The 56,341-nt window shown below is 42.4% G+C and overlaps 3 protein-coding genes across 6 annotated transcripts in view; all 3 read right to left on the bottom strand.

Moving 5' to 3' along the window:
- Positions 1–268: 268 nt before the first annotated feature.
- mmp28 (matrix metallopeptidase 28) lies at positions 269–27,927 on the bottom strand. Its single transcript, XM_079608978.1, has 8 exons — positions 27,748–27,927; positions 21,010–21,086; positions 20,530–20,717; positions 8,643–8,864; positions 7,379–7,624; positions 4,349–4,471; positions 4,124–4,288; positions 269–2,404 (listed from the first exon to the last, which is right to left on the bottom strand). Exons 1-8 carry the CDS (start codon positions 27,832–27,834, stop codon positions 2,025–2,027), a joined length of 1,488 nt encoding a protein of 495 aa, XP_079465104.1. The 5' UTR covers positions 27,835–27,927; the 3' UTR covers positions 269–2,024.
- A 3,518-nt stretch (positions 27,928–31,445) lies between these two features.
- On the bottom strand, positions 31,446–39,855 carry taf15 (TAF15 RNA polymerase II, TATA box binding protein (TBP)-associated factor). Of its 4 annotated transcripts, none has more exons than XM_079609105.1 (16): positions 39,703–39,855; positions 39,211–39,244; positions 38,941–38,983; positions 38,786–38,858; positions 38,595–38,703; positions 38,090–38,199; positions 37,304–37,448; positions 35,942–35,976; positions 35,380–35,412; positions 35,183–35,292; positions 33,476–33,605; positions 33,263–33,391; positions 32,592–32,667; positions 32,420–32,508; positions 32,030–32,159; positions 31,446–31,948 (listed from the first exon to the last, which is right to left on the bottom strand). In XM_079609105.1, exons 1-16 carry the CDS (start codon positions 39,710–39,712, stop codon positions 31,909–31,911), a joined length of 1,296 nt encoding a protein of 431 aa, XP_079465231.1. In that variant the 5' UTR covers positions 39,713–39,855; the 3' UTR covers positions 31,446–31,908. The 4 variants fall into 4 exon arrangements, with proteins under 4 accessions (XP_079465231.1, XP_079465230.1, XP_079465232.1 ...); XM_079609104.1 differs by having other exon boundaries at positions 38,066–38,199; positions 39,703–39,813; XM_079609106.1 differs by lacking the exon at positions 35,942–35,976 and having other exon boundaries at positions 38,066–38,199; positions 39,703–39,816.
- Positions 39,856–52,703: 12,848 nt separating this feature from the next.
- Positions 52,704–56,341, bottom strand: part of porb (P450 (cytochrome) oxidoreductase b) — a 36,768-nt gene continuing 33,130 nt past the window's right edge. The window contains exons 14-16 of the mRNA XM_079611256.1: positions 54,191–54,336; positions 53,887–53,972; positions 52,704–53,778 (exon numbers count right to left, since the gene is read on the bottom strand). Coding sequence (XP_079467382.1) covers positions 53,634–53,778; positions 53,887–53,972; positions 54,191–54,336 — 377 coding nt within the window. The 3' untranslated portion in view covers positions 52,704–53,633. The remainder of the gene's footprint in view (positions 53,779–53,886; positions 53,973–54,190; positions 54,337–56,341) is intronic.

Genomic DNA, 56,341 nt, shown 5'->3' with positions numbered 1-56,341 from the left:
CCTCATTCAGTATACGCGGTTCTATGAATATGTAAATGAGCCCCGCCTCCACTCACTCACTCACTCACTCACTCAGCTCAGAGATCCACTGGTTGACGATCACACGTTGATCTGATTGGTTACAAGGTAGTGTGTGACGTCAGAAACATCAGCGATTTCACACTGTGTTTTTGGTTCACTGCAGTTTTAAAGCTCAGCAATGGTGTTGACATGAATTTACACATGGTTTGTCTTAAAGCAGATTAATAACACCACATAGACAACATTTAACTCTTGATTTCCATCACAGGGTGACTTTAATTATTCCCAACCTTTGTTCGCCAGTGTACATCCCCACTAAACATTGGATGTCGGATAGACGTGCAGATCATGTCAATGACCAATTCTGGACATCTATTCAACGTCCAAACTAGGTCCACAATTTGGACGTCCAACCATGACCCAACCTGGACGTCAAATTGACATTCAACATTTGACCTTTGAAATGGGTAATTATTTGGACTTCTATGACAGGTGCAGGAAATTTACATGATTAATATATAATATTTTTTATTTACAAATATCAACATCGTTGTTATAAACATGATTAATACATATAAATACAGATTATTAATAATTATTTAAGATCGTTTTCCAAAAACTCCATTTGATTGTCTCAGCACCAAGGGGATAACTAGAGACGCAGTTGAATATAGTTTTCCTGTAGCTCAACAGTAGAGCATTGGTGCTTGCAACGCAAGATCATGGGTTCGATTCCCAGGGAAAGCAAGCCTGGCTAACGCCAGACCCAATTCTCGTTGAGACTTGGGTCTGGGAACCACATGTGCATTTTCTCGTATTTGAGGCGTGGTTTACGAATGCCCGGCGCCGTTTATTGGGTGCTAAGAATGTCTATCAAATGCGCCTGTACGCTCATAGCCAATCGTTTCCATTATACCAGATGACGTATGTAGAGCGACAGAAATTAGACAAGGAAGAAGACGATGGGTAAGATATTTTTGTGTAAACAATGACGTTCAGCGACTATTGCCGTTTGTGCAAGATAAACATGAGGGTCGAAGGTATATATGGATATACACAAACTGCTTAGTTGTGTCGCATAGATGTCGTCATCGTCTTGCTGCTCCCTCCCCGTTCTGTGATTGGTTCCCTAGATGAGGCGAAAATCTGGTCCATGGTATCCAGACTGCCTCTCAGCGTGAATAAAATCGCGCTGCGCAAAGGGAGTATGGGGAAACCCAGGCTAATGGAAAGCAAGAACTGATAGGAATATAAATGTGTAATGCAATGTAAGTCACTATGGATAAGATGCATAAATGTAAATACAATGGTTCAGAAAACACATCCTCCACCCTTTTGAATCATGGGACTACAGTTATAGAAGTTGTATAAAAACAACGTAAAATTTGATGTTGAAAAGATGTACATATGAATACAGATTAATAATTAGACGCAGCGTGGTATAGTTTTCCTGCAGCTCAAACAGTAGAGCATCGGTGCTTGCAACGCAAGATCATGGGTTCGATTCCCAGGGAAAGCAAGAACTGATAGGAATATAAATGTGTAATGCAATGTAAGTCACTATGGATAAGATGCATAAATGTAAATACAATGGTTCAGAAAACACGTCCTCCACCCTTTTGAAACATGGGACTACAGTTATAGAAGTTGTATAAAAACAACGTATAATTTGTCTAAATTTGATGTTGAAAAGACGTCCACAAACGACCACATTTGCACTATAAATAACCCTTACACAGAGGTCCCACAGATGTCAACATTAGACGTGCGGTAGATGTCGAAAAAAGACGTTGTCTGGCGTTACAAAACAACCCCTTCAGTGACCGAAACTGGACGTCCAAAAATGCCGTAGAAAAGACGTCACTCCGACGCTACATTGCGCAGTGGGTCAGCTCTCCCAGCTCTTGCTGCTTTGTAGATTTACTTGTTTCAGGCCTTACATTAATTGCACATATCCCACACGCCTCTGAATTTTTTTTGAAAAGATTGTCAATCTCTGACTGCTATGATGGAGTCGTGTGGCAGCCGACCCATGGCAGCCTCTGTTCCCACGGTCCAGTCGCGGTGACGCTCAGCTTCCCGGGATCAAACCTCCAGTACTGCTGCTCTTTAAAGAAATACAGGTTTCCATCGGGCCGGGTCAAGGCGCCGTTCACCCCCCGGGGAATCCCCGTCCAGTCCCTCAGAGCACGCGGGGAGTGCGGCTCAATGCTCAGAGACTGCAGGTTCAGGACGAAGTAGCGGGACCCTTTGAAGAGCACCATGTGCCCCAGAGGCTGGTAGAAGAAGGCGCAGTCGGGGTGCGAAGGCAAGCCCACGTCACTGTTCTTCCTGGGGAACCCCGGGTCCAGGTCAGAGCCGGAGAAACGCCACATCCGTCTTCCTACCGGGACAAAAAACATCTTTAGAGGAATAGTTTACCTAAAAATGACCTTTACTCACTCTTGGGTTTTATTAACGAATTAATAACGAATTATACAAATTCTAGTATATCAAATACTATACCCAGATGCACACACTCATGTAAACTGATATATACTCTATAGCAAATCTTAACTGCTTGATTGATTATATTGTCGCAAAATGCTAATTCATCGCCAGGCAATTTATTAAAAGTTTGATATATAGTACATCTAACTTTATATGCATACATGGAGTACACTCATGTAAATTAATTATACTATAGAAAATTGTTTATATTGTCGCAAAATGTGTTATCTAGTCTGTTATCGCATTGCTCTCTATGGAGAGCAGCTTTATCCACAAACACACAGTACACTTGTAACTCATGTTGTATCATCGTAAAAAGTACACTATATTATCTCACAGCTCTAATCTGCTGAATGTGACTATAAGGCATTCAGATTTTAATATTTTAGAAACATTAGCAGCATCATGGTTTTCTGTAAAATTGTGAAAGCGCTTTATAAATCACTTAGAATTGTATCAGTCCTTTATGACTTCTTCTGTGGAATATAAAAATGGTTAGTTTTTCTGTTCACAGAGCTGTTTTTCAAAAGCCTATGAAACGCTTGTTCATAACATGAATGATAAAATTCATATAAATAAATAAAGTTGTAATCGTAAGTTCAGGAGGAGCCTTAGGCCATGTGTCCACCCAAGCTGTGGCTTTTGGCAGAGCAGCATTTTTTGTTTGTTTGTTTGTTTGTTTTTTTCAGTTGAGACGCTTTGCTTGCTATAATACGTAATATCCACAGAAGTGTTACCAGTATCTCATTTCACAGAGAGTTTGTTTCTGTATTGTTTCTATATAACAAATGTTGATATAATCTAAAGCTCTGGCTCTTGTTTTAAATGATTTTGTCCCGTTATTATGCTTGTTGTTGTCCTCCGTTGACGTTGTACAAGCAGAATGTGGCGATTGGTCGGTGTGGTATTAGTCCCGCCCCTCCTCATCTGTGATTGGACGGCTGGGTAAAAAAACGCTTGCGCTCCCATTGAAAACAATTGGAAAAACACCCTAGATGTCATTAAGACTCTGCATGTCAAGCCAGTGACGGCTTTTCCCCTGTCCCGTCACCTCTGCTACTCTAAACGTCCTCCTTCTGTCCAATTCAAGTCCAGGGTTTAATCCGCTGTAGCTGAGTCTCGGGACTGAGCCCCTCATTCAAGGACAGCGAGCCAAATCTGCGAAAAACTTGTGAATGAACGGTTAAGGAAAAATTAAACTTACAGTATTTACCAAATTTTACTTTTGTATGCTGATTCCTGCTTCTATTGTGAACAATTCATCTGTCCATGTTGTTTAAAAGAAAATATTTGCCTTAGTAATGTAAATGTAGAGCTTGCCCTTCCTGAAATGGCTTCACTTTTTTACTGACATAATGTGTCATATTTCCAAACTAGTCTCCAAGTTATGGAAATAAAATCGACATGCAAGAGAAATGCAATCCAATACTGAATGCAGTGTCAACCCTAAAAATCCCCAAAAGCAGGTTTTGTAATTGGGTAAACATACACTAAACATATCACCATGAGACCAGATGTACCCGGGACAAAACTGCGCTCGGGACATGGGGGACTGCCCTGGATACTGTGTTACCTGTGTTTGGGTAACGGTCTGAACTCCTGAGGGATTCACCTTTAAAGAAGTAGAGTTTGCTGTCCCGCGGGGAGAAGGCAGCGGCTTCAATGGCCAACGGCAGCAGCGGCCAGCGAGTCCGGAGCGGGACAGGACCGCTCACACTGCCATCAGACACCGTCCAGAAGTGATGGCCCAGAAACACCAGCACTGTCCCATTCTCATCTACAGACAAACCACAGCTTTACACAGTTCGAGGAGAAGTGTTCATGTGCCAGTCCTTACCCATGGTGACGGCATCAAAGAGACCCTGGCAGTAGTGGGGTATGAGGGACCGTCCCGCAGGATCTTGAGGAATCTGCCAATCCGGCACGGCCCATCTCAGAGCCCGTCCTGCCAGCGGCTGACCTGCACACAACACACACACACACACACACACACACACACACACACACACACACACACACACACACACACATTACTTATATACTGACACTCTGATTAAATGTATTTAGGTTTAATAATTTCACTTCAGTCAGTATTTGAGCAGTTTAATTTTTTTGTTTAGTGGACTCAAATGAAACAAGTTCACAGGAATAATATACTCACTTTACTAACACAGAATAAACATTAGCTTTTGAACTTCAATGGTTTTTAAGGCAATTTACTGTGAAAGGCTTAATTATATATTTTTTAACAATCTTCGTTTGTCTCCTTTTAAATAAAAAATTGGTAACACTTTATTTTGATGGTCCACTTTAGACATCCTACTAACATTTAAGTAACTTTGCAACTACATGTCAATTAACTCTAGTATTATTACTTATAAGTGAACCATCGAAATAAAGCATTACCAGATCAGATCAGATTATTTTATTTAATGCCATGTCAGCATTCCCAGCTATTTTCATGGCAAAAATTCAAATAAATACAATAAAAACAAAACAAACAAAGACTCATTATACAAGAGTTTTTAAATTAACGTATGATAAAATAATCCAAAACCTTTTCAGGCATAATCTCATTAAATATGTAGTTTAAGTGAAGTAACTTCACAAAAGAGCCTTCTGCTTGTATTAAGGACAATCCAATAAAATATGTTTGACAGATAAGTGAATTTTACAAAACATGCATGAAGTTGGGTCTTCGCCTTTAAGCAAAAAAACATGGGTCAAACTTGTGTAAAGCATTACCAAAAGATTGCATTAAATTTAATGCAGTAAATTCAGCTTGTCTGAAAAAAAATCTGTGAGGAATGCAATCCTACAATACTTTCCACCCACACACACACATATTTTTGTTAGCAGCAGATGATATCTTAAAGAAAGATCCTGGCAAACTCATTGCACAGGATTGTCAGTTATGACCGGGACGCTGAGGGGTGTGTGTGTGTGTGTTGGTATGAGACTCTTCTCACGCACAGGAGACGGGTGGCTGGAGGTTTTCTCCTGAAAGCACGGATGCGTGTGTAAACCTGCCTGACACATGCTTGAGGACCAGCGGACAGCTTCACCGGCACAGGACTGTAGTTTTGTTTGTCTTCCTATCGTTCAGTGTAAAGAGCTCTGTCTGTTTCACTACAGCCTAGCAACATTAGCTGTAGAAATTGTCTCGCTAGGTAAAGTTTGCTTGTGTGAAAATATCAAGAAGGGTTTCATGATATGAGGAACTGCACGTTTGCAAATGTGTTTTTGGATCAATCTCAAGAAGACAAAAAAAAAAAGACAATCCCTTCCTCATTGCTGTAATGATCTTCAGTAATTAATATCACAACAATATATTTTTTAAATTAAAGTTAACAAATGAAGTTCAGTACTAAAACACTATCATGATGTAACAATTGTAATACATCACTTACTTCCCTTAAAGGGGTCATGTACTGGCTTTTTAAAAAAAAATTATATTGTTGTCAATACAATAAACTTGTCAATAAAATACAATGTAAAGAATATCAAAATGAATAAGTAATCGGCTATTTTCTACCCTGGTTTTGACCCTAGCTCCTGAAACGCTCGGTTTTTATGGGCGTGCCGCATTGAAGACTTGGAAGTAAACGCCCACTGCTATGATTGGATAACAGTTGTGCATATTATAATGAGTTTCATGTAATGTGTGAGTCGGTGGGCGTGGCTAAACAGGCGGTGTTGAAGTAGGCGTCAATCTTCTTCTGCGGAGGCGGGGTTTGATGCCCTGTGACATCATAGATCAACACTTTGAAAAACCATGTGTTCGCTGAGCCTGGTGTCAATAAAAGCTTTTATTGGACTAACAAGGAAGTTTTCAGTTCTGGAACTAGTAGTTGACGTCAGAACTCGACTGATGTTGGTTTCTGACGTAAACCCGATTTTCAACCATTTGGATTCTGCCATCAATATAATTGTAATTTTCAACGTTGGGTTTGGTCTTCTAAATGCGAATTTTGGCATTTTTTTGGAGCACACTAGCTTATAGATAACAGTAAGGCTAACATATTCATTTAAAAGCCAAAAAACTGGGAACAGCCATTTTTTGTGTCCGAAACCATTGTGGACGTTATTGAGTGACTTATTCAATCCCACGACTGGAACTGTGTTAGAAATAAATGTGATGTTGATATGAGGGTAGGCAGAGATTCAGAGGCATATGGTACTGTAAGTATTACATGCAACAATAATAAAACAATGCATTGACATTTACTTTTATACTTAAGTACTTTTAAAAATGAGTACTTCTGTACTTTTAGTTCAGTAAAAATCGGTCTTTACAACTTTGACTTGTAACGGAGTAATATTTGACCAGTAGTATCTGTACAATTTAACTCAAGTAAGGAAGTTGTGTACTTTGTCCACCCCTGGTTTCATACCACTGTTGCCTTGCTTAGTTGCAGTTTAAAATACACTTATTATTCAGTAATATTATTGATTTGACTGCACAATTTTTAAATGAACTGAATCAACAATGAAATGACTGAATAATTACTATTGTCTAATGACTGACACTAGTGTCAATTTATCTCATATTTGATAAAGTTTAATAATTGATTTTCCTGCTTATGGAGTTGCTTTGAAACAAGCTGTATTGTATAAAGCGCTATATCAAATAAAGGTGACTTAACTTCTCAGAGAAGACATAGAGGTATTTTACACCATCTAGATGCACATATTTTCTAATAGAAAAGGCTAAAACCCTGACAGATTCTTAAACTTCCTCACAATAGCCAGCTTTGCTATCACTGTAGAGACATTGTCACTAAAACATATTCTTTGCTGCTAAAAGATAATATTGCAAAATAAACACTTGGACAGCTTTCTAACCAGAAGAGAACGGCTTGTTTACCGTAGAGTTGTTGTATAGCAGAGATGTCATGCCAGCTGAGCAGTGCATTCGAGCCCGTCTTCTTATAGTACGGTGACATGAGCGCATGGCGAACCGGGGAATGAACCAAACCCAGAGTGTGGCCAATTTCATGGGCCGTCACAAGGAACAGGTTGTGTCCTTTAAGACCACTCAGGGTCCAGCGTTCAGACATATCAAAATGAGCTTCACCTCGGAATGGGAAAAATGCATGAGCCAGAGCGCCACCTAAAGAAAGAAAGAAATATCCTGGTTGAAAGACCAAACCAAGTCCCGGTAAGCCAAGTCATTTCACTCGCAGGCCATCTTTGAAATGCCATCTTTGAAACGATATTTTATCTCTTTATCCAAAGCTGTTCACCAAGCTCACAAATACTTTTCAGATTCGAAATCATCAATGAAATCTGTCTCATAAATGTTGTTTCTAAATGCTGAAATCATGACGAACAGCACAGTGATGCGATGACTTTACTAATTGGCGATTGGCTCTTTAATTTCGAAGGCGGGCCTTATTCAGCCATATTGTGTGTTGCTTTCTCCCATTCATAGTAATATGAGAGCACCATCTTTGTGTATCTAAAGTATTTTTTTATAAGTTTGCATAAAGAGGGTTGGTAAGTGATTCTATCACACCAATCTCATGCTAACAAGAATAAAGTGTAAAGATTTTTTTAATTGATCAACACTTGAATGTGGGTAAGTTTAATAAAGAAGCAACATTTTGAACAAAAAGATTTTGTTCAAATACTTCTTCCTGATGTATTTCAGAACAATGACTATAACATATATGGAGTAGTCCATCAACACTAGGTTGACATTTCAGGTGGTACTTTTAGGCAATTTATATGCTGTGTAATGTTTGATGACTGTGTTATTTTACATGTGTTTAAGCAATGCTTCATCGCTCGTTTCTGCTTTTTCACCTGTGTTTTGATCTGGAGATTCTCTACTCTTTCAGAGGATGTGTAATAGCGCCCCCTACCGTATATAACAGGGAAAACATGGATAGCCGAACTGCCAGTAAGAACACTTTTTTTGTAAACACTTTTCCCAATTATTTTATGTAAATGATAATATACAGCATGGCACAAATGCTGTCCATAGACATTGGGAACAGAAGTTATAAAGAAAGAAAGAAAGAAAGAAAGAAAGAAAGAAAGAAAGAAAGAAAGAAAGAAAGAAAGAAAGAAAGAAAGAAAGAAAGAAAGAAAGAAAGAAAGAAAGAAAGAAAGAAAGAAAACTTCACCTGGCCCATCAAATGCATTTCCTGTCCCGTCATTATGTTCCCCTTCGAAGAAAGCGAGCCTGATGTCGGTGGGACCCTGCTGGAGCTCCTGGAAGAGCAGCCCGGACACGTTACTCCAGAGCTGGAACGCTGCGCTCACCACCACACGCACCTGGCTGGGAGAGAGACTCCGCGGACAGTTCATGATACTATAGGTGAGCTGACGTTTGTGCCATTTCTCTCCTATGGAAGTATGAACAAGGCATGTTACATTTAATACTATAATTCACTGAGTTAAGAACATTTCAAACATCTTCATACATACATCTTCTATTTATATATGTACTACTGTATACTAAATTAATACTTAATTTGGCATTTTACATTAAAGACATCTTTTAAAATGTACAACAAAGACAATCATAGTCCATATTTTCTTCAATCTTCGCATAATTTGTTACGCATTATTTTTTTCACACAAGAAGATTAATAGATTACTGAACATACAGTTATGTTACTTTTAAAGGAACACTCCACCGTTTTTTGAAATAGGGCTTATTCACCATCTTTCCTACATTTAGATAGGTGGGCAAATGCATTTTTGTCTCAGTGCATGCATTGTTTTAGTTTGGCAGGGTTGCCTCTAGCTTAGCTTAGCATAATGAATGGAATCCTTTGTTGCCAGCTAGCATGTCCTGAGTAAAAGTGATTCAAAAAAATAAATAAAACTCACCTAATTACTTCTTGTGGCCTGGGTATTCACAACGAGTACAAATAGCGATGCAGATTAAGTGATTATTAAACGGTGGAGTGTTCCTTTAAGAAATTTCAGCTGTGACTTAATAAAAAATAAAAAATAAATTCAGTTGTAGTGCCACGTACAGTTTTGACATAACTCGTGTGCTCCTCAGAACATCCTGTGCTCTATGTGCATCAATCTTGCATTCAGGAGATTTAGGTCAGTTTGTGAAAAAAACAAGCAATGGCTTCAAAACACAAGTGTAAGCCTTCACATACATCTTTCATGACACTTCAACACATCCTAATTCCTTTTATCACTTTTTGCCAGCACTGTCCCTACAGCTTCTGTGTGCAAAATTTGTGAGTTCGAAAAAGGTTCTTGAGAAAATGCAAAATGGCAGAACAATTTTATAGATGGAAATTAAATCAAAGATATACATTTTAAAGGGCTTGACCCAAAAATGATTTTGTTTTTAGAGCTTAGTAAATTCCACGCAAATAAAGTCCACCCCCTAGATGTCTGTGCATCTGAGCAGATCCGCACGTTTGAGACAATCCTGCCAAGTTTGGGTTCTCTACGATTTACAGTCTCTGACGTCCATACACAGAAAAAAAGAGAAAAGAAGAAGCAGAAGAAGAAGGAGAAGAAGAAGAAGAAGAAGAAAATCAGTACAAACACACTATCCATTGGTGCTTCAACCCTTATAAATGTGTTGGACATCTCCAGGTTCTCTCACCAGCCAATCACAACGCACTCCCTCACCAGAGTGCTAATCACACACACCTGCATCTCATCCCCACCCTCATCACTGACACTATTTAATCACACTCTTCATCACAGTTCATTGTCCGGTCTCGTTCGTATGATGAGGACTACTTACCTTGTCTTAGCAAACGATCCACCTGACATCTCCATCGATCCTTCTCCAGTCTCCACTCCATCTCCAGCGTCTTGTCTCCATTCTCCTCCGTGGTGTTCCTCCAGTGTCTCGTCCTTTCTCTGTGTTTTCAAGTCTCCTGTTGTTCTGAGTTCCAGCCATCCTCTGCATCATCTACCCGTCATCACTCCTGTAAGAAGAAACATACTATTCGATGGCCAGCATCCCGCTCTCCAAATAATCACTTACCACTTACCTGCCATCAGTTCTCCCGCTAAATAAAATTCTTGTTAACTTCCATCTCCTTCTCTTGAGTCTGACTCCGTAACAGAAAACCGGATCAAAACCGACATCATGAGCTCGCCGGAACTGCTCCAGGAAGACACTGATCCCATCACAGCAGCCGTCACCACAATGGATTTCTCCTGCAATGTTCGTTGACCCTGGAGATGCAGCCGCATCTCTTCACCAATGACCGAGCTAAGATTGCGTTCATCATCTCCCTGCTGAAGGGGCAAGCGCTCCAATGGGCCGAAACCATTTGGACTCAATCCAGTGCTATAACCCAGTCTCTAAATTATTTTGTCACACACAATGATTATGCTCTCAAGTTTAGAACCCTTGCGGCCGCCAGCGGCTGGAATGAGTGCTCGCTCCTCACCACCTATCAGCAGGGATTGGATCCTGCGGCTGCATCTCGCTGCATACAATGATGCCATCGGCCTTGAACGTTTCATCCAACTGTCCATCCATTCACCACCCATATGCAGTTATGTCTCGAACAGCACCAGAGTCAAACACCATCTAAATTCCTCAGCCAGCCAGAGCACCTCCAGAACCAGGCATCAAACCTATGCAAGTTGACTCTACACGGCTACCATTTACGGAGCGGCAGAGGCGGCTGACTCAAACTTTTGCCTGTATTGTGGTGCTGGGGGGCATATCATCTCCGCATGCCCTATCCGTCCTCCACGTCCAATAGTGAGTGTATTGAAGAATCCAATCACAAATTAGAAACCACTCATTTGCACTGTAACCCTTACTGCTCCAAATGTTTCTCTCCCAGTTCATGCCTTCCTCGATTCTGGGTCAGTCGGGAATTTCATCTCCAGAAGCTTCTGCCACCAACCTCCCGACGACCGCTACTCAGACTATCTACCAGGTCAAGTCGGTGGCTAGACGACCACTATGCCGTGAACGTGTTCAAAATTGCGCCAGTCCCATCAAGCTATTGGTTGGTCAACTCCATGTAGAATCCCTCCATCTCCTGGTTCTGGAGAATTCCACCGCTGAGGTGATTTTAGGGCACCCGTGGCTTGTGCAGCATGATCCCATCATCTCCTGGAAGACAAGTGGGGCAGGAAGTGCTTCCCTCTGATTCATCGCCCTGTTCCAGCACCGGTCGAGGTGCTCCCGGTGAACTCCACCTCCATCGAAAGTCCTGTCGAGAAGCAGTCGGTGGACATCCCACTATGCCCCATTCAGTGATGTTTTCTGCCCACAGGGAGCCTCTCAGCTGCCTCCCCACCGGCCATGGGACTGCGCCACCTACCTGATTCCGGGTGAGCCAGTGTCCCACAGGAAGATCTATCCCCTGTCACTTCCCGAACAGAAGGCCATGGAGGAGTATATAAAAGAGGCCCCCAACAAGGCTACATCCGCCCTTCTACGTCCCCTGCTGCTTCGAGTTTCTTCTTCGTGGACAAGAAGAACGGGGCTTGTGGACTTGTATCGATTACCGTGCTCTCAATAAAATCCGGCAGGCTGCGGAAAAACCTCGGGATAAACGAAGACACTAAAATTAGCGTAGATGCCATTCTTCTTATGATGTAACGAGTACATCAGGATATAAGGGAAGTGTTCCCAGTTCCGGCTGACCTAAACTATGCAGCCTAACATTGAGTTATAGAAGTCTATAATGCATTATGTGAATGCTAGGTCAAAGAGATGTGTCTTTAATCTAGCTTTGAACTGACAGAGGTGTCTGCTTCCCGGTGTCAGGGTTTGGGGTTGATGAGATGAAGCGAGGACTCAATTGCAGGAGAATGGGTTTTATTAATAATAAGAATAAACAAAACACAAACAAAAACTACCCCGAGGGGGAAAACAAGACAGACTTGACTCAACTTGACTTGACTTCGACAGCAGGGAAACACACGGTGTACATATGACAACGAAACAGCACAGGACTGAAAACACAAGGAGATTAAATAGGAAGAACAAACAAAGGAGGTAACGAGAGAGGACAGGTGGAGCAAATAAATCAATAATCAGGTAACAAGAGGGAAGGGGCTAGACAATTAACTGGAGAGCACATGGCACAAAAGAAACATACATGACAAGCCATGTGCTCACACCAAACACAACTAGAACAAAAGCACATGGCCTGTAAAACAAAACGTGACAACATGAAAGCACACAGCTAGTGTAAAACACAAGCTGCGTGCTACACAGTACAAGACATGAAAGCACATAAAACAAGGCATACAGACAAGACAACATAGGAGTGTCAGGGCTCTGTCACAAAACCAAGAAATAGACCAGACAGAAGTTACAGAACCCTGACACCCGGACAAAGTTAGGAAGACTGTTCCAAAGTTTTGGTGCTAAATAGGAAAAGGATCAACTGGCTGGAATTTTGAGATCGCAATAGACGCGAAGGACTATAATGCGTTAAGAGCTCGCTCAAGTACTGCGGAGCTAAACCGTTTAGTGCTTTGCAAGTAATTAGCAATATTTAAAAATGTATACGATGTTTAATAGGGAGCCAATGCAGTGTTGACAGAACCGGGCTAATATGGTCATACTTCCTGGTAACTTCCTGGTAATACTTAATCCCCGCCAGCCTTATTCTTTACTTGATTTAATTTATCCATTTCCATGGTGGTGGTTGAGGATATTCCCCCTTACATGTAAATCGCTTTGTGTACCCAAAAAAAACGCTACATAAAAGTAACGAATTATTAATTATTTCCTATCATCCAGGTAAAAAAAAAGTGAAGTCTGACGCTCTTTCCCATCTGTATGCTCCAGAAGAGGTCAGGGAAGAACCTGAGCCCATCCTGCCACCTGGGTTAATCATGAGCCCCATCCAGTGGTCTTCAGACTCAATCACCTCCTCCAATGCCTCCAACGCCGCTCCGCTGGGCTGTCCCCCCAGACGTCATTATGTCACCAGAGCACAATACACCCCTCTTATCCACTCTGCGCACACCATCCTTGGCCATTGTGCAGACTGTGCCATGGCCAAGAGTCCTCGCCACTTAGCATCTGGAAAACTTCTTCCGCTGCCTGTTCCCAACCGACCATGGTCACACCATGACCATGACCTCCCACCTTCTGACAGAAATACATGCATCTTGGTAATAATTGACAGATTCTCCAAATCCTGTCGTCTTCTCCCCCTCAAAGGACTTCCCACAGGAATGGAAACACCAGAACTCCTCTTCAATCACGTCTTCAGATACTATGGAATCCCAGAAGACATCGTTTCAGACCACGGACCGCAGTTTATATCAGGAGTACGGAAAGCTTTCTTCTCCCTCCTAAGTGTGACCATAAGCCTATCATCCGGTTACCATCCACAGTCGAATGGGCAGACCAAGAGGAAGATCCAGGAAATTGGCCGTTTCCTACGAACCTTCTGCCAGGGCCACCAGAACTTCTAGAACCAGTTCCTAGGCTGGGCAGAGTACGCCCAGAACTCCCTCCATCAAACGTCTACTGGACTCCCTTCCAGTGCGTTCTCGGTTACCAGCCACCGCTGTTCCCATGGTCAGGGGAACCAGCCAACATCCCAGCAGTCGACTACTGGTTCTGAGAGAGCGAGAGGGTCTGGGACGCATCTCACCACCCGCTTCAACAGGCAGTGTGCAGGTACAGGATGACAGCAGACCTCAGACGTCCTGAAACTCCCTCCTACCAGCCAGGTCAGAAGGTCTGGCTGTCAACCCGGGACATCAGGAAGTGTCTGCCCTTCAAGAAGCTCACTCCCAGATTTATTGGTCCCTTCACCATCATCAGGCAGATCAACATGTACCTCCTCCAACTTCCAGCACATTACAGAATTCATCCTGCCTTCCATGTCTCACTCCTTAAACCTCATCACTCTCCCGTCTCTGTTTCCCCAAAGCCTGGCCAAGCAGAGGAACCCCCCCTTCCGTCAATTCTCGAAGATGGCGCAATTTACCAGGTCAAGGAGATCTTGGGCTCCCGGCGCCACGGTGGTATCCTGGAATATCTACTTGTCTCCATTCTCCTCTGTGGTGTTCCTCCAGTGTCTCGTCCTTTCTCTGTGTTTTCAAGTCTCCTGTTCTGAGTTCCAGCCATCCTCTGCATCATCTACCCGTCATCACTCCTGTAAGAAGAAACATACTATTCACTGCCGCCATCCTGCTCTCCAAATCATCATTGCACTTCTCACTTACCTGCCATCAGTTCTCCCGCTCTGTTGTTGTCTAAATAAACTCCTTGTTAACTTCCAACTCCTCTCTTGAGTCTGATTCCGTAACAGTATTTGTTGCACAAATTCTTCATCTCAGGTTAATCATAGCTTTATGTTCTAACTCAGTTAAAAATATAGAAAAAGTGGACAAGCTGAGTTTAAAATGTTCAGATAGTTCCCTTTACAGAGAAATCTAGTAGTAGTAAAAAAGTGTTCAGTACACTTTTACTTAAAGGGATAGTTCACTTTGAAATTAAATTTTGGTATGTTTTAGCTTACCAAAGCATGTTTTAGCTATTATTACTACTCTCACATCCGGTTTGGAGAGGACGCTGGCGCACGTTTGGCTGCCGCTTCTCCTGCCGTATTTTAGCTATTTATTATTTTAATTATTTTTAAAATTATTTTCGATCATTTTTAACTTTTCTGAGTCTTAATTGTTGCCGGACTTGAATTTACTTGTCTGGGCCAGCCTTTTTGAAGTTTTTGCCCTGGTCTGTCTGCTGCATGCTGATCTCACCTGCTGTCGTGTTTCTCCTGCACTGTGCCTGCTGCCTGTCAGCTGTTTGCTGCTGTCTCCGTGTGTGATCAGACGGGTCCTCGGTGTTGCATTAAGCTCTCCGCGTGTAAATGACTGCATAACAGTTGTTATCATGCGACTTCACTTAATCATCTGGATTATCGCCATTTTTACTACATCCAGAACCAGCGTCAAACAGTGGGCTGAACTTTTGGATATCACCATGTTGAGGTACTCCTTATCTGAACTTTTATCCCTGGACCACCATGGCCGTCCAAACTTCAGTGTTACAAAATCTCTGCATTCCTTGCACCTCCTCCGTCGGCCTTGTTACTCTCATAGAGGGTCTCGTCAGAGTCGTTCTGCTGCCGGTGTTGTGTTTTGGTCGAACTGCAGGCGCGCGCTGCGTCGTACTTCTGTACGCCGAGGAATCTGTCACGGAAATCTACGCTATCCAGAGGCTCTTTCTCAAAAGAGTGTGGCAAATGTGTTTTGCAGCACTTTGCGAATTGCTCATTTAAACACGAGGTCAATAAACAATAAAACAGCACTTATCACTGACACTATTTTCGATAGGAAAATCGACATTTTGTGTCTTAGTGAAACATGGCACAAAGAAAATGACTATCTTAATCTGAACATGTGTGCTCCATCTGGATATAAATATATCGACGTGCCTCGAGCCTTTGGTAAAGGTGGTGGCCTGGCTGTGATATTTGGACCCAGTGTATCAGTTAATGTTATTGACGCTCCTAGTGTTTCATCATTTGAATGTTTGGCTTTTAAAATCAGTGGTGTTTCATCTGTTCTTGTGCTGCTTATATACCGTCCTCCAAAACCTAATCCTGTATTTTTCTCTGAGTTTACGGAGTTGTTGACACTTCTTAGTCCACTCTGTCCTGCTATGGTGTTGACTGGTGATATCAATTTTCACATTGATAATCCTAATTGTGTTAATACTGTTACATTTTTGGACATCTTGGATGGTTTTGATTTTACACAGCATGTTACTTTTCCGACCCATAGGTTGGGCCATATTTTGGATGTGGTTTGCTCTGCTGGTGTTGATATTCAATCTCTGGATGGTACTGATATGAGTATAAGTGACCATAGACTTATTACTTTTGACATGAATGTCATGTCTCCACGAGACATTTCTAAGCGCATTATTAAATTTCGTAACATCAAGCACATGGATTTCACTCTTTTTTCTACTTCTCTCTCTGGGCTTCCCATTACTAATTCCGTTGAGCACTATAACTCCATACTATCTGCACTTTTGGATGAGTCTGCACCTCTGCGTGAACGGGCTGTCACATTTAGGAAATCCTGTCCATGGTATACCCCTGAGTTGCGTTTAATGAAAGCTGCTGGAAGGCGATTAGAACGGCAGTACAAGAAATCTGACCTGACGGTACACCAATCTCTCTACACTCAACATCAGGCTGCCTACCATTCTGCTTTAAATACTGCACGTAAAACATATTACTCAAGCATCATTGGGAATGCTGCAACAAATTCTAAATCTTTATTTAAGACTGTTGATAATCTTCTCAAACCAACTAAGGCCACTGTTCACTCCTCAGTTGACCAGTGTAATAAGTTTCTACATTATTTCACTGGAAAGATTGAGGGCATATACAGCTCCTTAATCTCTAATACCCCAGTTGAGTCAGTTGACACTCAGCCTTTACATCCCCCGAAATTTACCTTTTCGAACTTTGAAATGGTTGGAGTCGATTTTATTACAAGTACAGTTAAGTCTATGAATTCAACCACCAGTATTTTAGATCCGGTTCTCTACTCAGTTATTACGAACTGCCTTGCATCAATCTGCCCTCATATGACTTCCATCGTGAATTTATCATTGAGTTCTGGAATTATTCCTCCAGAATTAAAAATAGCTGCCATTACACCAGTCCCTAAGAAGCCTGGTTGTGATGTCTCTGATTTGTCCAATTACAGGCCTATCTCGAATCTTCCTTTTTTGGCAAAAGTTCTGGAGCGTGTTGTGTCCGTTCAGTTAAATCATCACTTAGCACTGAACAGTCTTCTTGAACCTTTTCAATCTGGGTTCAGAAAAGGGCATAGTACTGAGACCGCTTTAGTGAGGGTCGTAAATGATCTTCTTATTGCGGCAGATTCTGGTGCATGCAGTATTCTGGTCTTATTAGACCTTAGTGCTGCCTTCGACACTCTATGTCACTCTTTGCTGCTGGACAGGCTGGAAAATTGGCTGGGGCTTTCTGGAGTAGTTTTCAATTGGTTTCGGTCTTATTTAACGAATCGTGCCCAGTTTGTAAGCTTGGGTAATCTTAAATCTGATACCGTGCCTATTCGACAGGGAGTTCCTCAGGGTTCAGTGTTGGGTCCAATTTTATTTAACATTTACATGCTTCCACTTGGGCAGATCATTAGAAAACATGGCCTTGGGTATCACTGTTATGCGGATGATACGCAGATTTACATCACTACTAGTCCTGATGTACATTGCTCATTAACAGCTTTGCATAGTTGTCTAGCAGAGATTAGTATATGGATGCAAAATAACTTCCTGAAATTGAACGGCTCCAAAACTGAATTGATGCAGATTGGTACAGTGGCGGCTACTCGTAAGGCTGAGCAGATAAATGTGATTGTTGACTCTAGCATGGTAATTCCCACTTCACAGATGCGTAATCTTGGTGTAATTTTTGATCCACAGTTAAGATTTGAAGCACATATAAAACACATCTCTAAAACTGCTTTTTACCATCTGAGAAATGTGGCTCGACTTAGACCTTTTCTTTCCTTTGCAGACTCAGAAAGGCTCATACATGCCTTCATTACAACTAGGTTAGACTATTGTAATGCCTTGTTCTCTGGCCTTCCAGCTAAATCACTGAACAGGCTACAGTACATTCAAAACTCTGCCGCCCGGGTGCTCACTCGTACCTCTCCTCGGGAACACATTACACCGGTGCTTTCACAGTTGCACTGGCTTCCCATAAATGCGAGAATTGATTTTAAAATTCTAATTTTAACATACAAGGCACGATATGGGACTGCACCGGAGTATCTTTGTGATCTCATTAGCCCTTATACTCCATCACGTTCTCTCCGTTCATCAAACTCTCTTCTACTGCATCAGCCTGTGTGTAAGCTTAAGACCATGGGGGAAAGAGCTTTCTCACATAAAGCCCCCAAGCTATGGAATCTGCTTCCTCCGATAATTAGAAATGCACCAACGTTGGGACACTTCAAAAGGTTGACTAAGACTCATTTGTTTAAGGCTGCTTTTCCTTAATTGTTTTATTATCCTTGTTGTTTCTGTGTTTTGTTTTGTTTTAGTTTTTTATTGTACGCGCTTTGGGTTTAAGAAAAGCGCATTACAAATAAAATGTATTATTATTATTATTTATTATTACCTCAAGGGCATCCAAGATGTAGGTGTCTTTTTTTCCACAGTAGTTTCAATTTTGATATTTTTAGGTCAAACCGTTTTTGTCTGACAGTCATATCATGCAGGTCCACGGTCACTGTCTCAAAGAGCATGCACAGAGTCCAAATTAAAACAATTCCCCATCGTCCAAATTAAAACAATTCCCCATCGTCCAAATTCAACAATTCCAATTCTCTATTATACCATAATTGCTAATTCATATTTTAGTGCACACAGTATAACCAAACAAATATTAACATTAAAGCAAACAGCTCAGTGTTTTTTTAAAGTGTTATTTTTTATTTGTTTGTCTACGAAATCGCGTGATGTGTGGTTACTGGTGCCTTAGTAAGATAGAACAAATGTGCTCAAAATTGTCCAAAAACAAGTATGAAATCCACAAGATAACATGTTGTGTGTTGTGACTGACAGATAATTCTGGATTTAACTGACCTTTGCAGTAGTGGATATGTCCATATCTTGTCATCATGAGAGTCACTACAGATTTTGTTTGTGGTGAGAACCCACATCAGGTACTGACATGAACACACACATACTTAAACCAATGGTGCTGCATTCCTGATGTATTAGCACATTTTCAAACTGACAGGTCTGAATATACAGGTCCAATTCACACTATCCATCACATGCAGCCGCTGCTAGAATGACTGACTCTCTTTCTGCCAGTCTGTCCGACTATAACCTACACTAATCTGAGATGCCATATTGATTTGAAACAAAAGATCTGGCCATATGTGTATGTTCATTTTAATCCACTCAATAAATAATACATGTCTTCTGCAAAACTCGCTGCCAAAGACCTGGCTGAAAACAGGTTATCAGTAAAGTGTCAGTGTAAACTGTTTTTAGTTTATACAAGTTTTATAAACTTCAGCTCTTGGCCAACTGTATGAATTTGCCTGTTTGAGTTTGTGTGGTAAGCCACATGTGGATGATCTAACATGCTAGACATGTATACACTCGATATGGACAGTAATTATGACTACCACTGTATTTACCCGTTATTATTCGGCTCAGAGTTACACACCACCCAGCAGGCACAGAATTACCTCACAAACGGTCCAAAGGACCAAAGGACCATTTGACAGAAAATGTTGTGTCTACCCCTTATCATCAAACTTTTTTTTTTGTGTGTAAAAAACAAACAATGACCTGCATGCATTCATTCAGTTTGCATCACTGTTTTGATGTCAGTCTTTATTGCTGTCCTTTGATACACACGATGTGTGGAACAGAATGGGACTTCAGAGTTTTAAGGTGAACACTTAGAGAACGTCTCCAAACATTCGAGATATGTCTCTCAAAAACAGGCTGGAGAATTCATTAAAACAAAACATTTTGAGCAAAAAGCTAAGAAAATAAAGTTTTTGTCAAAGACTATAAGACTATGCCTGGATCAGATTCAGAACAATGATTAAAACGAGAGAGCGAGGGCAAGAGAGATTGCTGAACTATTTTACTGATAACATCCTTAGCAGCGCTGACAACACGTTTCTGTGCAAGTGTGTGTCCGTACTGTATGTGTGTGTCCGTACTGTATGTGTGTGCGTTTGAGTGAGAGAAAAGAGAGTATGTGCTTTTCGTACATAATAAAACGTAATTTCGTGGCAAAAAACATGGAAAGAATTTGTCGATTTTATCCTATTGTTTACTATATTTATTTGCATGGTCAGTGTCGTTGTGTTATTTTTGTTTTGATTTAGTTTTTTTTACTGTTTTAGGCTGTAAAGACCTTTGAAATAACTGAAATAATTTGGTGAAGTGATATGGACATGTAATGCGGTCAAGACCTGGCTGGAGCTGCTTTAGCCGTGTGTTTCCCTGACAATAATTTCACACCTTAAAAAAACATTCGTCAGATTCAAGCATCCAACAGTCTTTACCTATGTGAGTGTATCGCTTCTCACGGAGATGCTGCTCGTGCCCGTGTCCTCCTGAGTGGCCCGTGAAGCCCCTGTTGACCCTTCGGCTCCCGACATCTTTAACCCCGCAGCGAGCTGAGGACATCTTCTCCAGCGTGGCTCTGTCCAGCCGTCCAGTGACAGACAGCTGAGACAGCCACTGAAACTCTCTGAAGGACAACAGACCACACGGATAAACAGTTGCACTTCACTAGATCAGAGACCGAGTTCTCTGGACCGCCGTTAAACTGCAGTTATGATGTTTTTCTAATAGCTGGTGTGATTTTAAACCAGGTTAAGATGACGAACTGACACCCACAGTCTAATACAGTTTTGATGAATCACCAAGTTTGCTAGTGAACATAAACATGTCAGCTTTAGCTTCTATGTCTTGAAATACGAAGGACAATAACACAAGTAGCTCAACTAAGATCATGGTGCTAACAAGGTCACAGGTTTTACCTGATGGCAGACTTGACTTCAGCATTATGATGAGTTTCCTTCTGCTTTTGCAGGTATCCGTATCGCTCCAGAAAAACCTGCACACACACACACACACACATGTGTCATACGTCATTATCACCCTCATCAGGCCTGTGACAGCAGCTCGAATCCCCTCGGAGATCACTCAAACCGGATATAGCGGGACGTCACTTATGGAAAAGTGTTGGCACTGTAAACAAAGCATATTTTGGAATGATATAGACCAGAGTAACAGACACAACAGTAGCATTACCCATATGAGCATTGTTTGAGATGCATTTGTTGATCTCTGCATGAAAAAGGATGATCTTTGGGAAGATGTAGGGCGCCGTGCCTCTGATGCTTTAGAAGATGCCCTTCACTTTATCGTGAATCCCGTAGACGAGAATACTGAATGTTCATCCAGAAAGAGTAAAAGAATCTGCTTCGAAATCATTTGAGTACTCAACTTCCTTACTTGAGTGAAAGTACAGATACTACTGGTCAAATATTACTCCGTGACAAGTAAAAGTTTCTAAAGACCGATTTTTATTTAAAAGCACTTAAGTATCAAAAGCCTTCAACCTGTCTGTAAGATCCCCTTCCCACTAGCTTGGTTAAATCTTGCCTCCCCTCCCTGCTCCCCCTTATCTCCATCATTATACACACATCTCTTACCAACAGTATTGTTCCTTCACTCTTCAAAACTCCTGCAGTCACTCCGATACTTAAAAAGCCTGGTTCAGATCCAAATATTTTCAATAATTTTCGTCCCATTTCTAATCTACCCTTCATTTCTAAAATTTTAGAAAAAATAGTTGCTGCTCAACTCCACACTCACCTCACCCACAACTCCCTCTATGAACCTTTTCAGTCTGGATTCCGTCCACTACATAGCACAGAAACTGCACTCCTCAAAATAACTAATGATCTTCTCATTGCAGCTGATTCTGGTCTGTTATCCATCCTGGTTCTCCTTGATCTGAGTGCGGCCTTTGACACAATTTCTCATTCCATCCTCCTCCATAGGTTATCCTCTATTGACATTGTTAACACTCCTTTACATTGGTTTCAGTCCTACCTATCTGGCCGCACTCAGTTCATCACTATCAAATCCTTCAGTTCCCAGCCATCTCCAGTCACCTCGGGAGTGCCACGGGGCTCTGTCCTGGGGCCCCTCCTCTTCATCACATACATTTTACCACTTGGCAATATTTTCCGTAGATGTAATATTCAATTTCACTGTTTCGCGGATGACACTCAGCTTTACCTTTCCAGTAAACCAAATTCCATATTTCCTCCCTCTTCCCTCATCACTTGCACAAGAAATAAAATCCTGGCGAAGTTCAAATTTCTTAAAATTGAACACTGATAAAACAGAACTTCTTGTCATTGGCACCAAAAACATCCTCTCTAAATTTGACAGTTTTTCTCTCCATATTGATGATACTTCAGTTTCCCCCTCCCCTCAGGTCAAGAGTCTGGATATCATCCTCGACAGTACACTATCTTTTCAATCTCACATTAATAGCATCACACGGTCAGCTTATTTCCATCTCCGTAATATCAACCGTCTCCGCCCCTCCCTTACCACTGACTCTGCTTCCATCCTTGTTCACAGCCTGGTTACTTCGCGCATTGACTACTGTAATTCTCTCCTTTTTGGCCTCCCTCGCAAAACCCTTCATAAGCTCCAGCTGGTTCAGAATTCAGCAGCACGTGTTATAATCAAAACTCCCCTTTCCCACCATATTACTCCTATTCTTCAACAATTACATTGGCTACCAGTTCAATGCAGAATTGAGTTTAAAATTCTCGTGCTTACTTACAAGGCCATCCATAATCTCGCTCCTCCTTACATCTCTGACCTCCTCCATGTTGTTACCCCGTCCCGTTCTCTCCGATCCTCTTCTTCCATTCATCTCTCTGTTCCTTCTGTCCGCCTCAGTACCATGGGGAGCAGAGCCTTCCCAAACTGTGGAACTCTCTTCCACCTCACATCAGGAACATAAACTCGCTTACAGAATTCAAATCCATACTCAAGACTTATCTGTTCAAAATATCATATTTACTGTGAAGCATCCATTGTCCTGTTTACTTGTATTTGTGCTATGTTTTATTTTATTCTCTTGATTAATTTTACATATTTTTGTGTTTTTACTTTGTACAGCGACCTTGAGTGTCCAGAAAGGCGCTTTTAAATTAAATGCATTATTATTATTATTATAAGTAAAAAGTAAATGTCAATGCATTGTTTTATTATTGTTGTATGTAATACTCACAGTAATGTATGCCTCTAAATACAACCTAGTGGATACACCTACCAGTTAGAAGTCCTACCAGTTACAAGTCCTACCAGTTACAAGTCCTACCAGTTACAAGTCCTACCAGTTAGAAGTCCTACCAGTTACAAGTCCTACCAGTTACAAGTCCTACCAGTTAGAAGTCCTAACAGTTAGAAGTCCTACCAGTTAGAAAGTCCTACCAGTTAGAAGTCCTACCAGTTAGAAGTCCTAACAGTTACAAGTCCTACCAGTTACACGTCCTACCAGTTACAAGTCCTACCAGTTACAAGTCCTACCAGTTACAAGTCCTACCAGTTAGAAGTCCTACCAGTTACAAGTCCTACCAGTTACAAGTCCTACCAGTTAGAAGTCCTACCAGTTAGAAGTCCTAACAGTTACAAGTCCTACCAGTTACAAGTCCTACCAGTTAGAAGTCCTACCAGTTACAAGTCCTAACAGTTAGAAGTCCTACCAGTTACAAGTCCTACCAGTTACAAGTCCTACCAGTTACAAGTCCTACCAGTTACAAGTCCTACCAGTTAGAAGTCCTACCAGTTACAAGTCCTACCAGTTACAAGTCCTACCAGTTACAAGTCCTACCAGTTACAAGTCCTACCAGTTACAAGTCCTGCCAGTTACAAGTCCTACCAGTTACAAATCCTACCAGTTAGAAGTATCTGTGGAATTAGGAGCTTTGAGAATGTTCTAAACTTATAGAAATAGGTTGAACTGAACTGAAAATAATAATCTAAATTTTTATTTATTTAACCCTCCTACCACCCCAACAAAAGAAGTACACATCTATGTGCATCAATTCATGCACATGTTTTTTAATCAAGTGGCCTAAAAAAATCCAACCTGCTTTGAAACCCAGCTACACAACCACAGCTGTACAACTGCCCAACATATACAAGTATTACACAAGCAGCAAAACAGAAAGACCTGTTTGCCACGGATGCACACACTCCTGTTTGCCACGGATGCACACACTCCTGTTTGCCATGGATGCACACACTCCTGTTTGCCACGGATGCACACACTCCTGTTTGCCACGGATGCACACACTCCTGTTTGCCATGGATGCACACACTCCTGTTTGCCATGGATGCACACACTCCAGTTTGCCATGGATGCACACACTCCCGTTTGCCACGGATGCACACACTCCCGTTTGCCACGGATGCACACACTCCCGTTTGCCACGGATGCACACACTCCCGTTTGCCACGGATACACACACTCCCGTTTGCCACGGATGCACACACTCCCGTTTGCCACGGATGCACACACTCCTGTTTGCCACGGATGCACACACTCCTGTTTGCCACGGATGCACACACTCCTGTTTGCCACGGATGCACACACTCCTGTTTGCCATGGATGCACACACTCCTGTTTGCCATGGATGCACACACTCCTGTTTGCCACGGATGCACACACTCCTGTTTGCCATGGATGCACACACTCCCGTTTGCCATGGATGCACACACTCCTGTTTGCCATGGATGCACACACTCCTGTTTGCCATGGATGCACACACTCCTGTTTGCCACGGATGCACACACTCCTGTTTGCCACGGATGCACACACTTCACACTGTCTTCGTCCATTTTGCCACCAGTTGATTGGTGTTCAAAGAAAATGATGGGAAATCACTGAACTTCTCGACACGTGACCCTATAGTGATTACTGATAGGCTGTCTGTCACCTGCACATGAAAACAAAATAAAAAAATACTCAAGGACAGAAATGTAGTGGCATAAAAAGTACAATATTTGTATTTCAAATGTATGAAGTTTATTATTGTATGTAAAAGGTTTCCAGAAAAAAAGAAAAATACTCAAGTAAAGTACAGATTCTCAAAAGGTGTACTTAAAGGGGGGGTAAAATACTTAGTTTCAGTCAATCTCATGTTAATCTTGAGTACCTATAGAGTAATAGTGCGTCCTTCATATCTCCAAAAAGTCTTTAGTTTCATCATATTTATAAAATAAAAATACAGCTTTCCGATTCTATCCGGAAAAAGCCGAGGTCCTTGATTCTGGGCGTGGGCGGAGCTATAGAGTCAAGCGGGAGCATCCACAACATACAAACTGCATCCACTGTTCCAGTAACACTAGGTTCTTTGGGAAGCTGAACAAGGTAAACTTTCCCTCACATCCCAAAACACACTTTTTTGGAGACATTCTTGACATCAACCATTCCTATTTAGCGCTGCTGATGATGATTTCCGGTAGTAGCGCGTCGATGAGCGCGGTCTTTCTCTCCTCTGGTCGACGTGTGCGTGAACGCGCTTTTCCGAGAGCAATGCTCATATAAGGAGTTCCACTCTGGTCTACGTCATTAGATCTACGATAGAAAAAAACCAGCCGAAACGTGTTGCAACCCGGAAGTATGATTTTCAGCACAGAAATTCTCTGTTATTCGTTCACAATAACTTTTCAAACTTTGGCCATTATTAGCATGAGAATCCATCTCTTTAACACTGTAAACAACTCTGAATACATGAAACACCATTGTACCCCCCCTTTAAGCACAGTACAGTACTTTATTAAGTAAATGTCCACCTCTGAATGCATCTCATTCCAATCAAGGGTTAGAAGAGAAACCAAAGGTTTAACACAAAAAGCCTCAGTTTTCAAATGTGTGTTTGAGGGGAATGTCTCAGTCAGGTATTGGCATGCAAACTGCATATTTGCTTTTAGTGTATGTGTGTAGTGCACTTCTGAACCACCCGGAGGTCACAGGTAGGATGAGACTGAAGCTGCTGGGATTTGTTGGCAGATCTGCAGTGAAGCAACACATGATGAAGTAGTGGAAATCGCTTTATTGAGAAACCACAAATTCAACAGTTGTGGCTTTTGTCCAAAACACAGAATCATTGTTCATACATTTCACAAGTCTGCCAGTGTATAGTGAGGATAGGAAACTTGCTAACTAAAAAGCATGATAGAACCTCAAATTATTATTTTTATATTTATATATTTTTTCTTGATGTATTCATTGTTGCAAATCTTTTCAGCTAGGTATCATTTAAATGTAGTTTATTTCTGGAGACACAAGAGGTGTGGGGGGGGGGGGGGGGGGGGGTTGTAATTACAGTGAACTCACAATGAAAATCCTCCCTTGGGCTGTGCCAATTATTCTGACCTCAAAGCAGGCTCGTTTCCATCGCTGAAAGCAGGACAATACATGTCTCCAACATGCTTGTATGCATTTGTATAACTAAAAACATGACTTTGGATTTAATTTACTTGAAGCTCATACACTGTAAAAAATAAAATAAAAAATGTGTTGAGCTAACTTAAAAAAATAAGGCAACTTATCACATAAAACTTTTTAAGTTAACTCAAATAATTCACTTCAGTTAAAATCAACTTAAATACTTTAGTTCATCTAATGAGTGCCAGGTAATCTCTTGTCAAGACAACAACAACAACATCAAAGTTCAGCCAACTTGAAAAAATAAGGCTATCTATCACACTCCACTTTTTAAGTTAGCTCAACTAATTCGCTTCAGTTAAAGTCAACTTAAAAACTTTTGCTCGTGAACAGTAGCAGGTTGCCTTTTGAACTTAAAACTTCTTGTCAAGGCAACTAAACACTGCAAGCAGCAACAATCCTTTTTTCATCTCCGTGATTAAAGTTAACAACACGACATGAACATCATTTGCCTTTTAAAACTAGAGGCACACAGTTTACCCGTTCACCAGGACAATTAAGTTGCAAAAATTACAATGAGAAGCACATAGCTCAACACCTCAGCTCAAGTCTCAAACATGGTGATGATCAACAATTGTAATTCAGTAAAAATATGACCTCTGAAACACACGACAGCTAAATCACAGAGACAGCAGCAGCAGCGTAAATCAAGCCGGTTAATGCAAAGCAATGATACTTTTTTATAGTAGTATAGTATAGTAGTAATAGTTACCACATAATTTTTTCAAGTGGCACAACATTGTTGAATGAAAATTAGTTTGTTCAGATAACTCAATTTGGATAGTTGGGACACTATTTGGACAAGTTTTGCTAAATATCAATACTTGATCATTTAAGTACAAAACAACTTTGAAAAAAGCTAATTAGTTGAGCTAACTTAAAAAGTTGAGTGTGATATGTTGCCTTATTTTTCCAAGTTGTCTCAAATACTTTTGCTCCAATGACTACCAGGGAATATTTAAAACTTCGTGTCAAGACAACTAAAAAAATAAGTTCAGTTGATTTTAACTGGAGCGAATTATTTGAGTTATCTTATGAATGCGATAGGTTGCCTTATTTTTTTTAAGTTAGCTCAACTTTATTAATATTTTTACAGTAAATATATGTTTTATTTCATTAGCTGTGTATTTTAAACACAAAAATATAACCATAGTCCATATTTAAGCATATCTATTATTACTTATTTTGAAATAAGATACAAACTAGATAACTGGTGGACAGCAGATCTTACCTGAGCCTGATCAGCTGTGGAGATTGGAGAGCTCACCGCGGTCTGAACGCACAGCAGCACAAACATCTTCATCTGTGCACTCTTCATTTCTAAAATCACCTCAACAAAATACACCCCATCACGATGAGAGCCGACAGAGAGATAGAGAGTTATTTCTCACCGGCGCGCAGCTGAACGGCTCTGAAGGAGAGCGCGCGTTCCGCCTCCAGAGCGCGCGCGCGAGGAGGCGCGTTTCTCATCAATGAACTCTGAACTCACATCTCCGACACCGACACCGATGGAGGAAGAGAAGCTGCATAGAACAGGCAAACCAAAAATTATTCAGACACCAGATTTAATTTTGATATTTTTTTATTAGTGGGTGCAGGACACTATAGTTCATGTAAGTGAGGATGGCAAAATATAGTAAACTGTGACATTATACCCAAAAATCCTTCATACAGTGGACTACCAGTAAAATCTATAAACATTTGGGACAAAACAATTATTCAGACACTTTGAGCTGATCATGTTTCGCTGAAGTGTTTTTTCTGTAATTGCTAATGCTCTTTTTACACACAGACTGAACACAATTAAGCATTGCTCGATAATTGGTTGACCTAAACTGGTATTATCTAATTGTGTAGTTAAATTTAACAGCTGACAGCTATTCAACCTTATCATCTGTGTGACAGTCTAACAGAAGGATGGACAAAACCTGTGAAATATCCCCTGATTTCAGAGGAAAGATACAATGAGGGCATTTCAATCAGAAATATAGCAACAAGGTTAGATGAGGAGGACAGTCTTTGTGAAGAAATTCAGAGAGACTGCTGAGGTGAGGAGTTTGCCTGGTCGTGGAAGAAGGAACAACACAACACCCAGAACAGACACAAGTGAACACACACACACACACACTGAAGTTGACTAGAAAAGAGGAATAAAAAGTAAAATAGCCGCACATCACCACACATTTGTATGTGGATTGAAGGGTGTGTCCCAAAGGCCACATGAACTTTATCCGGATCATAGTATCCCGGATCCATGAAATAACTGGCCTTTAAAAGTAAAAGTCTGCCGGCCTCTATGGGAGTTTAGCACAGGGGTGTCCTGCCTTATATATTAAGGAAGAACATTTATTTATTTACGATACATTATTCATTCACAAAGAAAATTGGTGTCCTTTAAGGTTGAAGTTTTCCTAATTTTTTAAATAAAGGCATCAATATTTTTTTTTATTCCTCTTTTTAGTCAACTTTAGCATGGGTGTGTTCAGTTATGCTAAGCACTGGAAGACAGTTAGCGATGAAAAACAAAAGATTTCTGCTAAAATAAGTGCTAAAGGCCACTGACACAGAGCTGTGTCTCATTCACAACAGTGAAGAATGACGGCGTTCCCCGGGAGAAACCCCTGATCAGCCGGAGGAACCAAACAAACGCCTGGGTTTGCTGAACAACATGTCCACACGCAGAACTCAGGAAACCAGGCCTTTGATGAGAGAGGCCTGTTTGGCAGTGGTGGCAAAGCTAAAGTGTGGAGAAGCAGGAGAAAGCTGTAGAGCCCAGTGTTACTCCTCCTGTACCTCACGGTGGGGCAGTGTTGTGGTGAGGGGTGTATGGCAGATAGTGGACTGGGTAAACTTCATTATATTGGCTGAAATCCTCCAGAGTCAGAAGCTGCATCGGCCGGGAAGCTCACGGGCCGCCGGCACATCTCTCCGCGAGATAAAGACCCGGACACTCGGCACAGAGGCTGCTGGTTACTCTACGCAGAAGAGGATTAAAGTACTAAACTGGCCACCACAGTCCAGATCTAAACCCGCTCGAGCATCTCTGGGAGGAGAGGGAACGTGTCCCAAACCCCACAGGGACTGAAGGACCTGCAGCGAGTCTGGGAGAACACTGGAGTGACCCCTGACCCCAGGAGACGGCGGGCCGGCACTGAGGCGGAGGCTGGGCCGAGAGGATTGATAGTGCTGTAAATATTGCCATACTAACCGTGGTCTCGGTCATCTCTGGTTGATTGTAATCCATCCAGAACCTTTTATCAAAGTGATCTGACATTATCGAGATGAATGTGTTCTGACAGTTTTATTACTCGTCATATTTTATTACCACTTTCTAAACTATAGCAAATAAACTGCTAATGTGAGAAATGTTGAAGGTGTCTGAATACATTTTAGTTTATATATACACACACACACACATACACACACACACATACACGGTTGCACCCTTATTTACAAGCTTTGCTTTGAATATTTTTTCCAAAGATAATATTAGGGATGTACCAGTAATACCATAATATATCTTTAGAGCAAATGTCTATCCATTTAATTTTAAATATAGCCTAATATTACACATTTCAGAAGCAATCTACATTCAGGTAGAGACTAGCCTATAGAAAACAATGTTTGAAGTCAGATTGGTGCCATCTGGTGGATGTAGTGAGCATAATTATTGTGCAATATCATATTTTAAGAAAGGCTTGTGAATTCTACAGGTTGTGGATTTTAATATATAAGAGATTCTCAAAGACTATTTTTGTAAAGTTTTTTGTTTGTTTGGTTGGTTAATAATTGTAATCATTTCACACATTTCCCAAAATTAGCTTTTGGAATGACACGCGTTCATTTGTGTATTTTTGTGTGTGCATGTGTTTTTTGTGTGTGTGTGTGTGTTTTTGTCTGTTTTATAGATTCACCCCTTCACTGTTGAGTCCTTTTTTTCTGCATCGTGGCTGATTTGTAGATTGTATGCACAAAAAAACTCTGTATTTTCATATTTTTGCCAATTTCCCATTCATTTCCTATGGGGGTCATTTTTGACCCGAAGGTCCTGAGTGTGACTTTTTTTTTTTTACGACCAGACTTATCAAATCCTGTCCCCAATTGTTTTGGGTGTTCATATACCAAGTACCAATAAAGTCGTCAATGTTGGTTAAGAAACACAAATATGCGTGTAGATACTTTAGCGGTACTTACATCTTCACCAAACGATGTAATTTAAACTTGTAAATTTTATTGACAAATGCAAATTTTCTAAAGAGAAATCAATTTTTGTACATTTAAATGTAATATATCAAAGTCGTTCAGTCAAAATACATTAAATATCAAAAGGTTAGTTATATATGGTAACCCACTTAAGCTACACACTTGTTAAAGTGTGATACAAACCTGGCTAACACCCTCAGTTGCTGTTTTTGATTTTGGAAATTTTAATGTAATTTAAGGCCGTTAAGATCTTTTATAGGCCATCAATTGGATTTGAAAAAGTGAATTTAAAACTTGAGGAAAATCTGTTAAAGCAAAACATTTAATTAATTGAAAATAAAATATTGCCCAAAAACACATCTGCTAATATATGGCAGCAAAACATCAAGAAAATTGATTTCATGCTAGTTTTAAACTGAAGCTAGCATCTCGTCTACGGCTTGAATACCTTCTCAATTTGTGTTGTAATGTTTCATTGCTTCATTTTTATATGAAAGCAATTCAAAGGCTCACTCAGTGGGTCACACTGGCTCTTATTCAACAAAGCAGTGACAGCTCTTTCATTAAATATGTAATGATTTACAGTTATGATTAGCATACAATATATTTTACACCATTCTGATTTCACAGGCCATTTGCAGCCACTGATATTAGAGAGTTAATATATATTAATATGATCTGTATGTTACATGTACTTCTCTTAAAATAATAACAGAAACAAGAACATTAAGATCAAAAGGGTGTTTAATAATTTTTGCAAAAAGAAAAAAAAAAGAAACAAGTAAAAGGGTTTGTGTTGATTGATTTTTACAAAACAATAAGCATTTCACAAATCTATCACACACTAAATGCCGGATTCAACAATTCAGGAAATTAAAAGTAACAAAAATAACATTTGGCCCCACCCCCTTCACCAAGAGCAAAATCATCCTTTAAAGCCGATCCGTGGCCCGTTTAGCCTTTTCCTGACAGGACTGACGTTTAGAAAAGTGGCGGATCAGAACAAATTCATCCCGTGCCCTTCACTCGCCTCCTCCAGGTCCTCGCAGGAGACTCAACATTAATGGGAAAAACTGCTCAAACAGTATATGCAGGACGCTCATGCAACAGAAAGGTATGCGGACACAAACCTCTCCCCTAACCCCCCCACCCCACACCCCAATAAACAATGGTCTGGGATCCGCAGTCTTCAGTATGGCCGGCCGCGTCGCTCTTCTCTGTGGTCTCCCCTTGAGGATGGAGAATAGCACACACGTCAGACAACACTCATGCTGGATTACCACTGACCGGCGAGTCGAGGGGTTCTTTACCTTCCGCCGGCTTTGTATCCTCCTCCGCCGTAGCCGCCGCGGTCTCCACCTCGGAAGCCCCCGCCTCGGCCGCCCCTGAACCCGCCGCGGTCCCCGCGGTCGCCTCCGTACCCGCCGCGACCTCCGCGCTCTGGAAGAGTGGGCACATGCACACATGAACACATGCTTGCACTTTCACAAGCCATTACAGAAGAGCTGGGGCAAATCACATCCTCTCCTGATCAAATGTTTCATTAAACCAAGCGACAACCTTCCCAGCTCTCTCGAAACCATCACGTAAGTGACTACCTGCAATTCATCGACTGGCCACTAGAGACAGGCTCTAAAAGAGAGCCAACTTCACAGATGGTACTAAAAGTGGCTTTGGTAGTGTCCATGCATTAAACTTACCACCTCCGTAACTATCTCCGCCTTCAGGTTTAGGAGTTCCACACTTGTTGCATTCGTATCTTCTGGCAAAGTTCATGTTTCCACAAGAGCTGCAAGGAGAGGTTTATAGATGAACACCCTCTGACTACATATTCCTCAGTAGTGACTGCACAAATGACTGCATGGAGCAAACCTGTTGGGACAAGGCCAGTCTCCTCCCCTGACATCAAATGAGGGACCCCCACCAAAGCCACCTCTGCCTCGAAAACCTGCGCGCACAGCAGACTTAGAGTCACAATATAGCGCAACACAAAAACGCAACAATATGTATCGTGGACAGTGACACTATTGTGTAGTTCACCGAAAATAGTTACTGTGCGTGAAAAAATGACTGTTTACAGAGTTTGTGTCAGTACTACGATAGACTACAATAATGTTGAATATAATGTTTAATAATGCAATGGGGGAATATCTGTGTGTCCTGATAACGCCAAAATGTCTGATGTTACCAGTAAAAAGTGGCCAACATTATTTTAAATATATCTAGTCAGTGAGGAAAATATTTCTGTGTTTTCAGCTTCAGAATCATGAATATTGTTATTCTGGTGTCTCTATTGTCCCGTGTTTTGTGTTCTCAACACCAAGTCTAAGCCTATTCATTTCCACACAATGTAAAACCAAATTTAGCATTTTGATGGAGTATCGCAATAGTATCGTATTGTGATGTGCATCGAATCGTGACATGAGGGTACCGTTGCACCCCTAATAATTAGCATAACCCTCGTTTCAATCCAAACGGGTCTAAAAGGTCAAACTGGTGTTATGTGACAATGAATAGTGAAGAGGTCCAGCACACACACACACCTCCGCGGCCGCCGCCGCCACCGCCTCCTCCTCCACCGCCGCCACCTCCTCGGCCGCCGCCTCTCTGGGTGAACTCTGCCCTTCTCGTAGCAAACGACACCTTGATGGGCCTTCCCTTAAACTCCTTTCCTATTTTCCAGGAAAACAAAACCGCATTGTTGAGTGACTTTGGGGACATCAGAGTCAAAGAGACCGCATGGATGCTTCTCTCACCATCAAACCAATCAATGGCAGCTTTGGCTGAGGGGGGATCGTCAAAGGAGACTGTGGCTTCACCCTTCAATCGTCCAGTGGCTTTATCCGTGTACAGATTGATCATGGGAAGGCCAGTCTTCTTATTGAGCTGTTGACGACATTAGAGGAGATAAGACACTGTAAACCAGGGTTCTCCATCATGGATGAACAAATGAGGCTTGTACACTTAAGCGCTACATGTACTAGTGTGAGTGAATTTTACACAGCAAAAAGACATTTAAATATGAAGTCTGCATGTTCATGAATGGCATGGTTGTGACAGTCGCAGTGTTTCAGCATCTGCCGTCTTACTACACGAGGGCATGAACTTCATCTGACTTCCGGTCTTCATGACTACCCACAAGCGTGGTTTAACTTGGCATACACACTATACCTGTATTGTACAGTAGAAGGTAATTCTAAAAAAAAATCCAATTCATGTTAACAGTAGCCGCGTTTCCATTAGAGATTTGCGCAAAATTTTTGCTATTTTTTTCTAAATATCAATACAAAACTATTGCGAAATGGCGTTTCCATTAAACGATGTTATGCGACTAAAGCAGAATTTTTTCCTCTCGCGATAACAAGTCATTTAAAAAAATCATGGCAATGGACGTTGGTAGGTTTATATATCACAGCCACCACACTGGCCATTATTATTATTAATGGAAGGAGACGTAGGCGTGTTATCCAAGCATTAATGGCAAGGAAAGACCCTTATACTGTGAGCGGCACATATGAGGAGTTTCGGGTGTTTCTCACTCATTTCTGCTTCGAGGTCTTGATTGTGGCGTGGAGGTTTCCAGGAATTCCTGTAATTATTTTGTCTTCTATGAATTTAATAAACAACTGTCTCGTATTCTGTCTACGTCAGGTGACTGTAAATGCGCAAAAACTGTTTCCATTGCAGTTTTGCGAAATACTTATTTTTCGAATTGCCTGAAAAACCACCTCATGCGAGCGTAAAACTTTTTTGCGACAAATGGGAGTTTTTGCGAAAATGACGTGTTTCCATTGAGCGCATTTTCAATTCGCGCAATTTAAAGGGTAATGGAAACGCGGTTACTGACGCTAACATTGTTCCACTGCTGTAGCGCACACAGCTGTACTACTGCCGTTGGACTTCGTTGTCCATTGTAAGGTTTTATGCTTTCCCTGGGGTGCCACTGGCCAACTGGACTAATTCTGGCATGTTACAGGTGTACTGCTGTTAACATGCACTGTCCTGGTAAATAAGAGCAATTAAATACAGTAAATAGTGTTGTGCCGCTCTTTGTTGGCCAAAGGAACAGCTCCCTTTGCATTTAATTACATTTTTAAATATCTTTATGCCTCACAACCTTATTCTTTATACTTACTACCATTGACAATACATGTATAAAATCAAATCCAGAAAAACTAACAGAATTTCTGAAGACATTTCATAGGGCCCAATTATTGTAAAATAATTAAGCTGTTAAAGTTTTCTGAACTCAATTGATTAGACATGCTTGATGAATTTAAATTAAACCATTAAAATGTAATCCAGAAAAAACACTGAAAATAGATTTTTGGAAAACACACTTTACGCTCCAAGTTATGACTCGATTCTTTCAAAATAAATAAATTTGGACTAGACAAACACACTTTAGGGGGGATAGACTGATCTGATCAGATCCTGCATGGCCTTCAGGAGAGCGAACTTGCCTTTATGATTCCGATTTGTTTGAAGAAGTCGCCCACTTCCTGAGTGGTGACCTCTTCTCCCAGACCTTGGACAAAGATGGTATTATTGTCCGAGTTATCCTGATCGCCATCTGTAATCGAGAGCACACGTTCATATTGGAGTCAAGACACCATCGCTTCTGCATTTAGGGTGACATGCCTTCATGAGCGAGACTTACCTCCATCATCCTTTTGGCCGTAGTCTCTGGGTCCTGAAAAACAACAAGACACGAAAGAGAAACACAACTTTGAGAACTTATGTCATGAACCCTTATTTCAATACAAAGTCTATGAGTAAAAATAAATAAAAAGTAACACCAAACTTGTATGCTTTGCTATGTAGATTTGACCTTTACAGTGACAGTTTAAGCTATGCACCAGTGTCCAAAATTGCTGCACCATTTTTCCAAGACCTTTGTAGACCAGGACAAATTTGTGTGTGTCTAGCAAAAATAACTCCAAGTATTGATCTAAATAATGTTTCTTCTTCACCAAGTGCAGGTGGCGTCCAGAAGACTGGCATTTAATTCAATTTCCTCATGCAAAGATACCATTTTACAAGAGTAAAGCTGGGCAGTTGTTAGACTTTATCCCACAAGAGTATTACCAGAGAGGACAGCAATAATGATGTTCCTTTGGGTTGATATAACAAGGTGGCTCAAGAGTTCATTTGCCAGCTAATCTTTCTGCATTTCTTATTTCTTTTCCCCCACTGAGACAGTTCTGATGCTCATCACTTACCACCGTAATTTTTGTAGCCACCACGGTCACCACCACTGCAGAGGAAAAATTGAAGATATGATGGCTTTCCTTTGTTGAAACCTGGGAGCGCAAGGCTCCCTCTTTATCAGTATTCATGCCATGGTTTACTACTGAGGAGGAAACGGCTCCCATTGACAGTTTGGTTAAGGATGATGGGCCAAATGTACATGAAACATTTCAAATTGAAACCAAAAGGCAAGCCTCTTTCAAATTAGAATGGTTTTGGATTAACTTCAAGATTTGATGCGCTCTGAATTGAGACGGAGATGTAACTAAAACCAGAGCAGAGCACGGAGGACAACCTCCCTGCTCCCTCTATCATTTTTTCAAGAAACAAAGCTCGATTTGAGCGTCTAACTGTTGTGGCGAGCACACAGTGTCTTCATTATGAGTGCTTATGAGCTCCAATGGCTGTGGTCCAACTTTAATTTCACTCACTTTGATACCTGTAGTATAAAATGTAGACCAGTTAACACAAAGAAACAACACCGTACAGACAGCGATTCATGTGGAGTGACTGAGAATTGCTCCTTCTAGCCGAACCCTCCAATGTGAAAACTCCCAAAGGGAAAACAAAAAGTTGATTGGAGCAATGGAGACCAGGAGAAATGAGCATTAAATGAACTGGAATTCGACCAGGTTCCCAATCATCCAATCAGCTTCAGTGGATAACAATGGGCAACTTTTTTTGGGGGGGGGGCCTTTTTTTCCCCTTCCAGAATTAGCATTTAATTCAAGGGAAACCAACCAATTAATTTGGCCTTGAAAAAGTGTAAAAGGAAGAGCTGTGCTTGAGACTCTCCTACACAAATAATATTTTACCATAATTAGCTTTGCAATTCTCAACTCGGTCTAACTAAAGTCAGACTTTTAAGATCTCGCCAATTCAAGAGCAGATGAAACCTTGAGGGCAAATATCCATAGATGTGCAAAGTTATGCATATCATTTAGTGTGTGTGTTTTGAGCTAGAACATGTCCTGTATGTGAATGATGCTTTGTAAATATGCACTACACATGGAGAAACCTGGCTACTGTAGCCTATAAGCTATTTATAATAAAGCATCCAACAACTAACGGTAATTAGTTGACAACATTATATTGGGTGGAGAGTCACTTCAGAGAAACAAACAGATGGTGTTGTCCATTAAGAGTACAACCCATTTCAAACTATAAAGTACAGTGGAACCACCTTTTGTAGAACAAACTTAATTCTCACCAAATTAGTTATCCATAGCTAACTTTAAAAACACAAGATAATTTAAATCTCATCAACAGCTTTCAGGACTAACAGCATGTTTTCATCCGAGTGCAGTAATACCTTCTGGGGTGGGCACACTTACCCCATACCGGAGGGTGGGCCTCCTCGGCCACCTCTGTCGAAGCCTCCGCGGTCATAACCACCCCGGTCAAATCCCCCACGTCCTCTGCCCCTGTAGCCCTCAGTCCTGTCTGAGCCGCCGTCGTCGCCATACCGGCGCGCCTCACCTGGGGGAAGAGGGGTGTTTAAGGGCGCTTTCACACCTGACTCACTCTGAGTTTGATTCGGGACCTGCTGTGTTTTCTCCCTTAATTCGGATAGGCACACAAGACGGCAATCGCTCGAATACACACCACAACTGCTCCGAGATCACCTGAATGCTGAAGACGAACTCTGGGGCGGTTCGGTTGAGGTGAGGAAGGAATCCGAACCAACGAAGCAAGCGGTCTCAGTTCATAACGACTAATGCGTTACATAAAAAGCTGCAGTGTCTGAGTCGGTCCGTGAGCACATTACTATCGCAACTGAAAACTAAAGAACTGCTTCTCATGCACTGCAATTCCAGACGAAGACTCGATTCCCACTAGAACTGCATTTATGCATGCGCATATATACAAATAATCCTGGCTATAATTAAATACAGGCCTAATCCTGGCTTAGTCCAAGCCTGGTCTGTGAGACCGGGCCTAAATGTAATAGATTATGCTGGACACAAATGCTTACAGGTTAAACTCACTGACGCAATATATAATGATAATAAATGAATTATAATGTTTTTTCCCTTTATTAGTAGGCCAGATTAGATCTACGCAAGATACAGCGCAGTACATCACAGAACAATTACCATCATTACGGCGCACATATCCACCTTGAGAGCTCCCATAGGAGCCGCTGGACTGCCCGTACGCTCCTCCACCGGCACCCGCCGCAGCCGGCTGACCGAAAGACCGCGGCTGCCCGTACGACTTCTCAGCGTACCTGCAGAGAGAGTAAAATATGACTTTCCAGCGCATCAGGACCCTTGTTAACAGTGAAAAAAGGCTAGTACTAAATAAAAAAATACAATAAAAGGATATAATTGGTTTAAGAAACCCTTTTGACTTTGGGGAGGGTCAAAATTGTAACAACTGTAAACAATTAAACACCGAGTTTAAGCCAATATTTCTATAGTGTGCCTCATTGAACACCTTTGCAGCACAAAGGCAGCTAAAGTGCCAAAGAGATGCAAAAAAACACAGAATCACAAGCTATTTTCTGAAATGCATAAACATACTCGCATGTCATGAGCAATGCCGACTAAGGGCTTGAGAGATATGAGGTGTGTGTAATGGAGAGATATGAGGTGTGTGTAATGGAGAGGTCCGATCTCTCACCCAGGAGAGGCTTCAGATGAAGCCGGCTGACCGTAGCTGTCCGCGCCCGGCTGAGGCTGACTGTAGCCGGCAGAAGAGTATCCCTGAGACGCCTGGCCATAACTCTCTCCTGTGAGGAAACAAGACCGTTACACACACACCAGCCATCTTTAACTGAGCGGTTCAACCTAATCACGTTATAGGTCACGCACCGGCAGCCTGTCCGTAACCACTGAAGCTCTGTCCACTGTAAGAGCCACTACCATTCCCCTGACCATACGCCGGCTGGGGAAATAAAGACATAATCAATAAAAGCCACAACACTATGAAGATGCATATTAACAACAGTCATATGATCAAGCATTACCTGTCCACTTTGAAAGCCTTGGGCTCCACCATACGATCCGTAACTGGACAAAAAAGTTGAAACAAATTAACGTTAGCTGCTACTTACAAACAAATCGGGAGAATCTGATGGTACCAGATTTACTCTTCACGGACTGACTCAATCTTACAAAACACTTAGATTTGAAAATCTTATGGCCACATTTACATTGAGACTTACTTGCATGAATTATTAGTAACGTTACTATTACTGTGTTAAGTTATTAGTGTGTGTGTGGAAAATATCACTTACCTTTGTTGAGCGCCAGGCTGACCGTAGCCTGAATCTACGAACAGAAATACACATTTAGGCAGAAAAAAATGAAGTTTAAAAAGCACTGCATCGAAAAGGTTTTAAATGAGTTTAACTCAAGCGTCAACTGAACGCGTAGATAGTCGCCTATGTAATCATCAGTAAAATGCTATGCTAACAATCACACCACGCCGCACCATGAGCATGGAGGCTAACCGCCCATCTAAAGTCCCACATTAACCCACCAGCCGGCTCGTTGTGTAGAATTTAACATATAACTGTTTATTTAAAGAGTCTTATAGTTTATGTCGTCAAAGTTGTTTTACATTTAAACAATGGCAAATCCAGCGTCGGCCATTTAGCCGCTAATGCTAATCGTGCTGCGCTAATTATCCTTTATGTCTCACAATATTGAACAGCAAACGAATAAAGAACAACTTTTGCGTTGTATGAGCCACTTTAGATTATGTATATATTTAGACAAAATTTTACCTGAGGCCATCTTTCTGGAGGAAATAAAATGAACTGACCACCTATTCCAAAAATAAGAAATTAAAAACCCGGCACGAGAGAAACGCGCACTGCAGCTCTTATGAACTTTGACCCGAGACCGGATAGTACCTTCTACTTAGCGGGAACGTGTGGATTAATCCATTTATTTGGCACATATAACACAAGAAATACTGCAGCAAATATTATTAAGCGCAATTTATTGTGAAACTGCAAATAGATAAAGTGGAAACATAACGTTATAACATATGTTTTGTCAACATGTATTTGGATAAATACCCCTGTTTGTTGAAAAGTGGTATAAACTTTGCGCCTTTTCTATCACGTGATCTCCACCAGGGTTGTGTGACGTCACGGTATGATCGCGCTTACTTCATTTAGTTTGTACGTTAATAATTTTACTGTTTTCATAAGGTTAAAAGACCTAAGGTTGCCACCCGTCCAATACGGGGATAGTCCCGTTTTTAAAAGTAAAGTGGTTTTGTCCCGCAAAATGTAAATGTGTACCTAACAGTTACACATAATGGAATAAATAATGTCTTTACAGTGTAGAGAGAATACTGACAGCACATATAAACCAGAGCTTAGCTATATAGAGATATCTATATATGGCTCTGATATAAACAAAACAAGAAACAGCTTAATGCTCATTTGTGCATGATTATGTCTTAGCGTCCTTGTTTCCCTAGCGACGGACTCTGAGGTCACGCGCCGTGACTTGCTCGTTTTAAACACGCCGATCTCCGCTCGTGAGACACGAGAGGGTCTGTGTGTCTAGAGATCTAGAAATATATAATTATGAATATATCTCAAGCTGGACTGTCCGACATAAAGCAGCATGTGACCGGTGACAGCCTCATCCGTGCTGCCTAAGAGCAAACGACCCAGAGTGAAACTGTTCAGTTCCTGAACAAAAATATAACATAATAAATATAATATCCAATATAATAATACATAATAAATTATCATATTATAGCTACCATATATATAGGCCTATACAGCTCTGGAAAAAATTAAGAGACCACTGCAATTTTATCAGTTTCGTTTTTGGGTAAAATTAACATTTTTGTTTTATTCTGTAAACTACTGACAACATTTCTCCCAAATAAAAATATTGTAATTTAGAGCATTTATTTGCAGAAAACGACAAATGGTCAAAATAACAAAAAAGATGCAGTGTTGTCAGACCTCGAATAATGGAAAGAAAATAAGTTAATATTCATTTTCAAACAACACAACACAATACAAAACCTGTTTTCACTTAGGAAGAGTTCAGAAATCAATATTTGGTGCAATAACGTACTCGGTTACTAACGTACCCTCGGTTCTCTTTAGAAGAGGAACGAGTACTGTGTCGAAGACGCTGCGGGAAAAATTATTTCTCGAGATATTGAAGGCAACAAATGAATCCTTAATTGTGTAATAATGTAAAACGCTTTGCTGCAGCATACAGCCTTAGGCGGAACAGCTTGCGCGCCTATTGGCTGCTCTGCGGCAAAAGCAGCAGCCTATGCGAGGCCTTCATGACGCTTGACCCAATGAGGACCCTTCGCGCCCTCTACGTCACATCCCGCCAGAACGGGCGTGGCCTAGGTTTATAAATAACCGAGCACGGCTGTCGTACTCAGATTTTAATCGCCAACGCGAACCAGAGCTGGATGCAGGCACGGCACAGAGACGCAGTACTCGTTCCTCTTCTAGAGAGACCCGAGGTTACGTTAGTAACCGAGTACATTTTCTTACGAGAGTTATCTCGTACTGCGTCGAAGACGCAGTAAAACGCCGTGTAAAATGCCGTGCATGCGGAGATCCAACACCAGATACCCAAGGGCGCGCGCGCCCGGGGCACACAAGTGCATAATCACCAGAAAAACCCAAACACAGTTTTCCAGGAAAGAGAGGCTAGAATAGCATCATTCCTTTATAATTAGTGCCCCGAAGGGCATTTACAGCATATATATGTATATAATATATATGGTGGGTCATTACACAGCTCATAGGACATAACTGTCAGTGAGTGATGCTTAAAACATTTTGGCAATCATATTGTGTCTTAGACCGAGAGCAGTCTGGCCTGTAGGGCGGGAACCTCTAGGTCAGGGGTGCTCAATCCTGCTCCTGGCGATCGACTGTCCTGCACAGTTCATCTCCAACCCTAATCAAACACACCTGCCTTTAATTTTCAAGTGATCCTGACGTGCTCTGAAGACCTTAATTGGTTGCTTCAGGTGTGTTTGATTAGGGTTGGAGATGAACTGTGCAGGACAGTCGATCGCCAGGAGCAGGATTGGGCACCCCTGCTCTAGGTTATAAAACCTTATAAATGTAGACGGGGAGGCCCAGCCTGCCGCCATACAGATATCTTGCAACGAGATTCCACTAGACCAAGCCCACGAGGAGGCCATGCCCCTCGTAGAATGTGCTCTGATGCCCAACAGGCATTGCAGTCCTTTTGATGCGTAGGCTAGCGCTATGGCATCCACTACCCATCTGGACAGGCTCTGTTTCGACGCAGCTCGTCCCTTGGAACGTCCGCTGAACGAAACGAAAAGCTGCTCCGTCTGCCTAAAAGCAGCGGAGCGGGACACATAAGCTCTTAACGCCCTAACCGGGCAAAGGAAGCTAGCGTCATCCTTTTCCTCGGAGGCCGGCAGAGCCGAAAGGGAGATAACCTGAGCCCTGAACGGTGTGTTGAGGGACTTAGGCACATACCCATGTTTCGGCTTTAGTACGACTTTAGAGTCATTAGGCCTGAACTCCATACACAACGCTCTCACCGAGAGCGCTTGTAAATCCCCCACGTGCTTCACTGAAGCAAGAGCCAGAAGAAACAGACTTCATGTCAACTGAGTGCACAGGCTCAAACGGGGCACCCTTCATGGCATCCAGTACCGTAGAAAGGTCCCAGACGGGGACTGAAGGAGGTCTGGGAGGGTTCAATCTCCTAGCTCCTTTAAGGAAACGAACAACCAGGTCGTTCCTATCAAGTAATCGGCCAAGCGTTGGATTGACGAACGCTGCTATAGCCGCCACGTAAACTTTGAGCGTGGATGGGGTCCTACCCTTATCCAGAAGCTCCTGTAGGAAGGAGAGAACCTCCGCTTCCCCGCACTGCAGGGGTGATACACCCCGGGCTGAGCACCAGCCAGAGAACACAGACCATTTAGAGGAATAGAGCCGTCTAGTAGACTCTAGCCTGCTCGATCGTGTCTAATACTCCTTTTGGGAGGTTAGCGGGTACCCGTTGATGGCCCACACATGTAGGGACCAAAGCTCCGGGCGAGGATGCAAAATCGAGCCCCTGGCCTGAGAGAGGAGTTTCCTCCTCACTGGTATCGGCCATGGAGCAGTGCTCGTCAGCTGCGTCAGTACTGGAAACCAGGCTTGGTTTGTCCAGAACGGAGCCACGAGTAGCACTGAGCATCCGCTTTCCCTGATTCGCTCCAATACCTGAGGTAGAAGCGAGACAGGAGGAAAAGCATAGTTCTCGCTCTTGGAGAAAAATTTCGGACAATGAGCGTTTTCCTGAGATGCAAACAGGTCTATTTTCGCTCTGCCGAATGTACTGTCTGTGGGTGTAGAGACATTTTTCCGTGAGAGTCTGTCTGGGCCGATATTCAGGTGCCCTGGCACGTGCACTGCTCACAGCGAGCGCAGGTTGTGCTGGGCCCAAACCAGGAGGCGTTCCGTTAACCTGTAAAGGTTTCGGGATTTGACACCGCCCTGGTGATTTATGTAGGCCACTACTGACATGTTGTCCGAACGGACCAGGACGTGATGTCCTTTTATCCGGGGACAAAAGCGCCTCAGCGCGTAGTCCACTGCCAACATTTCTAGGCAGTTTATGTGTGGGAGCCTTTCCCGTTCTGACCACTGACCAAAGAACGGTCTGCCCTCGAGCTACGCTCCCCAGCCTGAGGTGGATGCGTCCGTAGACACCACCTTTACGCTCGAGGAAGTCCCCAGGCTTACACCTGACTGGTACCAGTCTGTCGCACTCCATGGCATCAGGGCTGACACGCATTCCTGATCGACCTTGAGGCGACAAAGACCGGAGACCCATGCTCGGCGCGGCACTCGCGCTTTCAGCCAGAACTGCAGCGGGCGCATGCGCAGCAGGCCCAGCTGTAGTACTGATGATGCTGAGGCCATGAGACCCAGCATCCTCTGAAACTTCCTGAGCGGAACTATGGAGCCGCTGCGGAAGGTTTTTTATCATGTGCAGAATGCCCAGTCAGCGCTGTGATGACAGCTGTGCTGTCTTAGACAGCGAGTCCAGTTCTGTGCCCAGAAAATATGTTTTCTGACTGGGAGACAGTGAACTTTTCGCCCAGTTGACTCTGAGACCTAAAACCTCGAGGTAATCGAGTAATAGGGTCCTGTGCTGTACAAGCTCTGATCGCGATTGGGCTAGAATCAGCCAATCGTCCAAATAATTCAGAATTCGTACGCCTTGGAGTCTCAAGGGTGCCAGCGCCGCGTCCATGCACACTGTAAACGTACGAGGTGCTAGAGACAGGCCGAACGGGAGGACTGTATACTGTATACTGGCCCTTGAAGGCGAATCTCAAGAATCGCCTGTGACGTGACGCAATTTGTATTTGGAAATACGCATCTTTCAGATCTATTGATATAAACCAGTCCCCTCAGCAAATCTGCGCGAGGATTTTTCTGGTCGTGAGCATTCTGCGCTTCATAAGCACTTTGTTCAGCTGCCTCAGATCTAAAATGGGTCTGAAACCCCCGTCTTTCTTTGGCACCAGGAAATATCTGCTGTACAAACCCCCTTCGCTCTGAGCTTGAGATAAAGTCTCTATGGCCCCTTTGCTCAATAGCTTCGCTATTTCGGCTCGAAGTAGATGTGCTACTTCTGTTTTTACTGTAGTTTCGACCCTCTCCGTGTAACGGTGGGGCGTCGCTGGAAGTGTAGCGAATAGCCTCTTTTTATAATGTTCAGCACCCACTCTGAAAACACCCGGGAAGTTTTTCCCACGCATTCGCATGAGTAACTAGGGGTAGAATGAAATCTGGGCCCTGGTCGCGAAATGGCGGCGACACGAGAGCAACCGTGTGCTGTAACATGGATGCCGTGTTTGCAGCGCTTGAGGTGGGGGGGCTTGCTTAACCGAGCGGGCAGCCCACGCGCGCTCAGCTCTCTCAGAGCTGAGTGCGAACAGGCGGCTGTTTAGGGCGGCCTGTCGCAGAGCTGGAGCGCTTGGGCATAAAGTGTCTCATGGCTTGCGACGTTTTCTGTACCTCGGCAAATCGTTCCGCGAAATCCTTGACGGACGCTCCGAAGAGGCCAGCAGTCGAAATGGGAGCGTAGAGGAACGCAGCACGCTCTGACTCCGCCATCTCAGAGAGTGTCAGCCAAAGATGTCTTTCTGCCACGGTAACGGAGGCCATAATTCGCCCAGTGGCATGTGCAGCGGATTTTGTGGCGCGAAGAGCGAGGTCTGTGGCACTCCGTAAATCCGGCACGCAGATCGCTCCCCGGCCTTCCTCGTCGAGCTTACGGAGAAGGTTGGCCTGGTGAATCTGCAACACCGCCATCGTGTGCAATGCCGACGCAGCTTGTCCAGCGGCGGCGTAAGTGCGGCTGTTCAATGCTGAGGACGTGCGGCAGGCTTTGGATGGTGACGCTACCTTAGCCCGCATGATAGCACTGGGAGGGTGCAGAGGGTGGGCAAAGGTGAGTCGCTACAGCCTCTTCCACCGGAGGGAGGGACTGGTATCCTCTGTCTCTAGCACCGTCCAATACGGAGAATGCTGCTGAGGCAGAAGTACGCACTCTGGCTGAAAATGGGGCTTTCCAGGACTTCGCTACTTCTTCGTGAAGCTCAGGAAGAAAGGGCGCGAGTCGTGAGGACGGCGAAGCGCGGTCTCCAGGCAGAAAACAGCCATCCAGCCGGTTAAGCGCAGGCTCCTCGGGCGCCGACCACTCGAGGCCGAGGCTCGCGACGGCCTGTGTGAGCAGACGCATCAGCTCTGCTTCAATGCTGGCCTTTCCTCCTCGACGTTCATGAGCGGCGGGGGCGGGGAGATCCACAGAGCTCGCCCATCCCTCGCTACCCGAAGCGAGGAGAGAACAGCAGTCGTTCTCCACAGACGCGGCTTCACCCTCATCGTCCATAACTAACATAATTGTCCGTCGGTCAGAGAGTCCAACGAAGCGAGCGGAGAAGCTGGCGGCGGCAGCGGCGAGCTCCTCGTGGTGGAGGGAGGTTCCGGGTTCCGCTGAGCAAGGCGCTTTTTACGGCGTGGCACTGCAGCAGGCGGAAGTGCAGCTTCAGCGAACGAAGCCAGGCGAGTCCGCAGAGTCACCATAGGCATCGTCTCACAGAGATGGCAGCCGCCATCGGTGAGGGCTAAAGCTGCGTGGTCCTCACCCAGGCAGGAAACACAAATCACATGGTGGTCCCCGTCGCTGAGTGGAGCTCGACACGAGCGGCAGTTGTGAGACATCTTGAAAAAGACGCTCGGCTCTTTTAGTGTGGGAGAAAAAATGTGTGACGCGGTGGCGAACACACACACAAAACACACACACTTTGAAAAGGATATAATATTCCACGCCGGATAGCGATGCAGGGAACGGCGACTGAAGGCGTCGAGATGTCGACCAGCGGCTTCAGTTGAAAGGCGGGTCCTGCAGTGATGCTTCTCGACGGCTGTGGCGGCTTCCTCTCAGGATCCAGCGATGCGGGAGCTTCGCTGAAGAAAGGAAAATCGGAGTACGACAGCTGTGCTCGGTTATTTATAAACCTAGGCCACGGCCATTCTGGCGGGACGTGACGTAGAGGGCGCGAAGTTAAGGATTCATTTTTTGGCTTCAATATCTCGAGAAATAATCTTTCCTGCAGCGTCTTCGACGCAGTACGAGAGAACTCTCGTAAGAGAACCCTGATTTTCATTCACAGCTGTCATGCGTCTTGAGACGCTCTCCGCCAGTCTTTCACACTGATGTTGGACTTTATGCCACTCCTGGTGCAAACATTCAAGCAGCTCGGCTTTGTTTGATGGCTTGTGACCATCCATAATAATAATAATAATAATAATAATTCATTACATTTATATAGCGCCTTTCTGGACACTCAAAGCGCTTTACATAGAAGGGGGGAATCTCCTCAACCACCACCAATGTGCAGCATCCACTTGGATGATGCGACGGCAGCCATATTGCGCCAGAACGCCCACCACACACCAGCTTACTGGTGGAGAGGAGACAGTGATGAAGCCAATTAGTATATATAGGAGGATGATTAGGAGGCCATGATGGACAGAGGCCACTGGGCAAATTTGTTACACCCCTTCTCTTTCGAAAGACATCCTGGGATTTTTAGTGACCACAGAGAGTCAGGACCTCGGTTTTAACGTCTCATCCGAAGGACGGCGCTCTTTGTCAGTATAGTGTCCCCGTCACTACACTGGGGCGTTAGGACCCACACAGACCACAGGGTGAGCGCCCCCTGCTGGCCTCACTAACACCTCTTCCAGCAGCAACCTGGTTTTTCCCAGGAGATCTCCCATCCAGGTACTAACCAGGCTCAGCCCTGCTTAGCTTCAGTGGGCAACCAGTCTTGGGTTACAGGGTGATATGGCTGCTGGCATATCCATCCTCCTCTTGATCACACTCCAAAGGTTTCCAGTGGGTTCAGGTCTGGAGACTGGTGGTCCTCCATCCACACCTTGATTGGCCTGGCTGTGTGGCTGGATCATTGTCCTGCTGGAAAACCCAATCCTCAGAGTTGGGGAACATTGGACAAAGCTGACAACTGATGATCTGGGGGTGCTGCAGGTCCCTCGCTTTGCCCTCGGTCTAGTGCCCGACAGGCTGTGTGCTAATCACCAGTTTGGTTAGTTGAACAGCGTCTGGTTTTCCTTTTGCAGGATTCTGCATGTAGATCCGGTGTTGGTGAGAGAGATCTCTGATTTGCAGTTCAGCTTAGAGAATGAGTCAGTGCACGAGCATAACAGCGAATAGACGAAAGCGAGCAAAGACAGAAGGACATTCCAGTGTATGAATATTTTCATGAGCTGAGTGGAATACAGAAAGTGATCAGGAGATTGATATTCAAGATGGTAAGCAAGCGCTGCTTTGTTTACGGTTTGTATATTTGCAGTTTGTGTTTCACAGGAGGAGGAAGGGTCAAGGACTAGTCAGGACCAGAGTATCCGACAGGGAAGGAGAGACCTCAGGAGTGGGAACATGGGCAGGAGTCGAGGAACATCGTACGACACACATTTCAGCGGCTCCTTCAGAAGAAGAGAAAGCTCGACAGAGGAACACGGTGATCCTCGAGGGAACGATCGCTCTGGGTGAGGAGGATTAGCTGGACATATAACTGCGTGTTATAAATTAGTCTCATTGTATTGCTATCGTGATTGCCATTGACACTGCTTAATAACTGATCAGGTATCCGTTACTTCCTCTCCGTTCTTAAAGTCCCCATGAACCCCATGGCGTTTAGTATGAATATGTTAGCTCTAAAGTTATCTATATATGTGCTCCAAAAGAATTAAAACATTCACATTTAAAATATATAAGCATTCAAAACTTAAGGTCTCGCACTACCGCCGATATGAATCAATGATTTTGATGACATCACTGCACTTCAGCTTCTCATCAGATTTCCTGTCCAATCAAATGCTCTAGAATCTACAGCGTCCCGCCCCCAGATGCTGAAGCTGCGGCTGAAATCGGCACTTGTTCACACTAAAACTATTTGTATTTTATATGTGACCCTGGACCACAAAACCAGTCACAGAGGTCAATTTTTTTAAATTGAGATGTATACATAATATGAAATCTGAATAAATAAGCTTTCCATTGATGTATGGTTTGTTAGGATAGGACAATATTTGGTCGAGATACAAATATCTGATAATCTGGAATCTGAGGGAGCAAAAAAATCGACTCATTGAGAAAATCTCCTTTAAAGTTGTGCATTTATGTTCACGATTGTGCTGCATTCACTCACAAAAATACATGTTTTGTATATTTACGGTAGGAAATTTACAAAATGTCTTCATGGAACATGATCTTTACTTAATATCCTAATGATTTTTGGCATAAAAGAAAAATGGATAATTTTGACCCATACAATGTATAGTTGGCTATTGCCACAGATATACCCGTGCGACTCGTGACTGGTTTTGTGATCCAGGGTCACATATATGGTGATTGAATGCCGCATAGTGCACTATATAAGGCATAGGGAACACTTCAGACAGTGTAAATATGCTTTCCATTGGGGCGAATGAATACCACCGTATCCAGATCAGACGGTGGACCTGCGCCTGGACACGACCACAACTCATGATGAAGTGTGAGCAGAGATTGTGTCCTCTCCGCTGTGAAGACCTCATCGACACAACAGCCATCGGCACTGATCCTCAACAAACCCGTCTCCACACCGGCGTGACTCCGATCTTCAACCAGATGAACTGGATAATATTCTGAATGTTCTGGTCCAGTCTGACTTCTGTCCTGTAATGCTGCCCGAATCATAATCACACACTGTTCGTTCAGTGGCCAGAGGAGAACTGAGCGACTGAGGCTGGTTTCTCCCGAGGTTGTTTTCTCCATTCTGTCACTGATGGAGTTTAATTCCTTGCCACCGGCACCTTTGGCTTTTGGCTTGCTTGGTTGGGGACTTTAATATTCAACAATATTATTGATCTGCATTCACACCATTACATGAGAACTGACCTCAGCTGGACGACGGCATCACGTTTTCTACAGAGCGGCTATTTATATAAATTAACTAAATTAATAACTTTTTACAACAATGAATTATCACTGAAGTTACTTGAGCTGGACTGTGACGCTATTTTCTTGTAGATCTGCTGTACAGCCGAAACAAACTGTGTTGCATTATTTTCCTGTTATCTCTGTAAAGCTGCTTTGAAACAATCCGTATTGTAAAAAGTACTATATAAATAAAGGTGACCTGACTATGCATGGACCAACATACACTTCAAAACGACACATCTACACAAACTAAACATCCCCAGCATGATTATCAGCACTGTTTAATCTAAAGGGGGGATCAGTAGACAGTGGCTGATATATGCTGTCAAATGCGGCTTTATCAAGCTCAACAGCTCTGATATAATCGAAACGCTATTGGCTATTTTAAAAAGGGGAGGAGCTGTTTGATATGCCCCGCCCTGTCGTCCTGTTACAGTGGAAGTTACGTCACCACACTGAAAAACGCTGCTCGTCTCAAGGCACATCAGTGTCATCACGGTGAACGCAGTCTCCGGCCCGTGATTCTCTGAAGCATCTGTGAATATGTCAGTTTGAATCCTACACTGTAAAGCCACAACTTTAAAGGGGTGGTATAATGCCATTTTCACAAGATGTAAAATAAGTCTCTGATGTCCCCAGAGTGTGTGTGTGAAGTTTTAGCTCAAAATAGCCCACAGATATTTTTATATGGCATGTTAAAATTGTCACTTTTTGAGGGTGAGCAAAAACACACTGTTTTGTGTCTGTCCCTTTAAATGCAAATCCCGGCACAGAGGGCGGAGCTTCAACAGTTTGCACTCACACACACACACACACACTGAACATTTCAAAAACTTTTAGCCTTTTATGTTCAAACTGGAGTCAGACAATGATGGAGAGACTCGAGAAGAAGTGACAACATGTAGAAGCAACAGGACATTTCTGAATGGTTGATGAATTTATGTAGCTTATGTGTAGTTATCTTCTAGTCATTGATTAGCATATTCTGTCTTGATAATCTATAAATCGTGTTCAGGGGGCGGGGCTTATGTAAATTCTAGGGTTTGTGATGTCACTAACCCGGGAGGAATGTCGTGTAGCTCCTACCAGCCGCGTGTTGTAGTCCTTAAAAAGCAATTTATTTAAAAGCAAATATCTTCCTTTGCTTTGAACTTTGAGCGTTGTAACTTTGCAGATGTTGTTTATGATCAAACAGCAACATTACACACTAACTAAAGTTAGAAAAGTGAAATCATAATCAACCACCCCTTTAAACCCCGCTCCCCTCATTATTTATATCGGCGTAGTGGTGTTGAAATAATTTTGTGTTTTTAAAGGAGGAAAAATAATAGGTTGCTTTTATCAAAGTGATCTTACTTCGAACTACATTATAGTGTACATTATAATTATGTAAAGTTATCAGAAACATAATTCTACGGTGAAACATCACACTATTAAAGGTAGGGTTGGTAATCCTGTTCAGAAACATTTTTTTTTTATACTGGGTGAAATGGTCCTTCCATTCTGATAGTAGTCAATACATTATGTGTTCAGAAAAAGGAATGAAACAAATCTGACCTCTGTAGCAGCTGTAGGACAGTAAAAACTCTGACCAATCACTGCCATTCTGTGCGAATGTAAATAACCAATCAGATGCCTTCATGTCTCGTGCCCGAGCACCACTGCGTGCACAGCAGTGATGCGTGGGTCAATGTATAAACAACCCGCACCCGACCGACGTTTTCAACTAACCCGCCCGCAACTCGGACCGCAAAAAAATAAAGAAAATATTGTACCCGACCCGCGTTTGTTTAAAGTAGCTATAGTTTATGCTCATCGCGTCATGGGCCATAGACGGAGGAACTAGGGGTGCGCATTTTTCTGAATGCTGTATATCGCCTAGTGTTTTGTAATAAAGGCTTGATTTATTCATTTATTTCGTTTCATTTTCTTAACAATTAAGATGCTGCATGTGTTTATCCAGTCTAATCGACGTGTGCGTCTCTCCCCGGACTTTCCCAACAAAAAGCCCGCCCCCTCTCAGCAAATAGGCTACATAAAACTGACATTACTGAGCTATATGCGTTTAAAAGTAGCCTATTAAAATGGCACAATGGCATTGCTCAGTTCAACGCGTTGGGAAATCGGGCATTTTGTCCCGCGTCAGCTTTTATTCAAAAGTTAATAACGCGCTCAACATTCAAAAGGTAAATAAGGATTTCCCACGTTCATCTGCAGACTGCTCGTGCGTCATCCTCGCGCATTCAGACAATAAAGTGTAGACCTATGTATTTCATAGAACATTGTGTCTAGTACTATATAAATTACAAAGGTAAACGACCCGACCGACCGCGACCCGAATATCATTAAAAATATTTTTGGATGACTCGTAACCGCGGGTAACCGCAGGCACCCGCTCATTTTGGATCAACCCGCGCATCACTGGTAGGTACATGCAGCTGACTCCAAATGTGGATGCGCGTTCATGTTTGTGGGGGGGGGGCGTAGCTTTGGACGGAGCACTGACAGGAGGGGGCGGAGCTTAGAAGAGGTGCCACTTTCAAATCTGGCTAGCTCTCCAACATTACCTACTCTAGCTTTAATGGAGTTGATGTTGATATAATCCCCCTTGGGTTACACTTTATTTCGATAGTCCACTTTAGACATTCCACTAACTATAAGTAACTTTGCAACTACATGTCCACAGTCATTAGAGTATTACTAGACTCTTAGGTTATGGTTATGGTTATGGTTAGGTGTTAGGGTTCGGTTAGGAGAATAAGTTGACATGAAGTTGCCAAGTTACTTATAGTCAGTATATCTGTTGGAGGGACATTAAGCAGACAGTCAACTAATACTCTAATGAGAGTTAGTTGACATGTAGTTGCAAAGTTACTTCTAGTTAGTAGAATGTCTAAAGTGGACCATCGAAATAAAGTGTTGCCCCCCCTTGTGACAAAATCATGCAAGTGACTTTAATTGTGTCACAACATTCAGCATGCGAAACTCAACAATGGTAACAAATTAGCTAAGACTAACGTTTTTCTTCACTGCGTACTTCCCACTTCCACAGATGTTAGTGTTGCTCCAAATGTGGAAAACAGTATTGAATAATGAAGGTGTGTCCAAACTTTTCACTGGTCCTTTACAATAGGCAAAAGACCTCTAAGATTATCAGCAATAAAACTGTCGTTACATGTAGAGGATCAAATCAGACGGGCGAAAGTGAACACAAATGGGTTAGGGACAAAGGTGATGTTAAATTGAAATTTAATCATTACAAAGATATGCCTAAATAGTTGTACTGGAAACAATAGTTGCATATACAACTTGATGAGGTCCTGCCCAAAAAACAACTACTATTTATACGTGTAGAATTCTATCATCTCCCAGAAAAGTAAACTTTCCAGCAGCAATGCTGGTCCCCAGTTCCTCTAATGAAGATGCAAACTACACAGCACATAAGGCACAAGAGCTGGACAACTGAGTTCTCCAGACCAGCGTTTGCTCCCGGGTCTGTCTCAGCATTATATACACACTCTCTGAGAGATACAATGAGTGAGTCTGTTAGGTCTAGTGTAGTCGGTACCAGGGACACTATGAGAAAAGAATAGGGCTGAGCGTTTCTGGCACCTAAAGCATTAATTAAACCTGTGAGGGTCATCCCGTGTGAAATCGTTACATTCATATTCAGCCATAATAGAAAACAAAAAATGGGACAAGAAATATCAAGACATTGAAATGCTTTAGAGAACAAAAGAAAGAAAGAAAAATGTGATCCACTTCACAGCACAACTGCATGTCTGCACTGTTTATAACCTTTCCAAAAAGATTTCAGAAATGACCAGGAAAATAATAACTTCTCATCATACTCCATGAAGAACTGTTGTTCAGCGAGTTAAAGTTTCTTCTTGCTTACAACCCATACCACGCATTTGATTATAAAGGTCCATGCATAACGTGTTTGATTAGTATGTTAAAATCGTGATTCTACGCAGTCTTTTACATTTTTTTATACATTTTTTTGTTTTACATCATTCACGTTAGAATGAGGGAATGTGTGTCAGTGTTTTCTCTTCTTAGACAAACATGTCAGAATGATAATAGCAAACACATATAAACTCTTCCTTATAAAAATCATCCCAACATCAGGAATGTAGAGAACAGGAATGGTGCGTGTCCTTTAACTCCAGACGTCCTGTGAGTAGCGTCCTTTAGTCATCAGTTTCTTGATGTAATCTACGGCCTGAGCGCGGCTCATCGCCCCCAGCTCCTCTGCGATCTCATAGAAGGCGTTCTGCACGTCCCGGGCCATGTTTCGGGCGTCCCTGCGGGAGGAAGATCACGGACAACATTAGAACAGATTCAGGGACGCCTCGGTCTCATGAGGTCTCACGTGTGTGTGATTCTTCGGACTAGTTCTGAAATGTACGCACCCACAGATGTAGATGTGGGCAGTGTCTGTGTGGATTAGTTTCCAAAGAGTCTCCTTGTTGTTCTTCAGGAGATGCTGTACATACACCTGGGAATAAAGTAAGGCAATGGTTAAACACTTTATAAAAACAGAACAGCTGCTCTCCCTTGTCCTGTGATTCATTCATGCAATGACTTTTACAGTTTTTGAATAAATATAAGACGGGGGTACAGAGAGGAAGTGTGGATTATCTTTTTTATTTTGGCTCTTTTTTTTAGGCACACTTTTTTTAGTGTGGAGGTGTGTGTGTGTGTGTGTTACTGTACCTTCTGTGCCTGGTCTCTGGAAAAAGCTACGTTGAGTGCCGTCAGAACGCCAGTCTTCTCAAACTCCTCGAGCTCCTCTTGGTACAGAAAGTCCTCGTTCTTGTGACGACAGCCAAAGTACAACTCTGTCTCTCCAACTTCCTTACCTACAGATGGGAAATCAAGATATGAATTGCATGAAGGTTACAGAAGTATTTGCACATAACTTTCCATTGTTTTTGACACTAGTGTAGTGGGTAATCCAGATCCTGATACCTGACAGATGTAATGTTGGGGTAACACATTACAAGTAGCGTGATTTACACAATCAGATTACTATTTTCAAGTAACTATAACTTAACACATTACTTTTAAATTTACAACACAATGTGTAAGTACGACTGTCCCCATGCTGAGAGGAATCAGGAGTAAGTGCAGAGATGCTGTGTGAACATGAGGATTGTAGTTATTAACAGGGATTTACTCATCTCACTTGCACAAACACATTCAGGATTCCTTAAAATGAATAAAAACACTGATATGCAAATTCAGGATGTTATGCAAACCTGTATTAATTAAATATATTAACTAATCAAATGTGTTATATTACACACATACACTGTATATAATCTCACTTTATCAACCAATGTCTTTGCTGCTGACAAATAGATAAACATCACATTTGTGTTTCTTTTTTTAAAATTGCTTAAGAGTGTTGAACTTTCTTCTCTTGCAATACAGAATATTATTAATAAACAAACAATCAAGCCCAGCACAGATGAGAAAAAGCAATGCAAACGTAACATAACTTTACTTTCCAAAAAATAAATAAAAATGACTACGAAATGCAATTAGTTACTTTTTTAGGAAGTAATGCAATATTGAAAAGCCTTTCCCCAACACTGGCCCCAATGATACACAAGTATAAAAAGTATAAATAAATACTGGTATAAATAATAAATATGTGTGTATGAATCTGTCATGGCTACCAAAGCAATTCTATTACTGGTGTTGTAAATGAAACTGGTAAATGTGTAATATTACAATGATATACTGCAGATGAAATATTCAACAGGTAACAGGTTTTTATATTATTATTGTTATTACTTTTGGGCTTCTTTCTTTCTATAACAGTTAAAGAGCAGACAGGGAAAGTAAGGATGAGAGGTGGAGTAAGATCAGGACGTGACTGTACTGCACCTTTATGTACAAACATATACTGTGTTTTTATATCAACATCTAGGACAAACTTAAATGAGTCATTTTAAGAACAAATGCAAAAACTTGACCAGAAAAACTTTAAGTAATGCAGTTATTAGCCTGGAATATACTGTAATTTCACACTAAAGTGTTGAACTGTGCTTATCTTGAAACACAAGAGTGATACTGAAAGCTGATTGGACTGAATGCTTACTTCTGATAATGACACATTTAGTTTAAATAACAGTTTATTATATACTGTACATATATACTGCGGGCGATGTACGATGTAAGAGACACGATAAACCGCTAGGATTACAACTGGTATATGTTTGTGCTCACATGACATTGCAGTGTTGTGTCGACACCAAAGTTGATCATTTTCAAGCATTTTTAAGCCTTGCCAATTTTAGCCTAAAAGAGTTTGATGTTTGAAAAGATGTTTGAAACTGTTCAAGTGCAATAAGAAGTGAAAGACTTCTGCACATCTTATTCAGTGTTGCACACACCTCACGTGCACAGAGTAAGTACTGAACCGAGTTATTATTTTGTGGTTTATCGCACTTAAATGGTCAAACACACAAAGTTATGGCAAAGTTGATGACTTCCATAGTATTTGTTTTTCCTACAATGGAAGTCAATGTCTGGTTACCGACATTCTTCAAAATATCTTCCTTTGTGTTCAGCAGAAGAAAGAAACTCATCCGGGTTTGAAACAATTTGAGGGTGAGTAAACGATGACAGCTATTTGAAGCAGTGTTTAAAACTCACCTGGGCTACTGTGTATAAAAGAGAAATATGGAAAACAGAAAGATATACATACATAGTAAGCAAATCAATTAGAACAAACGTTAAATGCGATTACTTCAGTTGTTGCGTTGAGTTTGAATACATTTAGGAGCACGTCTCCGCCTCCCCTGCCTCTTCTGATTGTAATAAGCACATAACAGCAGAAGTCCATGACCTGCGCGA

The sequence above is a fragment of the Phoxinus phoxinus genome, assembly GCF_949152265.1.
Source record: "Phoxinus phoxinus genome assembly, chromosome: 4".
NCBI classification, from domain to species: Eukaryota; Metazoa; Chordata; class Actinopteri; order Cypriniformes; family Leuciscidae; genus Phoxinus; species Phoxinus phoxinus.
The sequence above is the reverse complement of the archived record's forward strand: the minus strand, read 5'-3'. Positions and strand labels throughout refer to the sequence as shown.

Bases quoted from the DNA above. Each gene is read 5' to 3' on its own strand.
- mmp28 (XM_079608978.1), bottom strand. From the start codon at position 27,834: ATGAAGAGTGCACAGATGAAGATGTTTGTGCTGCTGTGCGTTCAGACC. The intron at 4,289-4,348 runs GTAAGGACTGGC...GTTTGTCTGTAG, and splicing joins CTTTGATGCCGTCACCATGG to ATGAGAATGGGACAGTGCTG. The intron at 2,405-4,123 runs GTGAATCCCTCA...TTGTCCCGGTAG, and splicing joins CAAACTCTACTTCTTTAAAG to GAAGACGGATGTGGCGTTTC.
- taf15 (XM_079609104.1), bottom strand. The intron at 33,392-33,475 runs GTGAGAGAAGCA...CCTGGAAAATAG, and splicing joins TGCCATTGATTGGTTTGATG to GAAAGGAGTTTAAGGGAAGG. The intron at 32,668-33,262 runs GTGTGTGTGTGT...CTGTGCGCGCAG, and splicing joins TGGCGGCGGCGGCCGCGGAG to GTTTTCGAGGCAGAGGTGGC.